Below are 72089 nucleotides of genomic sequence, written 5' to 3'. Positions count from 1 at the left end.
CGGCCGTTGAAAGAGCTACCGTATTTTGTTTCTTTGATCCCCAAGAGATTAAACAAGGACCCAAGAATGTTGCAATTCCGGAGGTGCTCTTTCTATCAACCGTACATCCCGCATAGTCCGCATCCGAAAAGCCTATGAGATCAAAAGGACAATGTAAGGGATACCATAAGTAAAGATTTTGTGTTCCAATCAAATACCGAAGAATTCGTTTAACGGCTTTAAAATGTGATTCTTTCGGATTTGCTTGGAACCTAGCAAATAAACAAACGCTAAAAAGAATGTCGGGACGACTTGCGGTCAAGTAGAGAAGTGAGCCTATCATACCTCTATACACTTTATCACTAACATTCTTACCGAGTTCATCTTTGTCCAATTTGGACCCGGCTACCATAGGTGTATCATGAGACTTACCATTAGTCATCCCAAATTTCTTAAGCATTTCCTTAATATACTTTTGTTGATGGATCATGATTCCATCCTTTGATTGCTTAATTTGGAGCCCAAGGAAGAATCCTAGCTCACCCATCATGCTCATTTCAAACTCCGATTTCATTAGTTCCGAAAAATATAAGTAAAGGAGTTCATTTGTTGCACCAAATATAATGTCATCAACATATACTTGTACAACCAACAGTTCAAATCTGATCATGACTTTAAGAACAATGTTTTGTCAACGGAGCCTCTTTTAAAACCATTTTCAATAAGAAACTTAGACAATCTATCATACCAACACCTTGGTGCTTGTTTTAAACCATAAAGAGCTTTGTCTAATTTGAAAACATGGTTAGGCAAGTCATTGTTCTCAAAACCCGGTGGTTGCTCTACAAAGACATCTTCTTCCAAATATCCATTTAAGAAAGCGGTTTTAACATCCATTTGGAAGAGTTTAATGCCTTTGTGAGCCGCAAAAGCTATAAGCAATCGTATGGCCTCAAGTCTAGCTACCGGTGCATAGGTTTCATCGTAATCAATACCCTCTTGTTGGTTATAACCTTGCACCACTAGTCTAGCCTTGTTCCTTACAATTTCTCTCGAGTCATCAAGCTTATTGCGAAAGACCCACCTAGTACCAATGACGGTACGATTAGGCGGTCTAGGGACTAAGTGCCATACCTCGTTTCTTTTGAATTGATTGAGTTCTTCTTGCATATCAAGCAACCAGTCTGCATCAGTCAAGGCGATTGTTATATTTGAAGGTTCAATTTGAGAAAGGAAGGCATTGTGGGCACAATACTCATTGAGATGAGCGAGATTGTTGAGGGATGATCTTGTTCGAATTCCCGAGTTGAGATCACTTGTGAGATTGGTGAGTGGATGAGAGCTTTGATGTTTCCACTTCTTTGGAACAATGGTTTCTTGTTCCCCCTCAACAGCATCAGTCATAGTGACTGTTTCTTTTGGCCTGGAGGAATCTTCATCCTCACTGTTTTGGGTTGTTTCAGTTCTGGAGGTGGAGGCAACAGTCGTTGGGTATGTTGCTTCCAGAGAAGAAACAGTAGCAGATGTGCTACGTGTTCCCCCTGAGTTGCTGATTTCCTTTGAAGGTGACAGTCCCTATGTCTGTTGCAAGTCAGTGCTGGGAGCTTCTTCATCCTCGAACACGAAGTCCTTTCGAATAAGACCAATCTTAAACTCATCGTCATCACTATCATCATCATCTATCACGATTTGTACCTGTCCAAGCACACTAGATTCATCAAAAATGACATGGATGCTTTCTTCAATTAACAAGGTTCGTTTATTGTAAACTTTATAGGCCTTGTTATGATCGGAGTACCCAATAAATACTCCTTCATCACTACGTGGATCGAACTTACCCAAGTTGTTTTTACCATTGTTATGAACAAAACATTTGCTTCCAAAACATCTAAAATATGAAATGTTGGGTTTTCTTCCACGTAGCGATTCATAGGGAGTTTTATTCAATATACTCCTTATCATGACACGATTATGAATGTAGCAAGCGGTATTTACCGCTTCGGCCCAAAAGTTTTTAGGCAACTTACTAGATAATAACATTGTTCTAGCCATTCCTTCAAGGGTTCTATTCATCCTTTCAACCACACCATTTTGTTGTGGTGTTCTAGGAGCCGAGAAGTTATGGTCTACACCATTGTCATCACAATAAGCACCAAATGATGAGTTTTCGAATTCGGTTCCGTGATCGGTTCTCATTGAAACAAGTTTTAAACCAAGTTTATTTTGAATCTTTCTTAACCAAATTAGAAACTCATCAAATGTCTCATCCTTAGAGCTTAGGAAGAGTACCCAAACGAACCTAGAGTAATCATCAACAATGACACACACATAACGACTACCACCTCTACTTCTAGTTCTCATTGGTCCACACAAGTCGATATGTAAAAGTTGCAAAGGTTGAGATGTACTCATAATTCTTTTGGATTTAAAGGAACTTCTAACATGTTTGCCTCTAGCACATTCATCACATACTTTATCAAAATCAAATTTCATGTTGGGAATACCTTCAACTAAATCAAGTCTTTTAAGGGTATTAAGAGTTTTTGTACTAACATGACCAAACCTTTTATGCCATAACCAAGGATCATTGTTCATTACACTCATGCAAGACATGGTGTGACCGGATAGAGTGTTCAAATTAGTTAAGTATACGTCTTTGACACGTCTTCCTTCGAGTATTAGTTCATTAGTAGTGGCATCAAATATTCGACACATATTAGCACTAAATTCTACAATATTATCCTTGTCACAAAGTTGTGAAATGCTAAGGAGATTATGTTTCAAACCTTTGACAAGCCGCACGTTGTCGACACAAAGTAATGGTGACTTACCAACTTTTCCAATGCCAATTACTTCACCTTTCTTGTTGTCACCAAACCTTACCGTGCCACCATTGTATGCTTTAAGTGAGAGGAATTGGCTTCTATCACCCGTCATGTGACGAGAGCATCCACTATCCAAGTACCAATTGCGGCCGCCTCTCACCAAGCCCTACACAAGATTAGACTTTGAGTTTAGGAACCCAAACAAACTTGGGTCCCCTTTTGTGATCAACATATCTTATGGTATCTTTCCTAATCCATATTTGCTTAATTATTTTGATGTTCTTGTTAATGTCGTGAAACCTTTTTTCACAAGTGTTGAGGACATGGCCATTCTTACCACAATAATTGCAAATAATGTATTCGGGAAGACCAACATACTTTCTCCTTCTAAAATCGTTTTTAGGCTTCTGGATGTAACAGTCTGTCTGACTGTTCCATTTGAACCCTAAACCAGCAGTTTTGTTACATCTCTCGGTTTGATTCGTGAGGAAGTTTAACACGGTTTGACTTCCTTCCCATTTTTCAGTGATGTTTTTAGCACTAACAAGTTCATTGGTCAAGTCATTGACACGTGAAAGAAGATGCAAATTCTTTTCTTTTTCTCTCTTGAGTTCATCATTGTTAACACTTTCAATAGACAACCTTTTCTCAACTATGAAGTCATGGGTGTGGTATTGAGTTTAGACACGAGATACATGATTCGTTCTTTGGACTCTTCATATTTAGAGGTCATCTTGTCAAGACTTTTGTTTAGATCAATGATTTCATTGGACCTATGATGAGGAGAAGACCTAGAAGTGCTACATTCGGGCATACCTTTTTGAAAAAAGATAAGCCTATCATGAAGGACTTCTATTTCATTCTTGAGACAAACAACCTCACCTTTTAGACATTTGTTTTCATTTTCCAAACATTTAATCTTTTCTTTAGACTTGTCTAAATCTTTGTCAGAAGCAACAGTCTTAGACACTGTTTCTCTTAGGTCTACAACTTCAACTACAAAGTCATAGATCTCATTCTCAAGAGCATCTTTGTCCTTCAAAAGATCATCACGTTCCTTGGTTAGTGAGGAAACTTGCATCACCAAGGTAGTGTTGACATTTTCAAGGTCAGAAACGTCCGTGGGGGTCAACCTAAGACGCTCTAGTTCTTTAGTCAAATGTTTGTTTAACTTGTTGACTCTTTTAACTTCATCATAAGCCTCAGAGGTGACAGTGACGCTGTCTGTTGCTTTTAGTTCATTTTTAAGATTAAAGTTCTCTTGAGCAATTTCCTCAATTTCATTTTGCATTACCTCAAGCTTATCATTTTAAAATCGACACTTATCAAAAAGTTGGTCAAGAAGCTTACATACTTTCTCTTTGGAGCAAGTTCTAGCCTTGGCCTTTAGATGATTTACCTCGTTGTCGAAATCGGAGTCGGAATCGTCGGGATTAGCCATGAGGCATCTTAAGTGTTCAAGTTTTGAGGTTTTTGAGACTTTTTCTTTACCATGATTTGTAAGACACATTTTAGCCTCTAGTTCCTCCTCGATGAGTTCCTTATCTTCCTCGGAGTCGGACATTCCCCAAATAGCACTTATGACTCTATGTTTATAGTCCTTTTTAACCTTTTCTCTTCTTTCCTTTGATTTGATTTCATCCCACTTGGGACATTCTTTAATTTGGTGAGTTTTATCACCACATTTAAAGCATCCCACGGTGGAGTTAGGTCGTTTCTTAGGAAAGCGTTTTTTCGAGTAATTATTAGTGAACCTTTTGTTTCCTTGGCCATTGACCAACCCGGCTATATTCCTTGTGAACATAGCAAACTAGTCTTCCTCCTCATCTTCTCCATCACTTGGAGAGGATGTGAGGGCGAGACTCTTTCCCTTTTAAGACTCACTAGAATGCTTATCGAGATTAAACTCGTGAGCCATTAGTGATCCCATTAGTTCATGAAGAGATAGGGTTGACAAGTCTTTAGCTTCCTCTATGGCGGTGACTTTGGGTTGCCACTTAGAGGTTAGACTACGAAGGATTTTTCGAATGATGTCCTCGGACTCGAAATTCCTTCCTAGACTTTTAAGCTCATTAATAATACAAGAAAAACGTGAAGAGAAACTATTTAAGGACTCGTCTTTTGACATTCTAAACATCTCATATTGTTGCATGAGAAGGTCAATACGGTGTTTTCTTACTTGGGACGTCCCTTCATAGGCAAGTACAAGGGAATCCCAAATAGATTTTGCCGTAGGACACCCGGAAATACGACTAACTTTCCCCTCATCAACACAACGTTGAAGAATCGACATTGCTTTGGAATTCTTTTCGGCAAGTTTGAAGTCGTTTTCATTGTAATTTCTTTCCTCTTTTGTCTTGGTGAAACCGTTTAAGATATCGGTTTCCTCAATGGCAAGAGGTCCATTTTGGATGATGTTCCAACATTGATAATCGATACTTTTGATGTAATGTTCCATTTTGAGTTTCCACCATCCAAAATTCGAACCGGTAAAGACCGGGATCTTGGAGTGTTTCTCGGAATCCATTACCCACGAATCAAACTCTAAGGCGATTAGCCTCGATCAAGAGCACGAGGCTCTGATACCAATTGTTGAGTTTATGGATTCAAGTACCTAAGAGGGGGAGGGGGTGAATTAGGTACTATTTAAAAATTTTAACTTCAACTTTATAGATTTAAAGTGAGTTAAGAGAACAAAAGAGATTAGATAATACTTCGAGTAATATTGCGAGATTAGACGAGTATTGGAATGAATGTTTGCTGAAGTATGAAAGTAACAATGGTTCGGACTGTAGCTATTTGTCTCAGTTTATGAAGTACAGACTGCAGACCAAATGTGACAGTATGATGAACTGTTACTTCGAGGTTCAAGCAAAGCAAAACAAAACAAACACAATAAAATTGTAGCGGAATAAAGTAAAAGAACAAATACGAGATTTTTGAATTGGTTCGGCAAGAAACTCAAGTGCCTACGTCCAATCTACTTTTTATTGATTTCTTTTAGCGATCTACTCCGACTACTAAAAGACTCGTACAATAAAAGTAACAACCTACTCCGGTTGTGTTACAAGTCCAAGAACTACTCCGTTCTTGTGACAAGCCAACTCGCAACCTACTCCGGTTGCTAAAGAGTTGAAGACTACTCCGTCCTAACTCTACACACACACTAAGAATATTTTAAGGATCAAGCTTCCACTATCTTATTCTTAACAAAGAATTGAGGTGGACAACTTTTACAAGATCAACAAACTTAAGTGAGAGAGTTTAGTAAGTTAAAGTAACAGTAGCCAAGACTGTAACAACTTGAAGACTCTTAGAAGTTTTGCAAAGACACACGGTTTTAAGCATTAAAAATAATTTGCAAACTTGAAAAATATTTCAGAAAAAGTCTTGGGATTCTTAGAGAGAAATGGCACGCCTTTTATAGAGGAAGTGAGTAAGGGGGTTGCTAGGGTTTTGAAGGGTCAAAGACCTCACATGTGAAGAGTTTCAACAACCACCCTGTAGATACCCGTATCCGTCGATATTGGAATTTATAGAGAACCCGACAAACACCCGATGATGATAGGACACATGTATTTATTAGTTGTCATTGTCACTATTTGGGTTCGTTTTGCGATGTAGAATGAGCGTTGTCGACGGAGTATTTTATTAATTTAAATGATATTTAAATTAAAGCTTTTTTAAGGTGAATTCATTTTATTTTTATTTTGAATTTATTTTCTCAAGTTTATTTTATTGAAAATAAAATAAATATTTGATTTGAAAAATCATTTTTATGAGTGTATTTGATTTGAAAAATCATTTATTTTAATGTGTTATTTGATTTGAAAACTCGATTCAAAAATCGAAAAAAACTCGTTTTAAACACGCGTTTTGGGGCTCGATTATAGCTCGGTTTTTGAGCCCGTTTTCTTTACGAGTTGGCACGAATCTCGAGTACACTAACCAACCTAGGCTTCTACCCATCCAACCCCAGTTCGAACCCCCTTATCCACATCCCAAATCTCGTCCCAAGCTCCCCAACATAGCCCAACTCCTCCACAAAACCCGTCTCCAACACTCCAAAACAGGCCCCAAACAACACGACACAAACAGCCCCCTGTTTTCGTTCAGCTCAAACCCGAGTCCAAAACCCGCTCCAAACACCTGCAAAACCCATACCCTAGTATCCTACCCATATTACCTTAGCTTAACCACCAAGAAAACCCCTCTCAAACCCTCACAAAAGCTGCTGGACAGTAGCTATGCGTGAATGAGCCCGTCTGCCTCTCCCCTCTTTTACCCTACTTTAACCCTCTATAAATACCCCCCTCCCCCTTCACCATACATTCATTCCTCGAAGTTCTCCACACATCCTACCGTCACTCACAAGCTTTAAACCCCAGAAACAAACCCTAATTGCCTCCCAAAAACCCTCGACAAAACCGACTTACAAACTGAGAATCAGTTTGTGTGTCCTCTTTGAAACCCTTCGTTCTCCCTTCAAACCTCCATCAAAATTCGAGTTTCTTGTTCCAAATTAACCATACAACATCCATCTACACATTAGACAAAGATTTACGAGCCAAATTGCCCTTGAGAGTACACGAATTCCCTCGAAAAACAGAGTGTTATACACTCTGTTTTCGCGCTTTCTGTCTGTCCGATTCTGTTTGTGCTCGTTTTTCGTGCCCTATAACTCAAAACGGGCAGGGATTGTTTTAAGATCTCTGTTCTCCTCTCTTTCTAGTTTTCAAAACATCTTTTAAATCGAATTTTCATCATGAAACGAGAGAGAAATCGCTGTTTGAAAGTTGATGTCCAGATTCGATAAAAACGCGTTGTTTGCTTTGTTTCTTCGTCGACGACGGCCTCTCGAGATAAAATCTACCATCTATTACGACCCAAGACGGTGTCAACGATACATGTAGGTTGAGGGTGCATCAAATCCTCCTCTTTCTCCCTTTTATTTCGTTTTTTTATGTTTGTTTTTTTTATTGTTTCGTTTTATTTCGTTTATCGTTTTTATTTATCGTTTTAATTAACTATGAAACTAGTTTAGTCCGAGTATGAGTTAAAGTACCACCATGAACACCTGCGTTGACTTGAGATGGGAAAGAAACTGCTACATCAGTCGGTCGTACACCCCCGTCTCATTTACATATCCTCGTGTTCAAGGTAGGGCATTAATAAAACGAGTTCTAACTTCGCTCTTCGCTTTTGACCCCTCTTTTGTTTCGTGTGATTCGACCCACCTTAGGACCCGTCACATGTTAGTATGACCTATGATTGTTAACATATAACTCATTTAGATGACATTAGATCAATTTGATAACCTAATTAGACACATTAGGGTACATCGACATAGCTTTAAAAACCGATTAACATTTCTGTAACTTAATTGAATGCATCTCTCTCTCTTTCACCTAATTTCTCGCTAGTATAAGAGTGCGTGATTAGCACCTTCTTATTAACACTCGATGAGTTAAATTAATTAGCAAACTTGACCTAATTGGACCCCTTTAGGCCGTGTAGAATGCGCGTTTGCAAGGTATCTTTTCAAATCGATCAACGTCGTTTCTAACTTGTTTTCTAACCCGCTTTCGAACTTGTTTCGCAATCAATCGATCTAACTAATGAACCTGACCTAGGACCTAGGGTTGGACGTGGCTTTAGGCCGTGAGGCTTGGCCGTGTCCTTTGGTTTTTCTTGTTTCGTTTGTTTTACCACGTTCGTTCTTTATTTGTTTTGTCGCTTGTAATTTATCGTTTGTTATCGAGTTGTAATTTTCGAGTTAGCTTTCTTTTATCGAGTCAAAACCTCTTTCAAAACCTTAGTCTTGTTTGGTTAGATGGTTGTGCCCCAATGCATATAAGAGCGTAGTAAATCGCATGTTGTTTAAACCAACATGGCCCGGTTTATGCTAATGCATGCTTTGGTGCGTGGCCTTATGTCTAATTCGATGAGATTAAGAAAAGCACACATTACGAGGAGTGACCCAAGGCCGTGAGTCATGTAAGCCGTGGGCCACCCCTTTGTGCACGTTTTTCTAGGCCGAATGGCCGTGTATTGCGTCGTGTGTGTAGCGTTGTATTTTAGATCGAGTTGTATCTTTAATTTATCGTTGTGTCGGCATGAAATGCCTGGGTTGTAATAGGATAGATCCCAACGGCTCCCCCATTCCCCCTAAGCCTTGTTTGCTTTGTTTTGTATGTTGTTAGATCAATCAACCCACATGCTAAATTACAACTTTGACAAAGTTAGTTTAGTTGCATCTAAATCAACATAGAAACTTCACATGTTAGGGTTTTGAAAACTATGTTTGCATATCATATATCATAGTAGCTATGACCTTGTTTGAAATCCGACACTTGACTTAGTAGAGGCCGTTATTGACGGGCGGGGTTAGGTGTCCTTATGGGCTTCCTAACACGTACCCTCACCCCTTACTCAAGATCTATGGTTTGTGGATCCGTCTAAATACCATTGGATTACGAGAGTCATTCAAATCGAGTGATATAGGGTACAAGTCTTTATCTTTAATCACTCGTAGTCGATTGGCTTTACGCTTTTCGATGAAAGGTGTAAAGTTGACTTGAACGGTTCCAAGTTCCCAAAAAACTTGGTGGTGACTCTAATTTGTCTTAATTCGATTCGAAAGAACCTCGAGTCGATTATGCCTAGTGTGGATCCCGCGGACGCAGTTCCCGAGGGCGTTGTCCACACACCCAATACTTGCACCAAAGAAGGTTCTTTTGCAAAGGCAAGAATAAAGAAAGAGTGTTTGAAAGTTATCCATAAAAACTCATGCAAATTCAGAAAACAAAGAGGGAAAAACAAGTCACATGATGACAAGTTTACACAAATATGGCAAAAAACATTTCTTGTTTTCTAAAAGACCAAAGGGTCAAATTTGCACAAAGAGGAAACATTTTGAAAATGATAATTATTCAAACCACTCTTTATTGAAGGCCAAATCCTAATAAAAATCTAAAGTTTATCTTTCAAAAAATAAGAGACACGAAAAGGCTTTTGAAAGATAAAAGGATAAAAAGAATTCAAGTGTTACGAATTTAGGCAACAGTCCAGGCAGTTGTTACTTTGTAAAAGTAACAGTCGTCTTGACTGTTTCTGTTACTCTAGGATACTCTACTTTCTCACTTGTACATTAGATGACACTTAAGACTCAATACAAAGGGATGATTAACAACTTCAACACTTCTTAATCCATGCTTGATTTAATCATTAAGCCTGAAAAGGTAAACTAAGATAACACAAATCAAATGGGCATGTTATCATCAATTTAAGGAACCCAACAAATTCCCCATTTGATGATGACAAGCCCCAAACGAATGTATAAGCAATGTAAACACCTTAATTCAAGATTTTAAACAAGCAAGATCAAATGAGAGAATGAACTATATTACCTTATAAAAAGCTAACCACTAAAAAATGAGAGAGAAACACATAGAGAGAGAAGGCGATTTTTTTCTTTAGAGTTCCATGGCTCGAGCAAAAAAATTGGCAAAAAATAAAAAAAATTATAATAAAAAAGCTACTAATAATTCTATTATAGACAATAGTTTAATGGATACTGCGGTGATTGATGATCCTACAGATGAAGCGAGTACTAGTGCTGTTAATTGTTTAAATCTTGAATCAATTTTGGAGGAACCGGAGGAAGAATGGCAATCGGTTGGTCGCAATGGTAAGCAACCTGTTTCGCCTGCTTCTCCATTACTTCAATTATGTGATGAGGATGTTTGTAAGGAGATAGATTTCTGGTCCACTGCCGTTTATGGATTTGTATTGGGGGCTAACCCACCATGGGAGGTCCTCAATGGATTTATTAAGCGGATTTGGGTTAATCACAAGGTGGATAAGATATCCTTCTTACCTAATGGCATGTTTGTTGTTCGGTTTGAAACCCTAGAATGTCGGAACCTTGTATTAGCAAAGGGACACTACCTTTTTGATAACAAACGAGTGATTCTAAAACCATGGGATCCTAATGTGAGGTTTTCAAAAGAGGGGGTTAAATCTGTTCCTACTTGGATTCGACTTTCGGGACTTGACCTAAAATTTTGGGGGGAATCGTGTTTAATAAAGTTATCTGGTCTAATTGGAAAGTTTATTCGACTGGATGGTGCCACTAAGAACAAGACGAGATTGGGATATGCTCGTGTCTTGATTGAGGTGGAACTGAATCAGAAATTTCCTAATGAGATCAGGTTTTTAGATGAGAAGGGACAGGAGGTGAAGGTTATGGTTGAATATGAATGGAAACCTGTGTTATGTACTGCTTGTAAGGGTTATGGTCACTCTATGGATGTCTGCAGGAAGAAGGATGGTGTTGTTCCTCGGAAGGTTTGGAGACATGTCCAACAGAAGAGACCACCTCCTAAGACTGTTCCTAAACCTGTGACCACACCAGTGAGAGCTGCTGCACAGAAACCTGTGACTCCACCAACTGTTAGTCAGACTCCTAATGCTATTATACCTCCTGTGCAGGACACTCCTGTTCTGATAGGGGGTGTGAGGAGGAATATTGATTTTACTACTGCACGTGTTATTTCTAGAACAATCAGGACTTTTGGAGGAGAGCATACTTTGTCCCTGATGGACAGGAGTAGATCTTTTCTGGATGGGCTCAATAGAACTATCCAAACTGCTACCAAAAAAAGGGGAATTGGTGTTAGTTCCTCTAAAGCCCTTGATCATGGTTAGACTGGGATTTTGGAACGTTAGGGGGCTAAATAGCCTGACAAAGCAGAAAGATGTGAAATGGTTTTTACATCAGCAAGCTGTTGGGTTGTTTGGCCTCTTGGAGACTAAGGTTAAACCTCAGTCTCTTAATAATATTACTAATAATATCTGTGATGGGTGGTGTGTAACCACTAATAGTAATTACCATAAAGGAGGTAGGGTCTGGATCATTTGGAATCCCAGTATTTTCCAAATTCTTGATATTAAGTATGATCCTCAATTTATTCATATCTATGTGCATGAATTGAGTTCAAATAAGATGTTTTTTATTACTATGGTTTATGCTTTCAATAAAATAGAGGAAAGGCTACCTCTATGGGCTAGACTTAAAGAGTTTGCTAGTAGTATAAGGTGTGGTTGGTTAGTTTGTGGTGACTTCAATAATGTTATGAGACCTAATGAGAGACTGGGCAGTAGTGTGACTGATGCTGAAACTAAAGACTTCATTATGTGTATGGAGTTTTGTGGTTTGCTGGAGATGAGTTCTAGTGGAGCTTTTTTTACTTGGAACAATAAGCATGAAAGCTCCACTAGAGTATACAGTAGGCTGGACAGATGTTTCATTAATGATGATTGGCTCCTCCTTTTTCCTGATGCCATTGCTAATTTCCTGCCTGAGGGTGAATTTGATCATACGCCATGTGTGATTGATACTACTATAAGCAGTCAGAGAGGGAAGGGTGTATTTAGGTATTTCAATATGTGGAGTTCAGCCCCTGAATTCCTTCAGGTTGTGGAGCAAGGTTGGAACATTCATGTTCAAGGGGTTAAGATGTTCAAGGTGGTTAGGAAATTGAAACTGCTGAAGAAAGATCTGAAAGCTTTGAATAGATCTTTATTTTCTGATATTGAAAACAGTGCTGAGGTTGCTTCTGTTCTTTTGTTGGATTTACAGAGGAAATTGGTGCTGGATCCTTACAATAAGAATTTGATGGATGAGGAGAGGGAGGCTGCTGCCTCTTACAAGCTATTAGCTGAAGCTAGGCATAGCTATCTAGCTCAGAAAGCAAAGGCTGGTTGGCTTGTGGAGGGGGACGAAAACTCTTCTTATTTTCATAGTCGTATAAAGGGGAGGCAGGCTAGGAACAAAGTTCTCCAAATCCTGGATATGAATGGCAGCTTAAAGACGAGCACTGATGATATCCAACAGGCTTTTCTGGACTTTTATGTCGGTTTGTTGGGTACAAATGGTGTCACCACCGATGTGCATTGTCCCACTTGTACATTATGGTGGCCCCGTGATTGATGAGGTGTTGTGCGGTAAGCTTCAAACCTATCTCTGCTGATGAAATCAAGAGTACTATCTGGGGTATCCCTCATGATAAGGCGCCTGGCCCTGATGGATACTCTAGTAAATTTTTTAAAGATGCTTGGCCAATTGTGGGGCAGGAGGTTACCATGGTTGTGCTGGATTTTTTCCAGTCTGGTAAGTTACTCAAGCAGCTAAATGCTACAACTCTTACTCTTATCCCTAAAACTGCTCTTCCCAATTCTGTACTTGAGTTTAGACCCATTGCGTGCTGCAATGTTATCTACAAGTGCATCTCTAAAATCATTTGTGCTAGGTTAGGGGAGGTGTTGCCTTCTATTATTAGTCCTACTCAAGGGGCTTTTGTTAAGGGCAGGCAAATTGTGGAAAATGTCCTCATATGTCAAGATCTTGTTAGACAGTATGGGAGACAACATGTCTCACCTAGATGTTTAATCAAACTTGACCTAAAGAAAGCTTATGATTCAATTGAATGGTCGTTTGTGGAGCAGATGCTGGCTGCTTTAAAATTCCCTACTATGGTGAAAAACTGGATTATGGAGTGTGTTTCTACTCCCTCTTTTACCATTATCCTGAATGGGCACCATACTGGGTACTTTAAAGGGAGGAGGGGTCTGAGGCAGGGAGATCCACTTTCCCCCCTTTTATTTACTCTTTGTATGGAGTACCTTAGTAGAATTCTCAAAGTGATGGTGGATAAATGTGACTTTAGATTTCATCCTTTATGCAAGGGACTAAGATTGACCCACCTTATGTTCGCGGATGATTTACTTCTTTTTTGTAAAGGGGACATTAGCTCTATTCTCCTCCTGCTTAGAGCTTTTAAAACCTTTTCTGCGGCTAGTGGGCTCCATATGAATGCTTCTAAGTCTAATATATACTTTAATGGAGTGGCACCTGCTGTAATGGACAAGATTCTGGCTTTATCTTTGTGTAGTAAAGGTACCCTGCCATTTAGATATTTGGGTGTGCCTATTTGTTCTAAGAGGTTAGGGAAGCTTGATTGTAGCTTGTTGATTGATAAGATCAGTAGTAAAATCAAAGGATTTGGAGCTAGGAAGCTTTCTTATGCGGGTAGATTGGCATTGGTACGATCTGTCTTTGCTTTCTCTTCACCAAGATCTTGGGCCTCTATTTTTTACTCTTGCCTAAGTCGGTTATTCAGAGAATTGAAGGGGCTTGCAGGAATTATCTCTGGAGTGCCTCTGACAATTATTCTAGGACTCCTCTGGTGGCTTGGGATTTCCTCTGCAATTCTAAGGAGGCTGGTGGCTTGGGCATGAGAAGGTGTGAGGCTTGGAATAATGCCCTAATGGGTAAATATGTTTGGTGGATGGCAAAGAAATCTGATCATCTATGGATTCAATGGATTGATCATGTTTATATGAAAGGGCGAGATTGGGTCTCTTATCAGCCTACCATTAATTCCAGCTGGGCTTGGCGAAGGATTTGTAAGCTCAAGGATATGTTCTTACCTGCTTATGTGGGGGGCAAATGGTTAAATAGTGAGGATAATTACACGCCTACTGCGGGTTATATTTGGTTAACTGGTCAACAATCTCAGATGCCTTGGAGTAAGTTGCTTTGGCACTCTACAATGGTGCCTAAGCATTCCTTTCATCTGTGGCTCTCAATCTTGGGTAGACTGCAAACCAGATGTAGGCTGCACCAACTGGGGATTTGTACTGATTGTAGCTGTTGCATCTGTGCCATTCATGATGAGGACATGGCTCACCTTTACTGGCAGTGTCCTTACAGTAGCATTGCCAAAAACATGGTGCAGGATTGGCTTAAAGTTAGACTGCCTGACATCTTTACTTGGCAATGGTGTGTGCAGTTGAAAAGAAGATCAAAGCTGCAGTGGAGAGTCGTCCTAGCCTGTGTGGCTGGCTTAATGTATCTTATCTGGCAGGCTAGGAATGATGCTCGTGTTAATCAAGTGTTACCTGTTCCTGCTGCACTTGTCCAGCAGCTTCAAAAGACAATGTGTTGCAGAATTCGTGGCAAAATTCATGTACCGTTACTCAGGAAAGATCAAATTTGGCTGCAGGATAGGAATCTGTTATAGATTTCATTTGTTGCTTTGTTTGTTAAGTGTTGTTTGGGGATGCCCATAGTAATGATGTAATACGTTTTGTTCGTATTGGTTGGAATGAAAGCTTACATTTTCACCATAGAATCAAACTAACCATGACAATTTTACATTGCCCCAAAACAAGATTCAAAGCTAAGAAGGTTAGGCCTAGACATTAGTTAATCAATATGCAAAGAGATTAAGAGCATGAGTTTACCTTTTCCCCCTCTTGACATCATCAAAAAAAAGGATAGGGATGTCAATGGCATTAGAGTGCAAACAACCATAAGAAAACACAAAAAGACACATATAACCGTGACAAGATAACAAAGTCAACATAAACATACGGATTAAACATAAGTTAAAACATAGTTCACCATGGCTAAATAAAGTTTAATATACACCACAGCATCAAAATAACGAGTAAAAAAACATAGTCTTAGGAGGGCACAACATGGTGGGACAAAATGAAAAGGCAAGGATAAAAGTCAAGGATTTGAAATAGGTAGGATAGGCTAAGGAGAGAAAGCTTGGTCACCATACGAGTCACTACCCAAAGGATCATCATCCAATTGATTAACATGAGCATCATCACCATGTTCCTTTGTTGAGACGAGAGTGGAGATGATGTCCACCTCACCACGGATCAGGTCCACGGTGGAGGCAAGAGCCGAGATGGCCAAATCCTTTTGGCTAGCATCATGCTTAACCCAAGCACTTAACTCAGCCACGGCTTGAACAACTTCCCGCCAATTTCCCGTATCAGCTTGACTAGACGACCCACCCTCAGGATCCGTCTTTATTGTCACAGAAATCAATTCATCATTTTCCACTTTGATAAGCATTTTCCCCATTTGACCATTGCTCATGATGTCGCACATGTCTAATGAACCTAAACTAGAACTCACTAATACCCCATGTGCCTTGAGCACAACCGACAACCACATTCCACAGTTTGGCGACTCCGCTGGGGAAAAGAGGACTAGTTACACTTTGTTTCTAGGGTCTTTTCCTCCGAGGTGAAACTTGAAAAGAAAGTATTGGAAAGTAAAACATTACTCATAGTGCTACGATTCATGCATAAACCCTTAAGGACTTTACCGGGCCGTCCCAGCGTTTCTTTGTGATGCGTGGGGGGCGACGTCCCACTATGCCAGGAACTCGCACATTGCTTGCTTCCGCTCCGCCTCGCGTGGTTCTTGATGGTGGGGATGCTCTTCTAGGCACTCTACCTAAAGGCCCTTGCTCTATAAGACCGCAAAAGGAGGGAGGGCATAGACCTTCTTGTAGAAGACTTGCCGAGACTTAGAGGTGTCTAGGAGCATACATCCTTATAACATGAGAATGACAATGTGCAAGGTGTTTTTTCCGAGTCTTTTCAAATTTTCCATGTCCTTTTCAAAACCGAACTTTTGAACAACTTACTTTCAAAATAGCATGGTTTTAAAAACGCGGAATGCTGCCCAAATAGGACTAGAAATTTCGGCCAAAATGAGCTTTTATAGCCGGCATGCTGCCCATTTCAAATCTCATTTTCAAATCAATCCTTCGTTTTTCAAAATCAATCCAAAATGCCTCTCGAACCTCAACCAAGTATGAAATACGTCAAGTCGTGTCCGGGTCATGGCCGTGTTAGGCCGGGTGTGTTTCGTTCTAAGAGTCTAGAACACGACCTTGTTGGGTCACCCAAGCTCACCTCTTGGGCTTTGAGTCATGTTGGTCGACCAATTGGTCTAGGATAGTCCACAGAAACGCCCAAGCTAGGCCATTTAGGGCGTTTCACCCGAACCTATGGGCTATGTTAGTCCAATCACGGGTTTAGTCACACCGAGTCCAGTTTAGAATCGAGCTCTGACAGTTTGAGTCATGTCGTTTTGTCGAGTCTAAAATGAATTGAGGTCTAAATCCAACCGTGAGTCGAACCTTTGGTTAGTCAGTCTCAAGTCGAGTCTTTGTTTGGGTCAAGTTGGTGTCGTGTCCTTAAGTGTGCAGGGGCTCTTACTTTAAATATTGACTCGGTTCGGGGTTTTCTTGTAGTAAAGGCCGCCAAAAACCCGACGTCAAGCAATGGAAGATGTTGTTAACAAACTCACGGAGGCCATGAACCTCATGATGACCCGAATGGATGCAATCGAATCTAAGCTGGGTGAAGATTCCTCTTCATCCACCCCACCTCTGACTGATCTGGAGAAACGGTTCAAGTTCATTGAAGACCGTTTGAAACTCTCCCAGGGGAAGAACATCCACTATGAAAATGCTAGGGCCTATGCCCCAGTTCAGGATAAGTTGCCCACGAACATGGTACTCACTGACATCCCAAAGTTCAAGGGCACCAAAGATCCAGTCCACCATGTTAAGGCCTATAAAGGGTACTTAGCACTGAAGGGAGTACCTGCTGACATGCTCTCTGAAATTTTTGCCCAATCTCTGGATGAACACCCGAAGGCGTGGTTCTATAATCTTGACCTTAAGAACTTCCCCACTTTCGAAGATATTACGGTGGAGTTCTGCAAGCACTATGCTGATAATGTCGAGATTCAAACCAACATAAGAACATTGGAGGTGATGACACAGAAAGACAAAGAAGGCTTTACTAAATTCCTTGCAAGATGGCGCGCTGAAAGCATGAAACTAGCCAAGAAGCCTGATGAAGTTGAAATGGTAGATAAGTTCGTAAAGAATCTACGACCTGTTTACCGTAATGCTCTGAAATACCAGAATTTTGGCTCTTTCAAAGAATTGATAAGAATCAGGATAAAGGTAGAAGATGATGTCATAAGGGCAGAGGCTGAAAAGCCGAAAGGGTACCAAGGGGCCTCATCGTCTAAGGGCAAGGCCCCAGCAACGACCCATATTGATGAAGCCATCAATCTCTTAGAAGGGCAATCGAAGAAGTCGCAGCGCCAAACACCTAGGGCATTCACCGATATCGGATGCACTTATACATACGCTCTCCAAAGGCTCATAGCCCAAGGAAAGCTGAAGCCTATTGGTCCAACTCCGGACCCTTCCGCTGAACAACAAGGCAAATGGTACAAACCAAATGCCTATTGTGCCTTTCATCAAGGGAAAGGCCATGATACTGAAAGGTGCTATCGACTGAAGCACGAAATCCAAGATATGATCGAGAATGGAACACTCCCAATCCCAACTGTTAAACCCAATAACATCACCAATCCATTTGGCGATCACGCCAACTTTGTTTCTGTCGAAGACAATGTCGATTATTCCCATCTTATCCGCCCATGTCACTTGAAAGGGGTGTTTATCGGGAAAATATTTGTGGATTGCTTTGAATTCTTGCCAAACCCGAAGAATGAAATTCAAGTCGGGAGTCTTGCTCTAGAATGTACTCCTCTCATTAACGAAGTTAATAAAAGACAATTCGATTCACCAACCTCCATCACTAGTGTAGATCCTCAGAGGACTACCTCGGGATGGAGGCAAACCATCACAGGGATCAAGGACGAGAGCCGAGCATCTAAGTTGACAACTGAACAAGGAAAAGCTCAAAACTAGATTTGAAAATTATGAGTCGGGATCTGTTTTCTTATCTTAGTCGAGTCGAGTCTAGGACTTTCTTTTCTTGAAGTTGAGTCGTTTGTTCCGCGATGACCTAGGGTGTGTCCTAGGAATCGTTCTTTCGAGTCTGTTAAACTTTTGCCATTCCAATAAAAGGTTGCAGTTTCGTTTCCCAATTTGTCTTGTTTTCAATCCTCAATCATTCTAAAAGCATGATAAAATACACAACACACTCAAAGGCATCCCTGGGGTAGAAATATGTCCTGTTTCAAAATGGAAGGTACACCAGGATCCCGTGTTTGATTCCTTTACCTATTCCATGTCTGGCGGTAGAAAACCTCCATCAGAACCAATGCTCAAGAAAAGCTTTTAGATGATTCTATGACGAACCCGGACTAGCTCCTTGTTTCCCCTATCGATGATGGAAGGCAAGCCTTTTCCCCAACAGAATCATCCCCTCTCAAAGAGAGAAGAGACCAACCCATTCTAACAAGGAATTGTTAGTTCTAACCCAATTTAGTTGGCGAAGCCCAGTTTTCAAGGTGTATCCATTTATGACTAAGAGAATGAATAGAAGATCATTTTCAAAGAGAGAAAAAAGATGAAAAAGAATGAAAAGATAAAAAGATGAAAAAAAAGGATGAAAGAAAAGAAAAATGAAAAAAGAAAAGTGATGAAAGAAAAAGAAAAAAAGAAAAAAAGAAAAAAAGAAAAAAAGATGTTGAAGTTATTGCAGAATGCTTTTGGTTGAATGTCGAAGTTACAGAGGCCAGAAGTCAAGTCAAGTACCCATAGTTGAAGTTCAATGGGCGAAGCCCAAAAGCGTAAGTAGTGACCTCTTTACCCTCTAAGTCCTTCCTGAGACAGTTACAAAGGGATAGTCGGGAATTTTGAGAATTATTCCGCTTGTGTTGTTACACCCAACCTTTAGGGTCCAGACATGGAAATTTGAACCCACATCATTTTTCAACCCATTTGCACTCGTGGTTCATCAAACCCGAGACACCCATTCCAACCACATCAGCAGCCATAGCCCTTGGCCTTAGCACCACAAAACAAACCTTCAGAATGATGGTTAACCATTCCAACTTGTTATTACCAAGCTCCACATCCCTAAAGATCCAAGCCTTTTACACCTAACCCCAAACACGGGATTTAACGGTACTTTACAGGCTAGAATGGGATATGACATGATACCTTAGGTGAAACCTTCGTGTGTGTACACACAATAAAAATGCCATGTTTATGCACCATGATCGAACTACGTCGGATTTGATTTCGCTCCACGCGAATACGTAGGCAGTCCTTCAGAATAAGGGATTCAATCCACTCATCAACCAAGTTGTCATCTTGTCGGTTTATTACGGGTCTTAACCAAGTCCAAATGAAGCCACCTTTGTTTGAGTTGGTCTTAGTACTCGATGTAGGCTAGGATAAGGATATAGGTTCAGATAAGTAGTGTCAAGTCTCGGACTGAGCTTTATCTAATGGTTTAGGCAAAGATGCTGAGTCACATAGATGTGGGTTTGTGTTGGGAACAGAAAATGTGAAAAACCCGCTGAAAAGAAAGAAGGCGTGGAAGAAAAATATGAAAAACCCGCTGAAAAGAAAGAAGGCGTGGAAGAAAAATAGTAAAAGCCCGCTGAAAAGAAAGAAGGTGGTGGCAAGAAATGATGAATACTCGCTGAAAAGAAAGGAGGCGAGGAGAAGAGTGGCAGAATGTTCCCAACAAGAGTGATGTGTGACGTCCAACTGTTCTCATAAAATCAGTCTGTGTTTAGTGTCTAGGCGAGGCTAACATTGTTGCTCTGTGATTTTAATCCACCTTGTCAATGCCAAGTGATCTTGATTCCCATGTGCCCTCGGGAGCACGCTCATGCCATACGAAATCTTCGTCCCAAGTCCGACGACCTTGTGATTCCCATTTGTCATCTTTTGGCGTCGGAATGGCCAATTTACCTTTCTATCCCCAGCAAGTCAATATTTGAATTAAAACCCGTGCACACTTGCGGTTTTATTTTCCTTTTTGTTTTACGGTAGCGGGCTACGCCCACGTTGTTTACGAGTCATACAGAGTGTCTGAGTCGTATTTCCTGCTCACCCATCAAGGTTCGATTTTAAAATGCCAAAGATTTCAGAATTCCGAAATTTCAAAAACTTTTTGCGAATTATGGGATAGATGATCCAAGTAGTGGTACATTTCAAGTCAAGGTTCAAATCTTAAAGTTCAAAATCAAATTTTGGGTCGATGACCCAACATCCAAGTGATTCATTTCAAATTCAAAATTTGGGTCGATAGCCCAATTATTCAAAATTTTCAACATGTTCAAATTTCGGGTCGATGACCCAGTCTTTCAAACTCAAATTTCGGGTCGATGACCCAACATTCCAAGTGATGTCAAATTCAAAATTCGGGTCGATGGCCCAATTATTCAAAATTTTCAAATTCAATTTTCGGGTCGATGACCCAATCGTTCAAATGATCTAATTTTAGGATCGATGATCCAAATGTGCTTATGTGATGATTATTGCTAGTACGTTTTTGTGTTTCAAATGTAGCAGGATATGCTTCCACTGGGGGCTCTAAAGTCTTCGACTTTAGAGCCATTGCAAACTGGGGGCTCTGAAGCCATTGGCTTCAGAGACCATTATCAAGATGAAACGGATGACATCCACTCAGAATTCAATTCAATAAAAGAGTATGAAATGGAAGAATTCCGTAGCTGAAAGCAAATGATGAAAGCGGCGGCAACCTCCTTGGAAAGTCCCGTCCCATTCGGACAAGTGCCAGCAGATGATAAATTTTGGGCAAATGTCAGCAGATGATGAGTTTTGGACAAACGCCAGCAGATGATAAACTTTGGGCATGTGTCAGCAGTTGCCAAACTACGACGCGGGTTTGATTCCGTCAAAAACGGATACGTAGGCGCCTAAGGATAAGGCTCAATCCACCATATATGCAATTTATGGGTCGATGACCAACGATGACAATTTGACGCAACAGAAGCAAGAGTTAATCCCCGACGAAGTTTCAGGTATGATCTCTTCTTATGGCTGGCGAGCTTATATACGCAAGTCTAATGGACTATAAACGACCAAAGAATCCTCGGTCGAGAGGGACTGGGGTATACTTTGACTTTCGCCTTGTCCAAGCCTCAGTCAAAGTGGGGGCTCTATAGATACCCGTATCCGTCGATATTGGAATTTATAGAGAACCCGACAAACACCCGATGATGATAGGACACATGTATTTATTAGTTGTCATTGTCACTATTTGGGTTCGTTTTGCGATGTAGAATGAGCATTGTCGACGGAGTATTTTATTAATTTAAATGATATTTAAATTAAAGCTTTTTTAAGGTGAATTCATTTTATTTTTATTTTGAATTTATTTTCTCAAGTTTATTTTATTGAAAATAAAATAAATATTTGATTTGAAAAATCATTTTTATGAGTGTATTTGATTTGAAAAATCATTTATTTTAATGTGTTATTTGATTTGAAAAATCGATTCAAAAATCGAAAAAAACTCGTTTTAAACACGCGTTTTGGAGCTCGATTATAGCTCGGTTTTTGAGCCCGTTTTCTTTACGAGTTGGCACGAATCTCGAGTACACTAACCAACCTAGGCTTCTACCCATCCAACCCCAGTTCGAACCCCCTTATCCACATCCCAAATCTCGTCCCAAGCCCCCCAACATAGCCCAACTCCTCCACAGAACCCGTCTCCAACACTCCAAAACAGGCCCCAAACAACACGACACAAACAGCCCCCTGTTTTCGTTCAGCTCAAACCCGAGTCCAAAACCCGCTCCAAACACCTGCAAAACCCATACCCTAGTATCCTAACCATATTACCTTAGCTTAACCACCAAGAAAACCCCTCTAAAACCCTCACAAAAGCTGCTGGACAGTAGCTATGCGTGAATGAGCCCGTCTGCCTCTCCCCTCTTTTACCCTACTTTAACCCTCTATAAATACCCCCCCTTCACCATACATTCATTCCTCGAAGTTCTCCACACATCCTACCGTCACTCACAAGCTTTAAACCCCAGAAACAAACCCTAATTGCCTCCCAAAAACCCTCGACAAAACCGACTTACAAACTGAGAATCAGTTTGTGTTTCCTCTTTGAAACCCTTCGTTCTCCCTTCAAACCTCCATCAAAATTCGAGTTTCTTATTCCAAATTAACCATACAACATCCATCTACACATTAGACAAAGATTTACGAGCCAAATTGCCCTTGAGAGTACACTAATTCCCTCGAAAAACAGAGTGTTATACACTCTGTTTTCGCGGTTTTTCCTGTCTGTCCAGTTCTGTTTGTGCTCATTTTTCGTGCCCTATAACTCAAAACGAGCAGGGATTGTTTTAAGATCTCTGTTCTCCTCTCTTTCTAGTTTTCAAAACATCTTTTAAATCGAATTTTCATCGTGAAACGAGAGAGAAATCGCTGTTTGAAAGTTGCTGTCCAGATTCGATAAAAATGCGTTGTTTACTTTGTTTCTTCGTCGACGACGGCCACTCGAGATAAAATCTACCATCGATTACGACCCAAGACGGTGTCAACGATACATGTAGGTTGAGGGTGCATCAAATCCTCCTCTTTCTCCCTTTTATTTCGTTTTTTTATGTTTGTTTTTTTTATTGTTTCGTTTTATTTCGTTTATCGTTTTTATTTATCGTTTTAATTAACTATGAAACTAGTTTAGTCCGAGTATGAGTTAAAGTACCACCATGAACACCCGCGTTGACTTGAGATGGGAAATAAACCGCTACATCAGTCGGTCGTACACCCCCGTCTCATTTACATATCCTCGTGTTCAAGGTAGGGCATTAATAAAACGAGTTCTAACTTCGCTCTTCGCTTTTGACCCCTCTTTTGTTTCGTGTGATTCGACCCACCTTAGGACCCGCCACATGTTAGTATGACCTCTGATTGTTAACATATAACTCATTTAGATGACATTAGATCAATTTGATAACCTAATTAGACACATTAGGGTACATCGACATAGCTTTAAAAACCGATTAACAATTCTGTAACTTAATTGAATGCATCTCTCTCTCTTTCACCTAATTTCTCGCTAGTATAAGAGTGCGTGATTAGCACCTTCTTATTAACACTCGATGAGTTAAATTAATTAGCAAACTTGACCTAATTGGACCCCTTTAGGCCGTGTAGAATGCGCGTTTGCATGGTATCTTTTCAAATCGATCAACGTCGTTTCTAACTTGTTTTCTAGCCCGCTTTCGAACTTGTTTCGCAATCAATCGATCTAACTAATGAACCTAACCTAGGACCTAGGGTTGGACGTGGCTTTAGGCCGTGAGGCTTGGCCGTGTCCTTTGGTTTTTCTTGTTTCGTTTGTTTTACCACGTTCGTTCTTTATTTGTTTTGTCGCTTGTAATTTATCGTTTGTTATCGAGTTGTAATTTTCGAGTTAGCTTTCTTTTATCGAGTCAAAACCTCTTTCAAAACCTTAGTCTTGTTTGGTTAGATGGTTGTGCCCCAATGCATGTAAGAGCGTAGTAAATCGCATGTTGTTTAAAGCAACATGGCCCGGTTTATGCTAATGCATGCTTTGGTGCGTGGCCTTATGTCTAATTCGATGAGATTAAGTGAAAGCACACATTACGAGGAGTGACCCAAGGCCGTGAGTCATGTAAGCCGTGGGCCACCCCTTTGTGCACGTTTTTCTAGGCCGAATGGCCGTGTATTGCGTCGTGTGTGTAGCGTTGTATTTTAGATCGAGTTGTATCTTTAATTTATCGTTGTGTCGGCATGAAATGCCTGGGTTGTAATAGGATAGATCCCAACGGCTCCCCCATTCCCCCTAAGCCTTGTTTGCTTTGTTTTGTATGTTGTTAGATCAATCAACCCACATGCTAAATTACAACTTTGACAAAGTTAGTTTAGTTGCATCTAAATCAACATAGAAACTTCACATGTTAGGGTTTTGAAAACGATGTTTGCATATCATATATCGTAGTAGCTATGACCTTGTTTGAAATCCGACACTTGACTTAGTAGAGGCCGTTATTGACGGGCGGGGTTAGGTGTCCTTATGGGCTTCCTAACACGTACCCTCACCCCTTACTCAAGATCTATGGTTTGTGGATCCGTCTAAATACCATTGGATTACGAGAGTCATTCAAATCGAGTGATATAGGGTACAAGTCTTTATCTTTAATCACTCGTAGTCGATTGGCTTTACGCTTTTCGATGAAAGGTGTAAAGTTGACTTGAACGGTTCCAAGTTCCCAAAAAACTTGGTGGCGACTCTAATTTGTCTTAATTCGATTCGAAAGAACCTCGAGTCGATTATGCCTAGTGTGGATCCCGCGGACGCAGTTCCCGAGGGCGTTGTCCACACACCCAATACTTGCACCAAAGAAGGTTCTTTTGCAAAGGCAAGAATAAAGAAAGAGTGTTTGAAAGTTATCCATAAAAACTCATGCAAATTCAGAAAACAAAGAGGGAAAAACAAGTCACATGATGACAAGTTTACACAAATATGGCAAAAAACATTTCTTGTTTTCTAAAAGACCAAAGGGTCAAATTTGCACAAAGAGGAAACATTTTGAAAATGATAATTATTCAAACCACTCTTTATTGAAGGCCAAATCCTAATAAAAATCTGAAGTTTATCTTTCAAAAAATAAGAGACACGAAAAGGCTTTTGAAAGATAAAAGGATAAAAAGAATTCAAGTGTTACGAATTTAGGCAACAGTCCAGGCAGTTGTTACTTTGTAAAAGTAACAGTCGTCTTGACTGTTTCTGTTACTCTAGGATACTCTACTTTCTCACTTGTACATTAGATGACACTTAAGACTCAATACAAAGGGATGATTAACAACTTCAACACTTCTTAATCCATGCTTGATTTAATCATTAAGCCTGAAAAGGTAAACTAAGATAACACAAATCAAATGGGCATGTTATCATCAATTTAAGGAACCCAACATAAGCCGTCTCCCTCTCATTTTCCATGAATCCATAAAATACAAAAAAATTCTTATTTACTGGTGTAACATCAATAATTTCCAATAAAAGCATCTTATACTTGTTCGTCTGGTATGTACAATCCGCAAGAAGGACAAGGGATAATATTTAAGTAGAATTATTGAACTGGATGAGCAAATAAGACATCAGTTAGCTCACGTGTACCTTTTTTCTTCCCGGAAATCGTTTGATGAAAATGTAGATATCCATAATCACGAGCAGAATTCAGTAATTGTTCTGATGACGTGCGATTTTCTTTCACCTTTGTGTTCTCTCTGGCTCGTACATTGTATACTTGTTTTTTCGGAACTTTATAATTTTGATTAGCCAATTCAATCAATATATTAGCCACCGGAATTTGACTTGCAGTCATTCTCAAAATAATTTCTTTCACTTTGTCATTCAAAATTTCATCCTTTTCAATAAGCTTGTGATTATGAACCCTATTATGAACAAATAACTTCCAAGTACTGTCAGACTGTGCAATACCTTTCAATCTAAAAGAACGTAGACATTTTTTTTGCCGATTAAGTATTTGCTAGATGGAGCGTTTATATCCGATCAGTACTGATATGGTCTAGATCGGTCACGCCAAAGCCACTGTTCCCCAAAACCACGATCGTCAAAATATGTATATAAACGTATATGAATATCGTGTAAAAGTCCAATTCTCTTAGTTTCCGATATCAATTCTTCACAGCTATTGAATGAATAACCGGTAAAAATGTATGAAGTGTCAACCATGTTGTCGGGAAATTCTTCAAAATAGTCATCACCCTACAATTTCAAAAAAAAGGGAATTAAATTAACAAAAAAAGAAATTAAATTAAATTAATCAAAGAATAAGGAAATAAACTAAAACCTACGAAAACCAAAGTAATTATTATAATTTAATAATTAATATTAAAAAAAAAAAAGGAAAAATCAAAACAAAACAACAACACAGCCATTGCACAGAACAACGTTAACCCGACGCCGTCCACCAGCTGACCTCCGTTCACAACCCCTATCCCAGCCAAATACATCCGACAAACCCGACGGCGACAACCCCAGCCCTCATATCCGACGCCAGACCTCCGTTCAACACCTTTTCCATCCCACAAACCCAACGTCGACAACCCATTCATACCCGATGTCGACCACCCCTTCATACCCGACGCCAACCACCCCTTCAAACCCGCAACCCGACGCCTACCACCCCTTCATACTCGCAACCCGACGCCGACCACCGTGCCATCCACCACCCATAAACCCTAATAATATTGTCATTAAACCTCTAATTTCAGACCACATTAAAACTAATACTCCCTCCGTCCCGGTCATTTGTTGTCCTTTGGTTTTGGCACAAAGACCAAGGAAAGAGGAGAGGACCAATAGCTAAATGACAAGTGGAACAAATTGAATAAGAATGATCAAATTACTCATCAAGTTCATTCTTAAAATAGAAAGGACAACAAATGACCGAGACACCCAAAAATGAAAAAGGACAACAAATGACCGGGACAGAGGGAGTACATAATATCCGACGACGACCACCCTTCAAACACGCAACTCAACGCCGACCACCACTTCATTCCCGCAACCCGACTCCGACCACCGTGCCATCAACCACCCATAAACAAAAAATCTTTGCCCTAATATAATTTCAGAAAACATTACAACTAATAATTCCTAAACAAAACGTATTAATAATCCGCTAATAAACAACATTACTTCATTAATTGGAGAATTAGAATCAATTGTTTAAGTTTTTTGAGTAATTAGATTCAATATTAGGGCAAAGAGGCATATATATATATATATATATATATATATATAAGAGTTGTTTTGTTTATGTTTAGGAAAAAGGGTAGAATATGGAAATTTTATGAAAAAATGTATGTGAAAGAGTAAAATGCGTATGTGAAAAAGTAACTCCGATTATTAAAGCTTAAGGATTAAAACATGGATCTTTAGATAAGAGCGGAGAGTTTTTAGATCTCAAAATTCTAGATATATATAGGGAGACACGATAATCTAGGTTAAGTCCCTCAAGAAAGCCCAAAACACGGAATTAGAGTTGCGATATTTAGACTGACAGCAGCATCTTTCGAAGACCATATCTCCCTCGTTTTTTTAACAAATGAGGCGTGTAACCTACCGTTGGAAAGATAAGATCACAAGCTTTCACCTCCAATTAGCCTTGCGTCGATACGAGCTCTAGAACTCGAGATATACTCGTTTGAAGTTGACCCTTGTGAAATCGAGTTTTCAATTCTTCATTTTGGCTCTTGTTTGTGCATGTCAAGGCTTCAATTCTTCCTTTTACTTGCTTCTCTTGGCTTTGCACTTATTTCCTTGGCTTACTTTTGGCTCTCCTTCTTCACCTTAGTTGACCATGGCTCAGGTTTGATCCCTTGACTTTGACTTGTCTATATCTCGATCTCTTTGACTTGACTTTGGCAAACTGATTTCTTCTCCTCAAGTCACCGACATAATACACTTACACTAACCTCAAGACATAAAAGCCAATGACAATTATAGTTAACCAAAGTGTAACAACCAGCATATACAACATTTCATATTCAAAACCCGGAATTTGATAACAAAAATATACTAAACACAACTAATTGGCTCGACATTATTTGACTCTATCAATAACATGTATGATTCTCTTCTATTTAGTATTTACTCACCAATTGGTGGCTTCTAAACTGGGTAAACAGGTGTTCAACAAACGGGTCGGTTCAATATCATGCTCAACAATTATGGGTCAAATTAGGTCAATTGTCATTGTTGGTCATATTCGAGTTGTCCTGTTCTCGTCTGATTCGGGTGTTAGGCCACATTACTTGGTTTGGGTCAGTTTTGCCGGTTTCAACGTGTTGATTGAAGAGTAGGCTAAACTTTGCGCTTGACAGAATTTCTATCTGGTCCTAACAGTAACTAATACTGACTGTTGTTATTCCTGCATTGCAGATGTACTATATAATTGGCGAACTAGACGAAGAACTGGATGCTGAGCTTGGGTTATCCAAATTGAGAGGCCATCCTCTGAACTCTGAAGCCTGTCATCCACTAATGAGAAGATCGTGGTCGTTTGTTGTTACTTGTTGGGTTGTGATTTGTGAAGGACATTACTCTTACTTTACGATGCTCATGAAAATGATGCTCGTGGATCTTTCAAGCTTTGGTTTAGCATATTACTAGTATTAATATTGTAGCTTGATAACAAGATGTGGCGCTTTCTGGTGGACACAAGTTGTATGTAAATCTCTTTTTCTTCAAGATTTTGATATTATGCTGTCTGTTTTTGAACAAGTGCACATTTTCCAAATAGAAATTCTGAGCTTGGGAACCGAGGGCTAACATAACCACACTATGATCGTAAAATCTCACAAGGTTTTAAGGCGATCAGATACAACTATAATATTCCACAGTATTGTACTCAGTAATTTCACAAGGTGACTTACAGTAAAGCAACAAAGCCAACAGTAAGAAAAATGTCTTTCCAAGCTCACAATTCACAAGTATTTAGTCACCATTTACATCGTGGCTGGGTAAATCCTTAAACGAGCAGTCAACTGCATACTATGTTCTGCAAAAATTCATACTTCATTAATAGCATTTCAGAACGAATATTCCTTCAAATCATCCTTTGAGGAGCAGCCAACTTCCAGATCACCCAAGCATTCATCAGCACTTAAGGGAGGAAGATTGCGAGTCTTGCGCTTGAGGTTGTGCTTATGCCATTCACTCTTGAAGTGCTCTCGGTATTGTTTGGCATCTCCCACTAATGCATTGCAAGTGCTGCATTTACTTTGTTTAGCTTCACCCTCAACATTTTTAGATTTGGTCGACACCGACTGTTTTTGCAACGTGTCGCTCAGTTGGAGAACAGAAGCATCAGTATGTTCTTTTGGTATGCTTGGAAGCGATTCTTCATTGAGTTCGTCAAAATGATCAACGCCACTATCTCCCTCAGCATGCACCGACACTGCTAGAATTTCTAGCCTTCCCTGTAGATTTCTGACTAGGCCATCACATTCTCTGAAGATACCAGGGTCCATTTCACAAATCTGTATTTGTTGTTTACAAACATGTTAGCCTTGACAAAATATGAACAATCAAGTAATGTGTAAAACACAGCAGCCATCGAATTTATTTCTTGTGGGTTAGACACAGTTCTCATAAAAGAGAAATGTTGAGTAGAAGTCACCAACATGATCTTATACGGAAATTTTAACATACACAAACACCTCAAAAAAAGGAGATGCAAGGAAATTGACAGAATGTAAAAAAGAAAATGTAGAGATCGGGATGAGACGAAGGGGGAGTGAGGGACTACTGACTAGATGGAATATGAGCCAACTTGAGATGCATTTGCCAGTACTACAGCATTCACCCATCAATATGCTAATGAACAGATTCGTCATCTCATGATGCGTCATGCGTGAATAATAATTGTAATGATTAAAAGGACGCTGTTGTGGTTTAATAAGATACGCAACATGCACAAATAACAAACAATGACACAAACCCAAGCATCTTTAAGATTGCTAAATCTTACCACAAACAAGACATCAATGACAACCTTACCTCTTAGATAATAGCATGGTTTTTGGACGAACCATAACGAAAATTGCATCAAGAATTGTACTATTTCCATCGCAATTATGTTGTCCCCATTTCTATTCTGATTGCTCAAAATAATCGTCCCTTCCTAAACCTAGTGTAATAAAATTGTAAACATTTCATATTGCTCCTAGTTAAATTCTCTAGATACTAATATTCCACCTCGATTATATTACCCTCATTTTCTTATAGCCAACGATAAAAAATGCTATTTCGTCATTTTTTTCCTCAAATAAATACCGCCTTTGGTCATTGGAGGACAGCACAAACGAGATGGAGAGAGCATCAATCGACTACTACTTCCCAATATAAAAAACGCAATTGAGCCAGTTAGCTATTTCGCTTTACACATTGTATTCCAAAGCCAAAACAATAGTTAGATTTTGGCTCCAAAGGAAAGGAACTGACACGTCACAGGTAAGCTAGTTAGCTATTTCGCTTTATACACTGTATTCCAAAGCCAAACAATAGTTAGAATTTGGCTTTAACGCAAAGGAACTAACACGCCACAGGTAAGCAACAAACAAGCTTTATAGCTTCATGTAATGAACATACTCCAGAAATCGACACCTATTGAACTTCAGAAATCATGTTTGGTCGAAAAAACAGATAGCGCAAATATGAATACCACAAGAAAGCAACAAACAAGCAATCAGATAACTTGAGGCAATCTCTTATTCAACGACGAGTTCAGAATATATAACTTATACCCTTGCGCGACTCATGACAAAATGACGTTAATACTCCGTAGGTTTGAACTTTGAAGTCATGACCACACCACCTTTTCACGCTTAGTAGAAAGCAGCCAACAGTATGACCTCTATAACCCTAAGATCTCTAATGGCTAACACCAATCTAGGCTTTAGTTATTTTCTCATCCTTTTCCACACAAAAAAATGTTGCATTCCAAGAACACATTAATGCTAAAAAATAACACTATGATGTTCAGAGACGGACTTCACGAAAATGTCAGACTCAGGCCATTTGAGTGTAGATTTATGAGTTTAATAATATGCACATTGGCACAAAAGAGCAATTAAAAAGACACTAACACAATTCTCCTATAGAGATTCCACTGTAACATTCTTGGCTCCATCACCAAGTCAATTAATCCAAGGAGAGTTGGCAGTTATGAAGAAAATTCAAAACTTAATGACTTGGAAAAAAGTTTATTTACTAGAAACAACTGTTTACTAACTAAAATAGATTTAAGAACCCATTTCTGAATTAATGACAGGAACTTCAAGAGAAACGTTGCTTTGCCTATGTTAATTCGAAAGTTTAATGGCCGCGCGTCACATGTCAGGACACAAATAACCGGACACAACATGACACTACGCTTCATTTTAGACCAAAACCATGACACGTATTCACAAAATAGCCGTGCCGACATTCGACACCTTGTCACATATTCACATCAAATCAAATCCGTGTAAACATACGAATTTACTACCAAAATAACAAGAAGCATATGAGGTTTGTACAAGGAACTTAGGAAGGTTGAAGCAAAGTTACTCACATCACGGAGTCGATGCTGTCAAGATTTCAGATTAGACTGCAAGCTATACAATTTTGCTTTCAAGGTTTGACTTAAAGGTCAATACGCTAGAAAAGAAAACAAAATAATGGCCCTCAATCTGCTCAGTTCTACCCCTTTCTCGAAACTCCTCGATATTATATATTCCGTATTCTTTTCATAGCTACTACATTATATGCGCATTTCTTTCAAATCACCTACCAAAAGTCCAAACTACGTATTGGCCAAGTAAAAAAAAAAATTCCGCGACTATCAACCAAAAATAATATCCCCCCCACCACCCACCCACACAAAAGTGAGTTTTGGGTAAAATAAAGATCATTCATTTGGAGGATATATTCATGTAAGAGAAGTTCTTCAAAAGAAAATTATAATAGATACTAGATAGGAAAAGAAATGGTATTTTGCTTAATCCATATACCGTATCATTCGAACATATCACAAGATTCAAGACCATAGTCCATATCATTCCATGGCAAACTACTAAGAACGTTAGCAAGAAGATCAGAGAAAAATAACACATTCTATCAAAAAAAGGTGTGACCTATGATTTATAGGGAATTGTGGACCAAAATTAGATCAAAAGCCCTATGCTATTTCGCTTATTATACTGCATGAATGTTCTATGATAAGTATTTAATTGGGATAAAGATCGAATATCTTCATGTAAGCAAGCTGTTTTATTCAACTTAAAAAAAAAATGGAAATTGCATAATAGTGATACTCAAATGTACTTGGGTACATCTCGATCTCACTAGTTGTGCCATAGGCGCATCTTGTGCCGCATGCCTTAGGCATACTAAGGAGTCATTTTGCTTAGCATCTCACTGCGCTTGCCTGTGTAACAGGGCTTCCTAAACTAAGCATCAAAGGCATGAAATTCGTTAAACGGAACAAGATTATCTACCTTCTATTTATGGAGATATGCAGCAACAAAAAAGTTGAAACACATATTCAATTGAAAGCATTACTAGATCAATACAAGGAACATTTACATGCCTAAAACAACATATAAAGCACCATCATCGTCATGATAGAAAACAAGGGAGATCATGAATGAAAACAGAACTTCACGTGAATTGGACACTTCCAATCCTAAGCACTTAGAGTTTTGAGAAATATTATTAACATTCATATAGTAACTGGAACATAATAGGCGAGTATAAAAATAAAACTTACAGCACAGAGTTGACTTCCAGATTCCTCCTTCGACACTATTTCAGCATCCCATGCATTTATCTTCTCTAATAAAGAAGGAAAGTTCTGTTGAGAAATAGTGATTCTAAGTCTCATGGGAGATCTTTTAATGGGATAGTTCTTCTGAAGCTGATGAATGACCTCCAAGGCCTACATAGATGTCGAATTACCTTGAGATCCACCAAATAAAAGCAAAGTTACAGCATGAATAAACTCATAAAGACAAGGAAGCAATGTTAACCTGCTTCTTTGAACTGCTGTGTGGATCAACAGCAAAGTGGATTTCATGCATTAAACGCTCAATCATACTGATTGTGTAAGGACGTTTGGTTTCAGGATTAACGGTCTTCTGCATGACAATGGTTGCAATATCTCGAAACTGACTGGAAAGCTGTGCTTCCCTCTCTTTACCCGCCACCTGAAGCTCACCTTTCTCCAAAATCTAAAGAAAACTCTAATCAGAACCCCATAACATCATAGCGAAACCTAAAATCAAATTGTTAATCAAAAGAACAAAAATTCGGTATCCGCTCACCTCCACACAAATTTTAGTCTGATCATCAGTCCCAAACGCAGCAATCAAATCCTTAGACTTAGCGAGCACTCCTTTCGAAACATTGGTGTACACAGTATGCGACTGCAACACTTCATCTATATCCTTCTCTCTGCGCACCACAACCCCAAAGCAAATATAAAACTAACTTCCAACTCATCAATACCCACTGCTTATTTCAAAATCAGCACTCAATATTTCAAAACATGTTCAAAATATACGACTTAAGCCTGAACACAAGTAACACGTAATCAACTGACGCCTGTTATGTAAACTCCCAAAACACTCAAAGTTAGACGAAATTCACTTAAATATAATAGAATAGTTTCAAATCAACATCAGCAATTCAAAATTACGACAAATATAAAGTTTGACATCCAATACACTCAATAAGCTCTCAACAATCACCTAACGCATAAATTTTCAGAGTCAATTTTCATTCGTATTAGCCAAAACAGCTCCAACTAATACACATAAGTCAACAATTAAATCATACAGACAATCATAGTATTAAATGTAAATTTGAACCACAGTTATAGAATCTAAAGTCGCGAGGCCTAATCTCACTTAATTCAGCCAATATCGCTTGAAAGTGCGGAAAAAAGCAGTTGCAGTGATTTATAACTCGGTAGCATATCGGTTTTGCCGCCGGCATTTAAAACAGTGCAGACAACAGTTCATATAAGTCAAACAACCCACGGAAAACACTACTGTGGACTAATTTCATATAAACAAAGAAAGAAAAACGCAAATCCGTACAAAATTAGGTCGTAAACAATCAGAAACTAATTTGATATACGGAAGCTAAAATTAAGTTAGGAGATGAAAAAATTAGGGTTTAATAAGAGAACAAAAAAAAAAGAGGAAAGAGAGAGGAGAATACACAGAGGAACGCCATGAGAGAACTTTGTTCTTGAAGCAGGCGATTTCGAAGCGAGTTCCATGCTTCTTCAGGCGAACGACGGCGACATTCGTAAGCCTTTTCTGGCCTACAGGTTGTACTATCGTCTTCGACATTTCTCCCCCTTTTCACACTGAATGAATAATGACGAGGAATTGAGAAATAGGCAACGCTGCTACTTCGCCTTCTATGTTGGGTAAGTCTTGTGTGAAGCGGTTGTGTACGTGTATACAATATATCAATAGTAGTTTTTGAACCCGTACATTGCACGGATGGTAAAAGAAAGTATTATTAAAACTAAAAACTTACTCATTTTTTTATTTAAATTATTAGATTTTAGAAAATATACTTTGTCTAGCCATCTACTTTTGATAAGTTTATGTTTCTTAATTTTATTCGAATTACTTTGATTTTTTTTATCGACTTTTTGTACTTATGAGAGGTGAAGTCTGAAAAGTGGAAATAAAATTGTTATAGATTTCATAACCAATCATCTACACAATATATGTTTAATTTTACTCATTGTTGTACGCTTTTTATCATATTACCCAACTTGATTATTACCCTCTTAATTAATTATTGTTTACCTTCTCTTCCATCTCTCATTGCCTGGACGTGCGATAACAGTATTCGCCATGACTGACGAGCTATCTCGTGACCCACCAACAGACCCTCCACCGCAGTGATAAATGCACCTAACACCTCGGACCACGGCGTCCCTCCAACCTCTATTTCAGAAGGCCCCACCACCCCCACAACTAACCACCACCTTACATGCACTTCATATCATACGTCCTCCAACTACCTTACCCCCTACGTCCTCCCCCGTACCTCCAACGTAACCACTATCTCGGCCCCACTCCATGCACGGCGGCCTAACCCTTCTCGTAACCTTATGCGACTCCCCACCCCATCATTTCCCACTCATTGCGACCCCTTCCCCATCACAACCTCCTACCATCAACACTGTCGGTTCATCTACCTTTCAAGTAGCCAAATACTATTTTTTTTCTTTTCTTTTGTTTATTGAGTCATGTTAACAGTTGCCTCTAAATATTTTATATCATTTTGTATGCAACACAGATAATTTGTGATAATTTAAAATGGCAGATTGAAAATAAAATTTAAATGGTTAATTTTTTTTTTTATTAACACGTTATTTACTCATTACCCTTCAGTGTCATCATGTTATGTTTTAGTTGTTAGATGATTTTTTAAAGTCACTCCAACTTATATAAATTGAAAATAATATTAACTAATTAAACTGATTTTTTTGTTAATTTTATATTATCTATTGCTCATAATCTAATATATATTATGTAATTACTTGAGAAATTTTAGGTAATTTTTTATTTTTATTTTTTTTCCCTAAAACTCAATACCAGAATAAAGTAAGATTGTTTCAAAGTAATGAAAATATTGTCTTCCACTTCTTTCGTTAAATGATGCCCTTTAATTTAGGAATGAATCAAAATTTATGATTAGCAGCTAACTTACTCGTTATAGTAGCTTATAAGATGCGATTTCGACAATGGCCCATTGACTTGTAAGTAAAGATTTGTAACACCCCCAATTTTTGACCTCCAAAATTGTAAACCTTTAACTCGAAAACTGGGCGTATTAATGGTGTCACTTCAAATAAAGCAACGATATCAAAATAAATATAAAGGGTACTAGAATAAATTAACTTGCAGCGGAAAAGTCTTAATAAAGTTTACAACCTTCTTAACTCGAAATAAACTTGAGAAAGTTAAAGTCTTAAAATATCTTTAATAATAAATAAGTTCAACTGCTGTGGAAACGTAAACTACTAGTCTTATTAAACAATCTAAACTTGTCGTCACGCGTGCTCTCTATCCCTTCGTCCCAATCGCATAACATAGCAAAAAATGTCAATTACTCTACTCCCCATACAATCGGAAATATTAAATGGTTCATCATAGGTCCACGAGTGAAAGATTTGGTTGACAACATTAAAACAAAACAAGTCAATACAAATACATAGTCCAATATGATCATAATAAATATCAACAATCATATTTATAAACCAGCTTAAAAAGTAATAAAAAAACATTCAAATCTTTTCTCAAAGCACTTCTCCTTTTCTCATCATAGCTTATAAACAAACTTGCTTGTTAAACTTACTCTTAACTTGCTTTGCTTTGGTATCCGGAAAGAGTATCAATGTATAGAAGGTTTCAGCAAGCCATTCCCGGATTGACAAGCCTTCCCCAACTATGTACCAACTGGCCATAGATCCCGAGTGTGCACACCCCTCACATTGACTAGCCCAAAGGAGGAGGAAAAATGACGAGACACCAACTCTAATAAGTATGGGTCCCTAAGGCATCTTGATATAAGGCAAAGTCCGCCATAGACATATACCCCTCTCTTCCATCTCCATAAACACTTTAAAAATAGTAGCCAAATAGCTGAATTGGTTAATCCAAATAGGTCGAACCATAACTTTAATAATCAATAATAATTCTCACTTGAAAACATACTTCATAAACTTATAAAACATGCTTGCCAATTCAATTAGAAACATACTTGAAACTATTCGAAAACCAATCATCTCCATCCATCATCACACATTATCATACATATCTATATTGAGTAAGTTGAAAACTTACCGATAGCTTAGCAAATCCAAAACACAAGCTCAAAACTCTTCTTCCTCGAAAGCACAATCTATACATAACATAACCAATTCTAATCAACACAAACTCTTAACCATATAGGTAATCCTAAGCCATGACCATGCTCTAATGGAAGTCCTAACCTGCACTAACCATAATCCTATCTTAGATAATCACGTGCTAATAATAAACTTATCTTAAACTATAAAAGATCTAACTTTACAGAAAAACAGCATGCGCAGTCTCACCGTAAAATTAATAATTAATTATAGAAAAATCCTATTGATGCAAGACCAATTGGGTTAGAACCCTAAGTGTCTCTTCTTCAAACTCTGTTGGGTTTACGTCATCAAAATATGAAGTTATTAGGGTTAAACAGACAGATTACGAAAGTCTGACAAAATACGTCACTTAAAAAGTAAGGATCTCTAAAACGAGTTTAACAAAATGATTTCCGGTAAAAAAAATCCTAACATCGTATATACTTTATAAATTTAATGTCATAAAAAGACCAAACCTTGTTTCGAAATATAAATTAGGTTAAAGACACAAACCATAGACCACTAGTGCATACGCGGATATTCTGTCGACGCGTTCATAAAGAATTTATTCTGAACAAACTACTTGATCAAAAGCTATGAAATTTACAGGCAGAAACTAGACTTGAAAATAACCCAAGTCTCTTTTTTACGTTTTCAAAAATTTCGAATCGAAGATAATCTGATGATGCGTTCAAAGTAGATTACAGATTTACGAAATTACTGTACAACAATTAGTTAATTAAAGTAGTTATAAAACTATTGTAATACTACGGTTTTCTATGTCTTTGGGTACTCTATCGAGTGGGGCTTACTCTGTCGAGTAAGTATGTTTGGTCTACGAAATAGTGTTCTGCTGATGGGCACTCGATCGAGTAAGTTGGGGGCTCGATCGAGTAAGTTACTTACTCGATCGAGTAAGTTTGTTTTACAAGTTGTTTTTGACGGGTTTTGATAGCAACGTGAGAAATATATATAATCTTAATCCGTCAGTTTCTTTTCATTTTTACACTTTTCTAAACTTCACAAAGACAAAACAAAGTTACGTTGCTTCTCTCTCTCATTGCTATCAAATCTTAAGAGCTAGAGTCGTCGGATCGTTGAGTTCTTTACGCCGTTGAGACCGTCGCATTGTGGGTAAGATCCTTGTACAGTTTTTATATCATTTCATTGAGTTTGGTTGAAACTCTAATTGGGTATTTTGGGGGGTTTTTTGGGATTATGATGTGTATTAGATAGTGATTGTATGATTGTGTGATTATAGGAGGTGATTGCATTGAAGAACGGTTTTGATTAGCTGATTGTGACGATCTTGATGTTTGCCTTTCAATGTAGGATTTACTACTTAGGAGTCGTTTGGTTGATCAAGGAACTTAATTTTCCTAGGAACTTCAATTTCATGGGAATTAAGTTCCTGCATCCAATTTGGGTGAATTTGACAATAGTGTTTGGTTGCTCATGTAGGAATTAAATTCCATGGGAACTTCCAATGACCAAGGGGGGAGTAGGTAAGCCAATTCCAACATCATGTAGGCATTGGAAGTTCCTGGAAACTTCTAATTCCCCCATTTTTCAAAAAATATGGCAACCAAACAACCCATGTTTTTGCAATTCATGGGATTTTCCAATTTCTGTGTTTTTCAAGTGTCAACCAAACAACCCCTTAGTTATTGGTTACATGTATGTTGGTTGGTTGATTGATTGTTGGTGGCTGTGGATTAATAATATTTGTCTATATCGTATTAGAATTGGTAATTGTTGATGTTGTAGTTGGATGTGATTGTTTATCTGTGGTCGCGAGGTGCGTCCTCGGCTGAGTGGAGTCACTTGCGGGAGTGGCTTCACGCCCTTGATCCGCCCTCTCTGGAACCCGCCACAGAGAGGATGTGCACATTAAGGAACATGGGTTATCGCTCGGATGAGATGAGCGGGGTTTAGGTGGGAACGGCTGCGGTCCCCCACTGGCGGTGTGGAATACTTGTTGCGATGAGTATTCTGGCAGGACTACACACTGTAGTGTCTAGTCAGGTGTGTGGAGTTATGATGGAGATTGGATAATTGTGTATTGCTTCTGTTGTATTGTTTTTGTGTAATCAGTAACTGGCCCCGTTTAAATGTTTTGAAAATTGTGGTGGTCCATTCGGGGATGGTGAGCAGTTATGAGATGGACGCGCATGGGATAACTGGGTTGAGTTGCCACAAGATGTCTAGAAGTCTTCCGCTGTGTCTTAAACATTTATTTACTTTAGTCGGTTTGACATTTTGGGAAACAATTGTATTTTCTTTAACAATTTTGGTATTGGACATGTATCGCTTTAAATTTACTTAATAAAGTACGTTTCTTTATTGTGTATTTGATATACATTGCCTCGGGTAACCGAGGTGGTAACATTCACATGCATTAGGTGGTCCTGGCAAGGCACTTAGTGTATGGGGGTGTTACAAAGTGGTATCTGAACGACGATTTTGGAACCTGTAACTAATGAACACAATGAATATAGAGAGTCAAATTAAAATGAACCCGGGTAGGAGTTGATAGGAGCTAATGCAACGGCTTGGGAGACGTCCTAAAGTCGCGATCTCGCCCTACAACTTTGAACCGATCACTACGGGGTGTCATGGGATCGCTATGTGTTTACTAATGTTCTATTGCGTACACTAGTAGAAAAAACCCCTATCACGACGCAGTTATCGTGGCGGTTCTAATATAAATGACGCGAAAAGCCCAATAAATTGGCGGGAACACAATTTTTATGTATATAGGAGGTCTATTGTGGCGGTTTAAGTAAGAACCGACGTGATAAGTGAAACTTTTTATGCCGGTTTCAAATAGAAAACGCCACAATAAGTCAATTGTGGCGGTTATATTAGCAACCGACAATAGTAATGATGCTAAAAGCTAATACTAAGTTACAATTTTTTGGGCTTAAAAACCGCCATAATATGTTTTTTTGTCGGTTTTTATTAACAACCGACTTAATAGCAAAAAAGTAAATAAAAATAAAGCATAACCCTTTAGAATTCTCACTCACATATTCGTTAGTCCTCTTGATCTCCACATCGCCAAACCTCAATCCCCTCAATTCAATTTCATTTTCCCCTTTCCCTAGTGAAACCCTAGCTCCCTCCACCAATATCGCATTCACCTCCTCCACACCGGTGACCACTCCTCCGCCAGGGACATCGCGTCCGCCGCTCTCGCGCACCATCGTTCTTCTTCTCCTTCTAATTAAACCACTGTACTGATCGATTTCGTCCCCCTTTGCCTCCTTTCCAGTCAGGTAATTCGATTTCTCTTTTTTTATTATTCTCTTATCTACTCTGTGATTTGTTTCTCTAATTTGCCCTTAAACTAGAAATAAAAATATTGGTGGGTATAGAAGACTACTCGTGGCTGTTTTTTTGGAGTAAAAATGACTGGAAACAAAAGGTTTGATTAATTGGAGATTGAGCTGTTTGTTGTTTTGTTTTGTTTATCTGAAAGGGGGATATGATTATCAACCTTTTGTATTGTTATTGGTCTAATGTTATTGTGAGGATACTAGTATTCAGTATTCCGGGTTTTGAACATGATCCTCTAATTAACATGTTCTTTTTTGCTATTTTAATTCATTTTGAAAAATGTAGATACCCAGTATCTGCTGAGACTCCAACAAACACTCGATGATTATCGGACTATAACATGTTTTGGAATCGCGGCGTTTGATCGACAGTTTGTGTACAACTTTACGTCGGAAAACTTAAAACGATTTCGAAAATAAAACATTTCAAAACATTTCAAAAATACTTGGAGTGTTTAATGCACGACGACGGGGTCGCAATGACACTAACTAGAGTCAAAATCGACACCGGACCAAAAACCGACTCAAAAATTCAAATCCCGACTCCAACAACGAGTCAAACCGAGTCAACCACCAAAAACAAAACATTTCAAACCTTCTACCTTAAGTTTTCCCGGATTCATGTTGGTCAAGTACCAAACATGTGACTACAAAACCTAGGATAGAACAAATCATGATTGCGTTTGTTGTGAAAGTGACAACACAACTCGAAGAATCGCGACGTGACTCGCGCTTCTTTGAGCAGCCCAAGTGGCCACGTCGCTCAAAACTCACACAACCACTCATTCTCCTATAAATACCCCTCAAATGCCACCCATTTGAGACTTACGCGAGTGTCCGCCCTCTCTTTTCTCCCTTCAAATTATCGACTCGACTTCTTAAGTCACAACCCGACGCGTATTTACGACCTATCGATCGTAAATACAAGCCTTACACATTGTTTGGTACCGTCATCGTGCATTAAATCACTTGACCGACCACTTCGACCACTACACCATCACTAACATTAAAACACTCTTTTTACTTACCAAAACGGTTTTAAACCGAGTTTTTTCCGATCAAACGAGTTGTTACACTTACGTCGGTCACTCGCCATAACCAAACATGTAAGTATGAGGGTGTAAAAATCCTCTTTTATTATGTTTTCATTTGTTTCATGACTATAACATGCTAAAACGTGCATAACATGAGCCAAAACATGGAATAAACGAGCCAAAACTGATATTTGGTCTGAGGCAGAAGCCCCTTAGGTCGCCAACTTGCCCGCGCCTAAATGGGGTGTTCAGACCAGAGATCAACCGTGTTTGTTCTCGTCATTTCCCTTTAATCCACTTTCATATTTGTAATCGGTTTTTGCCATTCCAAATATTTTCGAACCCTTTTTATTTTATTTCATTTGTTTTAACCATAAAACATTTTTCACTCTTGGTTCCTCATACCATGACGGTTAAATCCGTGTTTCGGTGATAATATTTGGTTAATAACATTTAAAAGGTATTTTAAAACCTTTTATTTCATTTTTGGGAGGTATTTTAAAGTCTTTCATCATTTCTTTACATTTTCAAAACAAGCATATTAGTCCCCAACACAAAGTCATCCTTGGTTCTACATACCATGCTGGATTTTAACCCGGGTACGATGATGAGTATCGACTAATAACATTCCAATGGACTTAAAACATTTAGTCCATAATTATTTTCAAAACTATTCATGTCAAGTTTGTCAAATCGAACCCGACACCGAATATTATCAAAATAATGATGATTATTCGAGTCTAGTTCTATGCGGTCTAAACGACCCCCCTTTAAATCAAACCGGGTTAAAATACCCATTTTCAACGCGTTTTATAACGTTTTCTAAAAGGTCAGAACACGGCACATGAACCGTGGGCTAACCCGCGCCTAAACAGGCTCTCCATTTCTCACTTTCAAAACCAGAGGGAGGCCCCTTAAACTGCCGGCTGGCTCGCGCCTCATATAGCCGTCAGGTACAGGGCCTGTTCCTTTCCATCATTAGTCCAGGACGATCCGACTCCAGTTAGCCCGGATATAGGACGGATCATATGACTATTTGATTATTCAAAACCATATTTGCAAAATGCCTTACTAAGACAAATGGATCATGTTATGCACCCTAAACCTAATACGGTAAATGGATGTTTAATTTCCCTTGCATGCAAATCAATCATTAATCCAACTCGACATCTTATACTTGATACTTGGATTAAATCAACCGACTTAGAAAGCTCTCACATGTTAGGTTTAAATTATTGGATGCGCATTCATGCATTTAAACCGTTTTATCAATTTTTGCATTCAACCAACCAAGATCGATCAGTAGAGGCCGCTAACGCGGGCGGGATTGGGTGTCTGATTAAAGGGCTTCCCAATGCGTACCTTCACCTCTTACTCAGAAACTTTAGATAGTGGACGACCTTATCCAGGGCGTACGAGAGTCATTCTAGAGATAGGATGCTAAAGAGGGACGATTTCCTTATCTTTAGTACCTATGTCAAACGCTGCTTTGTGCTTCGATTTGACCGAGGTATAAAGTGGATTTCGAACGGGTTCCAGGCATCCCACAAATGCTTGGTGGCGACTCCGAACATCTCTAATCGTTTCGAGACCCTTACCGAGACGAAACCGACCGATCTAAAACGATCCGGTCGAAAGCATTTTTACGCTGTCGAGCGTGGCTTTCAAAAGACCGCTGTATGTCCACAGATCGAAGTGGGCTTGCAGGTGGGCCATGTCCACAGATTGGCGACTCCGCTGGGGAGAACTAGGACACTTACGTCTTTGTGATCCTTAGATGGTGAGACTCGAACGAGGTGTTGGTTGGAATGCATTAATTGATATTACGGTCACGGTCGGGTTCCTTGTCCGGTCCCACAACCTAACCCTTTTCGACCAATTGGCTCGTCTCGTCGGCGTGAGTTTTCTCATCCCCGCGTTTCGAATCCCGATTGAGTCAAGCATACCATTGACGTTACACATTTCTGTTTCGTCAAAGAGCTTTCATCACTTTCGAGCACGAGGCTAGGGAACCCTCCTTACACATTTTGTTTGGATTGGTATCCCTCTCGCAAATCGGGGTTTGATTGCTTGGTGTGTAACCCACCCTTTTAAGCCAAAACCCGTGTCAGCATAATGCATAATATAATGAACTGCGAGTGCTTATGTGCTACTTGATCATAAGTCCTTCCGTGTCATTTTCAAACTTTCAAAATCACCTTTTTGCGCCGTTATAATGGCGATTTCAAACCCCGGTCTTTCGCCGACCGTGGCACGCCTTTCTAGGCCGTCATAATGACGATTTTCAAACCCGGTTTTGTATAACCATTTCAACACGCCTTTCTAGGCCGTCATAATGACGATTTTCAAACCCGATTTTTATAACCATTTCAACACGCCTTTCTAGGCCGTCGTAATGACGATTTTCAAACCCGGTTTTTTGTAGAACCATTTCAAATCACCTTTTTACGCCGTTATAATCGCCGCGTCTAGACACAGATTTTAACCCGTTTCGCGCCGACAATGGCTCTTTCAAAACCCGAGAAAAGCACACACCCTTTTCTCGAGACACTTTCGAGATCCCGAGGACCATACACCGTCCCCGAGACCTCTTCAAACATTTCAAACCCGATTTTCAAAATGTACAATTTTGAATTTCAAAAACCGTCTTGGGAAACAATGCACTGTTTTCCGAGCCGACTCAAACTCAAACCGTCTTTTGCAAATAAACTTAAGATGACCCCTTTCAACTGATCGACTTGCGGAGATTTCTATCTTCGGAAGCCGTCCATTAAAGCGACAAATGAATCTTTTGAAAATTTCTATTTTCGAAAATTTCAGTCCACCATTCCAATTCCGCCTCGTGTCTATCGAGTCAAAGCAAACGTACTTATGGGTCTTTACTTATGAGTCGTCTAACCACGAGACCCGTCCAACGGCGTCACGCCGTCATGTTGGACTCGTGTCAAAAGTTCGGTCGACACCGTCATGTCATAAATCGAGTCAGCACCGAGGGACCACACACGGTCGCCCCCGTCTTGTTGAGTCTGATCTTTGTCTCGTCCTTTGCGTTGTCTGCGATCAGTCTTGGAACCGTGTCGGATTGAGTTGTAATGTGAGCCGTTTTTCTGCCTCATAGCCATGGCCCCGTCTTCAGCTTCGTCCAACAACAACAATGACAACAACAGAGATGTCACAACTGATCAGCTAGCCAGCCTTCTTACCGCTCTTAAGGTCACCCTAGAAAGCGTCGAGACCCGTATCGACGCCCTGGAGAACAAGGAAACTGGGGAACATATTACCCCACCTTTGACTGAAACTGAGAAGAGGCTGAAGCTCTTGGAAGAACAACTCCTAGCCCGGGGTAACAATATCCATCTTGAGAACAACCGAAGGTTCGAACCTGTTGGAGACCAGTTACCTGACAACTTCACCCTGACTGATGTGCCTAAGTTCAAAGGAGTGGAGGACCCACTCAATAATATCCGTGCTTTCAAAGACTACATGGCCATTAAAGGGGTCAAACAGGAGCTTTTTACCCGGATTTTCCCATCCTCCTTGGAACCAATCCCTCGCCGATGGTACTACTCCCTTGATCCGAAAAACCTTACCACTTGGGATGATATCGCAGTTGAGTTTGCCAAACAGTATGCCGACAATGTCGAGATCTAGGCCAATACCCGTACTCTCGAAGTGCTAACCCAGAACGATAAGGAGGGGTTCACTGAGTTCCTAACCCGTTGGAGGAGGGTGAGTACTCAATTGGTCAGTAAGCCGAGTGAGTCGACTTTGGTGGAAAAGTTTGTCAACAATCTCCGCCCAGTTTATGCCAACCTACTGAGGTATCAGAATATCAAGACCTTCCAAGATCTGCAGATTCTTGGGATGCGCATGGAGGACGACCTCCGAAAGGGTGTCTTAGCCAAGACCACTGGCAGAGGTTATCAGGGATCCACCTCAACCGGATCTCGCCCTTACGGCCAAACAAACAAGATTGATAAGGTTAACCTCGTTGAACCATCTACTAAGAGAACTGAGCGCCCCCAGAGAGTGTTTACCAACATAGGGTAGACTTATGCAAGTGCCCTGAAAAGGCTCATGGACCAGGGGAAGTTACAACTGATCGGACCCACCCCGGATCTGACCGATGCCAAGAAGTCCCGGTTCTGGAGATTTGCCTATACCCCCACCGACTAAACCGAACAACAAAACGAATCCCCTGAGAATTCACGCCATCTCTGACGATGAGCCGATCCTAGACTCCTCTCACCTCATCCTGCCAGTTGATGACGAGGTGAATGCTTTGGAAAAAGATCCTTCAGACGGAGTGTTTGTGTTTAGTGCTGCCACTATGCTCACTATGTTTCAACAAGTTGAGGAGGCCATAGCCAGCCTCTCTGAGAGAATCACCCGACTCGACGACGCCTACCGTCGACTCATCTTCAATCCTCCAGCACCGCGCCCGAGGGAGAATTCCCCAAGCATTCAAAACTACCCACGCTAGGATGGATTGCTCCCGCGACCATTCTGGCATAGACCTCACGATAACTACCCTCAAAATAACTACCCTCAAAATAATTACCCTCAAAATAACTACCCCCATAAAAATCGCCCTTACAAAAGTATCCCTCACAAGAACTGCCAACCGAGGAACACCCCTCCAAGGTACCCTCTAGACTCCGAAATAAACGGCATCTGGAGAGATGACGTTGAGGACGTCTATATCATCCCAGGGAAGGAGAAGCGAGCGAAAGAAATTGGGCATCTCATCCGGTCCGGACGTCCCTATCAGAATCCGAACAATCTAACGGTCGTCCCAACAACGAATGACCAAGTCGTTCCTGAGGTAGACCCTCAACCAAAGGCTCCTGAGAACTCAATACTAAAACAACTTCAGAAAGCAAAAGCCGAGATCTCGATCTGGCAACTGATCGCAACGTCTTTTGAGCATCGACAGGCCTTGCTGCAGGCCTTGGGAAAATTAACCGTGCCCTCCACCTCTTCTCCAGAAGAAATAGTGGCGCACATGACAAGGGACGCCCCTGATCTGAACAACCCAGTCGTCTTCTCCGACGAGGATATCCCTTCGTTCAGAGCCAATCATAACCTGGCCCTGTATATCACCGTACAATGCCTCCAGAAAAATATACCCATGGTCCTCGTGGATGACGGTTCCGCGATGAATGTCATTCCTCTCAAGACTGCCCACAGGCTGGGTATCAAGGAATCGATTGTCCCGACAAATCAAGGAGTACGCGCCTACGACGGCACTCGTCGCAAGGTCGCTGGGCTAGTCACTTTGTCCGTCGCAACCGGACCACTGGAAAGACAAACCAGTTTTCAAGTGGTCGACATCGACGCTTCTTTCAACATGCTCCTGGGACGTCCCTGGATTCACGCCGTCAAGGCGGTCACCTCAACTCTCCACCAGAAGATCAGGGTCCCCTTCAACGGGAAAACGATCACAATTTCCGCTTCCCCGATCAAGGCAGTCATGAGAAAGGGGACAGCCTCCCAAGCCATTGAGGAGGATGATAATGAAATGTGGGGTTTCCAAGCCGTGAACGCCATAACAGATGAATAGACGCCCTCTAATTGTGACCCGTTCACCAACCTCACGGTCAACCGTATTATGATGCGTCAGGGTTATTTCCCGGGTTTGCCGCTCAATCCACTGAAATACCCGTTGCCTCCCTTGAAACAGGCTAAGGTCCCTAACATTCCCTTTGGGCTGGGATATGAACCTACCGACGAAGATATCCAGGAGATGAACCTCCTAGTCCGAAAACGCAAGAAGCACGAGGTTATCCTCCGTCCCTACCATCTGACCCTCAACGGATACTTTGTCCCCGAGGGAGAGTCCGAGCTCTACCACGGCTTCCCGGAGCCAATCTATGACTCTGTGGTGAAGGTTAGGTACCCGGGAGTGGAAGTCTTCCAAGACTGCTACTTTATCCCCGACAACATCGAAGCTACATCAACTGTGTCCAAGCCGTCACCATGCCTTGACGGACAAGCTGTCACACTCCTCTTTGGGGAAGATAACGTCAAACACCTCGACTATGAGGACATCATCAACATCGCCCTGAAAGACAATCAATTTGATCCAACCGCCTTGATCTCCGATACTGACCCGGAGAAAGCCACCCAGGGTTGGAGGAAGACCGTCAAATGGACCGATCGCCAAGGCCGCATTCTCAAGATAACAACTGGAGAAGGCCTTATGTTCAAGGAGGGAAGTGAAGAAGGATCTGAGTCTGAGTCTGAGTCAGAGTCAGAGTCTGTCGTAGCTCCTAACACTCCTAATGTCCCAGTCAAGGTCCCCTTCCCACTGTTTTATCACAAAGTCGTGGCTGATTCAGAGGCTGAGTCTACTAGGGTCACCCCCACTCCCATGAAAGGTGATAACCTGGAGCCTGTTCCAGGGGCCACTTCCTCTGTTGTGTCGCCTATGACTGACCACGAGATGTCTGTCCTTTCCGAGCTTTTTGCTCGTGTCAACTTAATGAACGCTAAGTTTGCTTATGACTCGTCTCAATTTAACTGCAATGCAATTCTGAATGACTACGAGGAATTTGACTTGAGTGACTACCAACCTCACCTAGCCAAAGAACTCGACAAACGGGAAACCAGAACCCCCATCATTGAGGAGACCGAACCTATTAACGTAAGAACCGACAATACACCTCAAGAACTTAGGATAGGGACAACCCTGGACCCCTTGGAAAGACAACAGTTCATTGACTTCCTCCACGAATACAAGGACGTGTTCGCCTGGTCTTACAGAGACATGTCTGGGATTGACAGAGAAATTGCAGAGCACCAGATATCCATTAAACCCGGGGCTAAACCTGTGAAGCAGAAGCTACGCCGGATGCGCCCGGAGTGGGCCCTAAAAATCAAGGAAGAAGTGGATAAACAGTTCAAGGCTGGTTTTATCAAGGTGTCTGAATACTCGGATTGGGTGGCCAACATTGTGCCAGTACCAAAGAAAGACGGAAGAATTCGGGTTTGCGTCGACTCCAGGGATCTGAACAAGGCGAGTCCAAAGGACGACTTCCTTTTGCCACATGTTGACATTCTGGTAGACAATACCGCCGAGCATGCTCTCCTATCCTTCATGGACGGGTATGCTGGTTACAACCAGATTAAGATGGCTGAGGAATACATGCACAAGACTGCATTCACTACGCAGTGGGGTACATATTGCTACACGGTCATGCCTTTCGGCCTCATCAACACCGGAGCAACCTATCAAAGAACCGCTACCACTCTCCTACATGGTATGATGCACAAGGAGGTAGAGGTATATGTCGATGACATGATCGTCAAATCAAAAGAACGGGACGGCCACATCAGTGCCCTCCGAAAATTCTTCGCTCGTCTGCGGAAATATAACATGAGACTAAATTCTCAGAAGTGTGCATTCGGGGTCACCTCCGGAAAACTCTTGGGACATGTCGTCAGCAAAAGAGGCATTGCGATTGATCCAACCAAAATCAAAGCCCTTCAATAAATGCCTCGGCCTAGAAACGAGAAGGAGATTCGGGGATTTCTCGGTCAGGTCCAATACATCAGCCGGTTCATTGCCAAGCTCACTATGATTTGTGAACCGATATTCAAGAAACTTCGCGCCTCCGATCACACCGATTGGGACGACGACTGTCAGAAGGCCTTCGACAAGATAAAGGAAATCCTATCCAAACCTCCTGTCCTCATGCCACCTCAACCCGGGATTCCTTTATCCTATACCGATCATTACCAACACGACCATGGGAGCAATGTTAGCACAAACAGTTGGCAACGAAGAACGAGCCATCTACTATATCAGCAAAAAGTTCATTGAGTACGAGACGAGGTATACCCAACTGAAGATGACATGCCTTGCCCTAGTATGGTCAACAAAGAAGCTGCAGCATTACATGCTCAGCTACACGGTCCACATCTACTCCAAGATGGACCCGGTTAAATACATCTTCGAAAAACCCGTACTAAACGGAAGGCTGTCTAGGTGGACAATCATGCTGTCCGAATTTGATCTCAAGTTTGTACCCCTCAAGGTTATCAAGGGAAGAGCGGTCACTGATTTCCTGGCAGAGAATCCCGTCAACGAAGACCCAACGACCGACACATGGTCACTTCCTGACAAAGACATCCTTTGTGCCGACTCCGACGCATGGGACCTATACTTCGATGGTGCATCTAATCTGAGAGGCTTCGGGGTAGGAATCCTCCTAATATCACCAGAGGGAGAACATGTTCCGATCTCGGTCAAGCTAGACTTCGCCGTCACCAACAATGCCGCTGAATATGAAGCATGCCTCATCAGCCTACAAGCAGCCATCACACTTGGCATCAAGAGACTGAAGGTCCACGGCGATTCCTCGCTCATCATCAATCAGGTGTCCGGATCATGGAAAATCCGATCTGACAGCTTAGCTCCCTACCGAGCGAAGATCAATCAAGAGGCCGAGTTCTTCGACCAAGTCGACTACTTCCACTTGCCGCGAGAGGAAAATCAATTTGCTGATGCCCTGGCAAAACTTGCCGCGCTTGTCAACATACCTGACGACATGACATCAATGCCCCTATGTGTCGAAAGAAAGAGCGAGCCAGCTCACATTTGTGCCATTATCGATGACGAGGAAAGCCATGATGAACCTTGGTACCAAGCCATCCTCAATTACAAAACCAAAAACGAATTCCCTCCCAACTCTGATCAAAGAGGACAAAGAGCCATCCGTTTACTTGCATCACAATTCGTGATAAACCAAAATCAACTCTACAAAAGAACACCCCAAGGAATTCTCCTCCTTTGCATTGACCATCACAAAGCCAAAAAAGTCATGGGAGAGGTTCACGACGGAGAATGTGGTCCTCACATGAGTGCAATGATGCTTACACGGAAAATCATGCGGCTAGGTTACTACTGGACCACCATGGAAGCCGATTGCCGTAACTACGTCAAACATTGCCACAATTTCCAAATCTTCGCCAACATATAACACATACCACCATCCCTTTTATACACCATAACATCACCCTGGCCTTTCTCAACCTGGGACATCGACATCATCGGGAAAGTCAACCCGATAGGCACCAAGGGGCATTGCTTTGTCCTCGTCGCCATCGACTACTTCACCAAATGGGTAGAAGCGCAGTCATATGCAGTCTTGACCGCCAAACAAGTGGCCAAGTTCATTCAAAACAACATCATCTGCCGATATGGGGTACCCCATGAAATCATCAGCGATCAAGGCTCTCACTTCCGGTGGAAACTCAAGCTTTGCTGGACAAGTACAAGATCAAGCGACATCGATCATCCCCCTACCGTCCCCTAACCAATGGAGCGGTGGAGGCAGCGAACAAAACTCTTGTCACCATTATCAAGAAAATGCAAGACAACTACCGCGATTGTCCGAGTAAACTCCCATTCGCACTCTGGGGATACCGAACCTCCATTCGAACACCGACAGGCACCACACCCTTCTACCTAGCATACGGTATGGAGGTGGTTCAACCGGTAGAGTTAGAGGTCCCTTCTCTACGCATCCTACTGGAGAGTCAAGTCCCTGAGGCGGAATGGACCCGTCGAAGGTACGAGCAACTCACTCTTCTAGACGAACGGCGACTCAACGCCTTGTACAACGTCCAGCTATACCAACGACGTATACAACGGGCATTCAACAAGAAGGTTAAACCCAAAAACATCCAGGAGGGCGACTTGGTCCTCAAGTCAGTTCGAGCACCATTACCCGTCGATCCGAGGGGAAAATTCAAACCCAACTGGGCCGGGCCATACCTGGTCAAGAAAATATTTTCGGGGGGCTCAGTGAGACTGAGTGACCTAGATGGGGAAGACTTTACAAACCCGACCAACCTAGACCAACTCAAGAAGTACTACCCTTGAACCATAGCAACCAACGACCTAGCCTAGTTTTACAACTAGCAAAGACCTCAACCCTTTTCAAGTCAAGTTCCTCAACGTGTTCTGATTTGAAATTGCATATTTTATCGAGTCTAAGTTGCGGCACCTTGCCCGTTTCGAATGTCCTTTGATCTGTCAAAGGCAACGTCCATTTGTACTAAAACAAACCTCCCTGAACTACGAGCATGGTTTGATTTCTCCTCTTCAGGTGAATACGTAGGCAGTCCCTCTTATGCCTGAGGGATACAACCACAAAACCCAATCAAATTTACAAAACATTTCGAACTACGATTATGGTTTGATTTCACCTCTTCGGGTGAATACGTAGGAAATCCTTCCTTACACAAGGAGGATACAACCATTCCCGCAATCAAAAACAACCATCCTCATACAAAAATCCCACGTACAAAAACATCCCAAAAAAAAAGGAGAAAAGGGAAAAATCATCCCCTTTTTCCCACAAAAATACAAAAATGAGCCTTTCTCCCTTTCCACAAAATACCACTTTCCCAAGTGCAAATGTTTAGGACAATTCAAATCGAATTGCCTTTACAAAATGGATGGAAGAAACAAGCGTTCACAATTTTCGACACGGGCAATCCTCTTATTTAATTAATAATGGGAGGGATTACAACTTCAACAACAAATAAAGCTCGACGAGTCTACAACTTGTCAAAGTTAAGGTGTCAACTAAAACACCTTACATAATAAAACTAGCACAAAACATACAATAACTAGCTAGTACAACATAATAAAAACTCACAACAATAATACAACATAATAATAAAACGGGTAATGGAGGTCTTCAATCTCCCATTTTACCCTTGCCTTTTCCTTCGGGGTACATCTTCCCCTTGTTCTTCCTGTTGGCCCGCCTAGCATGGATTTCCTCCTCGGAACGGATCCTCAACGGATCTAAGACGGCGACGGCCTCCGGTCTAGCAGAAGACCCCATATTCGACCCAAGACGAGCCAATGCACGGCCCACCATATTCTTGGGGCCGGAACTCCTCCTCTTCGGCGGTATCATCATATCGGGAGTAGCTCCATCGACATACTCCTCAAAGAAGGCACGGTTGGCCTTGCCAACCTCTCGGTACTTCAAGTCGACAACCTCGTCCTTACGAAACTTGGATCTCTCTTCCAAGGACGGAGCACGTGACCATTTAACATAAGCGGGAGTTACCCATGTCATGGCAACGGGGTTTGGTACCTCCCAGAGCGGCCGAGTGGCCCACCACCTTTCGAAGACCTCCACAAGCTCGGAGTTACGGAAAACATTCTCTTGGACAAGGGTATCTTGAGCGGGCACCTTTTGTTGACGCCCCATTTGCCTCATGAGCCTTTCGGGATAAATGAAGGAAGCAACCTTCAAACCCACCACCATCAAAGAACGAGGACTAGCACCCGAAGCGGGCAACCCCGTGAAGGACCTCAAGTGCCACCACGGCACCACCCAACGGATATGAGGACCACCCTTGTCCGCCAATCTCGCGGCCCAATAGGCCTCGGTTGAAGCAAAACTATCCGGGTACAACTTCTTCCTCATGGTAAGATGACGGAAGGAATAAGAAGAAGAATCAACCGGAGGCTCTACATACCTTAGCCTCTCCAAGAGTCACACTTGAAGGATCCTCGGGGATCCGAAAGAGGGAGCTTCTCCACAAGAGCCTTCCTTGTCCAAAGCTTGGATAATCTCTCCAAGCACCAACCATGATGGATCTCTACCATGCTCCATTTGCTCAATCACATGGATAAGGGTCATGCTACCATGGCATCTTGGTCCCTCCTTCTTCAAGACATCAACAAAGAGGTACACATGGACAAGGCAAAAGGCAAGAGCCCTTCTCCTAGCCACCTCCGAGACATTAGCATCTAATCGGTTTGAAAAGATGTTGATAAGAGCCAACATGTCCACACCATGTGGAGCAAGAAGAAAGTTTATTTGTCTTGTTGACAAGCCCAACATGGAACGGAATTTCTCCTTATAGCACAACCGAGTCGGAGGAAGCACCGGAGCACAACCCGGCCACCCACCAATGGCTCCAACTTCTTCGGCAAGAGGACAAAGCTCACCTTTCGGGAAAACGAAAACATGATGTTTCGAATCCCAAAACCGAGAACATGCTTCAAGAAACGAAGGTTGCACCTTGACTTGACGAAGCACCAACAATTGACCAACTCCCATGCAAACGAGTTGATACTTTTTGGGAGGCGACAAATCCTGACACCATTGTCGCAATGCGTTCTCAAAAGCATCCATGAAATATTTTTGTGGAAGAAGAAGAGGTTTTGTAGAGATGATTTTGTGTTTCGGATGATGAAACAATGAAGCGCAAACGTCCCTATCTATGCAAAATGATCAGCGCATTTTTCAGAAAAAGGGGAGAGCCGGCTTCCATCGCCAGGCTGCTCGCGCCTCTTTGAGGCTTACCCAGGATTCCCGCTGTTGACTTGTCTCTTTCAACTTGTGTTTCCTCCTAACACCTCAAACCTCCCGCCAGGAAGATCGCGCCTCTTCGGGATGATTCAGGATATTTTGTGTTTCCTCACACTCACATTTCCTTGTTTTCGCGTTTTACGAAATCCGTCACGGTTTCCATGACGTAGCTTTAAATATACGGATTTTTCTTTCTTTTTTTAAGGGGGGAAGGGCTAGTCGCCCCGATCCGCGACGGATCGTTTCCATGTCAGTCGAAATTACGAAATTTTTTTCGCTTTTTCGCAATTTTTTCCATCAGAAATCAAAACCGGAAATTGATAACACGACATCAATTTCCATCAAAATTCAAGCACTCACAAATTCGAGTCTTGACCTCAAAAATCAAAAATCAAATATACTCGCAAAAATCCTTTTCTAAAATTCTTTCCTGACGGTTTGAGTTTGAATTTTTCGAGTCGCAATTTCAATAATTTCGACGCAATTTAATTCACGACACGAGTTAATTGCTCAAATTTTCAAATCAATTCCTTTTGAATTCCGAACGTGACGACTTGTCGCAGGAATTTTCAAAATTCATTTCATTTTTCAAAATTTCAATTTTAACTCCAAGTCATCTTGGTTAATTTTGGTTTTCAATCAAATGCTTCTACGTGTGTGCGTTTATGTATATGTGCTATCTGTTGCCCCTTTTCTACACTAACGATGCAGGAACTGGTGCGAAGAGAAAGGAGAATCGACAGCCAACAACGCTCCTTCGAAACACAACACAAAAAAGCCAAAAATCACAAAATATGAACCACAATCCAAAAGCACATATATACAAACCGCCTCACGCAAAATACATCGACACGCGTTTGCTACGGACAACTGACCGTACAAACAGGGTCCAGTGCAGACATCTATCATACAGACACTGGCCTAAAACAACCGTCTATCATACAGACACTGGCCTAAGACAACGAACTGGGGGCTATCCTCCACCTACCGAACTAAGAACTCTCTATCCTCTCAAACAGAAAAGAAAGAGAGCAATACAAGAAACAGAGGAGCAACAACGGAAGCAGAGGTGATTACCATTATGGTAATACCCTGTTCCTGCTCCATGACAAAAAAGAAGACAGTGTCTTGCATACTTCGGATGATGAGGAGGCCAAGAACCATGATGCGACGCACCACCCCGGTGCTGACCCCCAATCATCAGCCATCCTGTCTATGAGCCACAATGAAAAGGACAAGTCGGTCGCATCAGCCGCCTCTTCTCCTCTACGAAAGCATCCTCCACCACCGCCTTGAATACGGCAGCCTCCTCGGCCGCTGCAGCCCCTCCAGGATCATCTTCCTCCTCCAAGACCTCAACAACGGACCCCATAGGTTCCAAACGATATCCTGCAATCATAAAAAAAAAACAGCAAACAAAAAACGTCAGCCGAAATTTCGGCATTACGACGGCATGAAATGGATAAATCCAAAAAAAAACAAAAAAACAACCTGCAAAACAAAACAAGGGCAATCCCGCCCAAAATCCAACCAAACAAAACAGTTCACAAAAAAAGCAAAAAAAACGGCTCGCCTATCTTTTCAAGCAAAAGACGAGGCAAAACCACAAAAACGGCATTTCAAGACCCATACAAGGTCCGCCTACAAACCAAAATACATTCCCGACACAATGGGGTATTTTTCTGCGACTTAAAAAGGCAACTCATAAGCTAATTTGAGCCCAAACCGGTCAAAAATTCAAAAACGACCGCAAAAAGGCAAACGTGATTTTATCACGCCTCAAGGTGATCTAAATTACCAATGATGTCCATTTCAAGGCAAACTGACTCAATTCAAGCCCAAACAGACGCTTATTTTGTCAGACATAAGACCGTCACAAAAGGCAAAAATCCAATTTTGCCTACCATATCCAACGAAGGTCCATAAATGGCGAATACGGGGTTTCCCAACTACAATGCAACCTAGTGGCACCTATTATCCAAGCAAATAAACTTGGCATTGCGAAATAAGACGGTTTCTCGCCTCACTCACGTTTTTCGAGCATAGGGAGCGGGAACGGGGACCAAAATGCAAACTAAAAGCATCCCTATACTCCTAAACAGGTTTCTAACCTAATGCAAGCATCAATTTCACTCGAAATAGGCTCAATCAAAAATGCCCAATTCGATTTTCTAGGGTAAAATTCGCCCTAATTCAATCAAGCTAAAGATTAACAAATTTAAATGGATTCAAGAGGAAATACATACCTTGAGATTACATTGTTGATGAGGGCAAGAATTCAAGCGAGCTAGAAGGTCCAACGATGGCGATTTTGGCTTGTTTTATCGAAAAATGAAGACGAAATGATGAATGAGATGCAGTCCAAACTCGCGTCTTTTTACAGAAAAAAGGGAAGCCCCTTTGGTTCGCCAGGTGGCTCGCGCCTCAATCAGGTGTCCACTTGCTTTTTCAGCGAATTTTGGGTTTTAGCCCAATTTCCACATAACAAAATTCGGATTTTCATTGACGATATTGAAAATCGTCATTTCCTCAAAGACAAACAAAAGCAAATAGTGAAAATTTAAATTCGCTATTTTCAAAAAATTTCAAGCAAACGGCGATCAAAACCGCCAATTTCAAAAATAATGGTGAAATTAAATTCACTATTTTCCTTCAATTTCAAAAATGAATAGCGAAAATTCAAAAACCGCTATTTCTCCAAATTTTAAGCGACGGCAATTAAAACCGTCATTTTCAAGATAATAGTTGGAAATTGAATTCCACTATTTTCACCACACATGTCAACGGCGGCACATAAACCGTCACTTCAATCGATAGTGAAGATTCTAAATTCACTATTTTTTACAAATGTCAACGGCGGCACATAAACCGTCACTTCAATTAATAGTGAAGATTCCAAATTCACTATTTCCATCAAATGTCAACGGCGGCACATAAACCGTCACTTCAAACGTAATAGCAAACTTAAAATTTGCTATTTTCCTTCAAAATTCAAACAAACGGTGATCGAAACCGCCACTCCAAGTTCGAAGAAGAACGACGAATGGTGAAGATTCCAAATTCACCATTCCTTCCAATACCAGCAGGGGGCTTCCTCGTGGAACCCGCTCATTTTCGAAAACAGTGATAGTGAAAATCTAAACTCCTTATTTCCACAGCGGCATCATGAGTTCGCTACTTTCAAAACAAGCCCATTTGACGCGGCTATTCCCATGGTCCATTAATCGACCGCCTCATTGGCTGGCGAGCCTTTGTCCGCAAGCATTCGAGAACAGATCCCGAAGATGCCTCGGGTACATTTCCTTACCATTGGCTGGCGAGCCTTTGTCCGCAAACATTCGAGGACAGATCCCGAAGATGCCTCGGGTACATTTCCTTACCATTGGCTGGCGAGCATTTGTCCGCAAACATTCGAGGACAGATCCCGAAGATGCCTCGGGTACATTTCCTTACCATTGGCTGGCGAGCCTTTGTCCGCAAACATTCAAGGACAGATCCCGAAGATGCCTCGGGTACATTTCCTTACCATGGCCGGCGAGCCTTTGTCCGCAGACATCCAAGGACAGATCCCGAAGATGCCTCGGGTACATTTCCTTACTTTTGGCTGGCGAGCCTTTGTCCGCAAATATTCGAGGACAGATCCCGAAGATGCCTCGGGTACATTTCCTTACCTTTGGCTGGCGAGTCTTTGTCCGCAAACATTCGAGGACAGATCCCGAAGATGCCTCGGGTATATTTCCTTACCTTTGGCTAGCGAGTCTTTGTCCGCAAGCATTCGAGGACAGATCCCGAAGATGCCTCGGGTACATTTCCTTACCATTGGCTGGCGAGCTTTTGTCCGCAAACATTCGAGGACAGATCCCGAAGATGCCTCGGGTACATTTCCTTACCTTTGGCTGGCGAGCCTTTGTCCGCAAACATTCGAGGACAGATCCCGAAGTTGCCTCGGGTACATTTCCTTACCATTAGCTGGCGAGCCTTTATCCGCAACCTTCAAAGGACAGATCCCGAAGATGCCTCGGGTACATTTCCTTACCATTGGCTGGCGAGCCTTTATCCGCAACCTTTCGAGGACAGATCCCGAAGATGCCTCGGGTACATTTCCTTATCGTGGCTGGCGAGCCTTTGTCCGCAAGCATTCGTGGACAGATCCCGAGAATGCCTCGGGTACATTTCCATACCTTTGGTTGGCGAGCCTTTGTTCGCAAGCATCCAAGGATAGATCCCGAAGATGCCTTGGGTACATTTCCTTACCATTAGCTGGCGAGCCTTTATCCGCAAACGTGCAAGGACATATCCGAAGATGCCTCATGTATGACTCCTTCTTATGGCTGGCGAGCCTTTGTACGTAGTCTAACGAACTTTAAACGACCTGCACGGATAGTCAACAGACTCTAAACTGTTCCCGACGACAGGTCCTTGACTCATACCCTCGAGTCGCCTTGGCGTCGCCCTTCTCGACGGCAGGTCCATAGCCCGAATCCTTTCGAGCCGCCTCGACGTCGCTTGGGTCTCCAGGTTGTAATCTTCGATTGACCCGAGGGATCTACTTTGACTTTCGCCCTGTCCAAGCCTCAGTCAAAGTGGGGGCTCTGTAGATACCCATTATCTGTTGAGACTCCAACAAACACCCGATGATTATCGGACTATAACATGTTTTGGAATCGCGGCGTTTGATCGACAGTTTGTGTACAACTTTACGTCGGAAAACTTAAAACGATTTCGAAAATAAAACATTTCAAAACATTTCAAAAATGCCTGGAGTGTTTAATGCACGACGACGGGGTCGCAATGACACTAACTAGAGTCAAAACCGACACCGGACCAAAAACCGACTCAAAAATTCAAATCCCGACTCCAACAACGAGTCAAACCGAGTCAACCACCAAAAACAAAACATTTAAAACCTTCTACCTTAAGTTTTCCCGGATTCATGTTGGTCAAGTACCAAACATGTGACTACAAAACCTAGGATAGAACAAATCATGATTGCGTTTGTTGTGAAAGTGACAACACAACTCGAAGAACCGCGACGTGGCTCGCGCTTCTTTGAGCAGACTAAGTGGCCACGTCGCTCAAAACTCACACAACCACTCATTCTCCTATAAATACCCCTCAAATGCCACCCATTTGAGACTTACGCGAGTGTCCGCCCTCTCTTTTCTCCCTTAAAATTCTCGACTCGACTTCTTAAGTCACAACCCGACGTGTATTTACGACCTATCGATCGTAAATACAAGCCTTACACATTGTTTGGTACCGTCATCGTGCATTAAATCACTTGACCGACCACTTCGACCACTACACCATCACTAACATTAAAACACTCTTTTTACTTACCAAAACGGTTTTAAACCGAGTTTTTTCCGATCAAACGAGTTGTTACACTTACGTCGGTCACTCGCCATAACCAAACATGTAAGTATGAGGGTGTAAAAATCCTCTTTTATTATGTTTTCATTTGTTTCATGACTATAGCATGCTAAAACGTGCATAACATGAGCCAAAACATGGAATAAACGAGCCAAAACTGATATTTGGTCTGAGGCAGAAGCCCCTTAGGTCGCCAACTTGCCCGCGCCTAAATGGGGTGTTCAGACCAGAGATCAACCGTGTTTGTTCTCGTCATTTCCCTTTAATCCACTTTCATATTTGTAATCGGTTTTTGCCATTCCAAATATTTTCGAACCCTTTTTATTTTATTTCATTTGTTTTAACCATAAAACATTTTTCACTCTTGGTTCCTCATACCATGACGGTTAAATCCGTGTTTCGGTGATAATATTTGGTTAATAACATTTAAAAGGTATTTTAAAACCTTTTATTTCATTTTTGGGAGGTATTTTAAAGTCTTTCATCATTTCTTTACATTTTCAAAACAAGCATATTAGTCCCCAACACAAAGTCATCCTTGGTTCTACATACCATGCCGGATTTTAACCCGGGTACGATGATGAGTATCGACTAATAACATTCCAATGGACTTAAAACATTTAGTCCATAATTATTTTCAAAACTATTCATGTCAAGTTTGTCAAATCGAACCCGACACCGAATATTATCAAAATAATGATGATTATTCGAGTCTAGTTCTTCAAATCAACAAATGCGGTCTAAACGACCCCCTTTAAATCCAATCCGGGTTCAAATACCCATTTTCAACGCGTTTTATAACGTTTTCTAAAAGGTCAGAACACGACACATGAACCATGGGCTAACCCACGCCTAAATAGGCTCTCTATTTCTCACTTTCAAAACCAGAGGTAGGTTTATATTATTGGATGCGCATTCATGCATTTAAACCGTTTTATCAATTTTTGTATTCAACCAACCAAGATCGATCAGTAGAGGCCGCTAACGCGGGCGGGATTGGGTGTCTGATTAAAGGGCTTCCCAATACGTACCTTCACCTCTTACTCAGAAACTTTGGATAGTGGACGACCTTATCCAGGGCGTACGAGAGTCATTCTAGAGATAGGATGCTAAAGAGGGACGATTTCCTTATCTTTAGTACCTATGTCAAACGCTGCTTTGTGCTTCGATTTGACCGAGGTATAAAGTGGATTTCGAACGGGTTTCAGGCATCCCACAAATGCTTGGTGGCGACTCCGAACATCTCTAATCGTTTCGAGACCCTTACCGAGACGAAACCGACCGATCTAAAACGATCCGGTCGAAAGCATTTTTACGCCGCCGAGCGTGGCTTTCAAAAGACCGATGTATGTCCACATATCAAAGTGGGCTTGCAGGTGGGCCATGTCCACAAAAAAGGTGCTGCTTACAAGTTAAAATCCCCTCTTTCTCTTTCTTCTTCTACTTTTTCTGCTGGTTTGTTCAACTTTTTTGTTAATTCTTTGCGTTAGCATTTGAAGCTCTCTTGTTGGTTTGACTTCAGTTAAAAGTATTTTTGGTTCAAATAGGGGAGAGCAAAGTGATGATTAAATATTAGCAAAGGGAAATAAGAAGTGAGTCATCATATTTTTATTTTTCGTCTTCTGTTTTCGTTTATTCCCTCCGTCACAATCATTTATTTACCTTTGATTAAAATGCATTTTGCAGAGAATATAAAATGTAAACAAATGAATAGGGCGGAGGGAGGAAAAAATAAAAGTAGAATATTAGTGAAATCGATAGAGAATGTGGCTTCTTGTTTGGCCGAGGTTTATAGTAATAATGTGTATTTGTTTGATTCCGCTGACTTATTGTTTTCAACGATTGAGTTTATTTGTTAGGCACATTGCCATGCCTTGTTTTGCTTTTCCTAGGCCTGAGCTCATCCCTGACATCATCTGCTACTATAGTAGGTTCGTATCCTATTCTCACTCTATTGTTTCTCTTTTTTATATTTGCATGTTAATTGTTGATTACTCATAATTACTCTGTTCCCATGATAATATAGTGGAGGACGCACAGTAATCTTCACTGAGACGAAAGAATCTGCTTCCCAGATTGCGTCATCACTTCCTGGTGATCGCACATTGCACATTGACATACGACAGTCACAACTTGAGGAAAATTAATAGTTCATCAACGCGGAGGATTGAATTTTTAGCAGCTTGTTTCATTTGCTGGAATGTTGCGATAATCTTCAATAAACTTTTATCTGCTAAATTTTAGGTCACTCTTTTTAGGTTTAGATCCTAAAAGTTTCTGAAGTTGGTTGCCACAAATGTAGCAGCAAGAGGTCTAGATATCAATGATGTGCAGCTGATCATCCAAGTGAGTAACGATGTTCATTTTACAATTCGCGATTTATTCTGTTAAAACTCAGTTGAACTGGATGTTTAGAACATTTGATTGTATCTTCTCTTGTTGATTAATTTTGGAATATAGTGTGAACCTTCCCCATGATGTTGAAGCCTACATCCATCGATCAGGCCGGACAGGAAAGCGGGTAAGAAATAAGCATTGCTATATTGCAAGTTTGGCTTGATATATTAATGGCAGTCTAAAAACCATCTTTATTGTATTCAGGAAATACCGCCACAAAAGGTCATTTGGGACCGCCATCATAAGGGTTTTTTCTACTAGTGTTATATGCATTCAAATGTCATTTATATTTCATGAATGTGGCCTACCTGACTATGATAGGTGTTCTTTCTTTGTCTATCTAGAGTGTTCTAGTCATTTGCCCCCTGTTAATTTTTTTTGGTGAATAGAGTATACTGCTGTTTAATTGCTTACTATTTAAAACTCAACTTTTTCTCATCAGTGTCTTAAAATAGCATTTTGATGTTGTCACTTACATCGCCTGGCTTCTTTATTATGCAGCCAAGTTATCCTCGAATGGCTCACATTCGAAAGGGATGGGTGGCTCGACAACTTTTCAAGCTGGTGATATTTACTTGACTGATGGGGTTTATCGTAGACAAAGTCCGTATTTTGCATCCATTAACATGAAATGCTGACTAGTTTATTAACTAAGGCGTGTATGTGATTATTTATATACTTGGATGTAAAAACATCGACAATATTGTTCTATCGGATAATATGCAAGTTCGTTGGTTGACATTTTTTTTGTATGTATTGTTTATTTATATCGCTATTTGGCTTGTCAAATTTATAGGTCATTGCTACCAAAATTTTGGTAGTAAATAATTTTTTTTTTAAAATATCGATCTATGGTGGCGGTTCTTAAGTATGAAAACGCCACTATTAGTTCAACTTTAGTGACGGTTCATTACTAACAACCGACGTCATAATTACCTATAGTGGCGGTTCTTGAACAAGAACTGATGTTATATTAACCTGTTGTGGCGGTTTGTGATTCAAAGTTCTTATTGAAATACCTGATGGCGGTTTTCAAACAATAACCGCCACTATAAACGAGTTATAGTGGCGATTCTTATTTAACAACAGCCGTTCTATATAAGTCTATAATGGCGGTTTTTTTAACAACCGCCACCGTATGAGAGCTATAGTGGCGGTTTTACAACCGCCGCAAAAGTATATACGACCCCGTGATATACGACGCACCCAAAACCTTTAAAAACCGCCATAAAAGGTCATTTTCGACCGCCACTGTAGGGGTTTTTTCTACTAGTGGTATGTTGGATGATATGTTGTATAGCAACGTTGGATGAATGATTGTGGTGGATTGGTGAATATGGTGAAAAAGGTGAAGAAGATGTATATAGTAATATGTTGTGGATGATCATGTTGTATGGTGAAACTGATTTATGATGTGGCAATCTTAGTAACATGAGATTAGGGGATGTGATCTGTGTAACACCCGCAATTTCACATTAATGTGTAACATATTAAAATTGATAATTTAATAATACTCGATTTTGTTTGGTATATTATTTATTTGGTTTTACATTTTCAAAACCGTGTTTTAGTTTTTATAAAAATTTATTTGGTTTTGTTTTGACCCGAAAACCCCCTTAAAAGTCGTATTGTGAGTCTTTTAGTGCAAACCCGAGTCACAAAGCTTATGCCTTTGATTTTGGGCCTAAACAAACCTATGGACTCTCTTTAAGACAACCAAAACTCCATCTTTTAGGGTTTTATTCTCAAAATTTCAGCAACTCCCCTTCATCTTCTTCCCTTAAAAAATATGTGTTTTCCTCCATTAAAGCCTTCACAAAATCAAACCTTAAGACGGATGCCGTTTTCATTTCTCAATGAAATCCGGTGATTTTTGTACCAATCTTCACCTCTCCTTCTCCTCCTTCTTTCTATGTAAGAAAAATCTTACCTTTTGAATCTTTTAGAAAATTCATCTTTTTGTGAGATGAGTTTTCTAACCCTTTTTGTCTTAACCTTGTTTCTAGGTCAAAGCTTTAGTATCTTGGAGTAGTTTTGGGTCGGAATCGTGTTCATAGAAGAGCTAAAAGGTAACGGTGATAGGTTACTCGACAAAGTGTCAAATTTGTGTGCTTTGTTTGTTAATTTAACCTTTTAAATGTTAAAATCTGAATTTTGGTTGTGTTTTACTTGAATTTTGGTTGGATTGTGTTTTCACATGAATTTCTCACATGTTTAATTGAAAGTTTCAATCTTTATTATCTTAGATCCGTAATGGTTGAATTTCCGTCTCTAGTATGTTGTTTTTCTGGGTTAGAAACATGCTAGACATGTAAATTATTATTGCGGAATGATTTTGGTTGGCTGTAAAATGTTTGGGAAACGATTTTTGGCGAACAATGCGTACAGTGGGTCTCAGCCGGTGGACCGGCCGCCGGTTCCCAAACAATTGGGAGCCCTCTGGAGTTTATTTGATTTTTGAAAATTGTTGTGGGTCTCACCTGGTGGACCGTCCGCCGGTTCCCAACCGGCTGGGAACCCCCTGGAGATTTTATTGGTTTTTGCAAGTTTCAAATTTTAGACCATGGATCCCAGCCGGTGGACCGGCCACCGGCCCCCAACCGATTAAGAACCCCCTGAATGTTTTTCTTCACTCGTTACTTCTATTAATCATTGATTTACGCATGTATCTTTTCCATGATTAGTAAGTGGTCAATTTAGGACTTGTTTACGTGATAATCATGCAAATTATTGTTATCCTTGTTTGTGACCCGAGTGTGACGTTTTATATAGTGTGACAACTTGGCATTCCTTATTTACCCCTTTCGGACCTTTGGTTACGGCTATGTATGCCATGTTTCCGGATTGGGTTATCCTTCCGCCTTTCTTCGGACCTTTGGTTACGGCTATGTGTGACATGTTTCCGATTTGAGGTTACTCGACTTTTGGTTACGGCTATGTGTGCCATGTTTCGAGTCTTGGATGCGTTGTATATCGTTTGTTGAATCGGGTGACGCCCATCTCGAGAGCCTGGATCCAGGTTTAGACTAGGACCGTATTATGATTGTAGTCCTACCAAGAGGTTGGAGTCTAGGTTGTTGTCTTGCGAGTCCATACTAAGTATATGTCTTACACTTGTTCAGTCGAGTTAATATGAAATTGGTTGACTTAGTTATCCTACTTCTTTGAATGCGTGTTTATTTTTGATGTTCTATACTATGATCGCCGGGGCTAATACTCCCATCCGTTCTTATGGTGAGATGCAAGCCATAAGTATGAATGAGACGTTAAAAGCCAAGTCTCGTGCAATGTTTATTATAATATTTCCAAAGAAATTGCCATGGTTTTCATCTATATACATTGCGGTGATTGTCTACTCATTATTCCACCTTACATGACTTATATATTAATCTTTTAAAATTTAGATAGTGCATATGTCACATCTCATTGGAATTCGGGTTTGTGATTAATTAACCGCATCTATGTTATTACGTCTACTTTACTTATGTAAATATGCCTATGACATCCTCGTTTGTTACTCTATCTTGTTTCTCTTATCATCCTAAAATGAATGATCGCACGCTTATTCGTTCAAGTGAATTGTATGTTGTATTTGTCATGCCTCACATGTATTCCTTGTTATGTTCTTTTTGACATATTGTGGCTGGGAGGACCCTGAGTTACTCTCCAGTGACTGTGGCGTTCATGTTTACATGAATGATAAGTTCGTGATGCAGATTATATGGGGAAGGCGTGTGAGCTAGCGATAACGTTGACCCTTGGAGTTTAGTTATCGTTTTAATAGACTCACCTATCCTTAGACTTGTGCTTATTCGTGGGATATCTTTTCCCCAATGCACTTTGTTTTCAATTTTAAAACTTAAATATCCTACTTTTCATTTCCGTTTATCACGAATGGTGGATTTCGCTCTGTAAACTTTAAAAGGCTTTTAAAAATCTCGTATTTTCCTCTTAGATTTATTAGTTCTCTTTTGATGCCCTATCAAGAGGTGTCACAATATGATTATACATGATTTTGTTTGCGTAAAGTTATATAGTAAAGTTATATGCTTGTTTACTGTTGTTTCATATGCACATGTTGGATGAAGAATGTGGTTGAAATGGATGAATTGATTGGAACAGATGGAGTGACAATTGCATGAGAATATGAATTTCGTGATTAAGAATATGTTTAGGTGACGAATTGGAGTTGTAATATTGTTGTATTAGTAACATGGGAATATGAGTTGTAATGTACAAGTATGTTTTGTTTTATGAAAAACTATAAAGTTAAAGCATGCGGGTAGTCCATGATTGATAAGTTGAATAGTATATGTGCATGATGGATGTTGTTGTTTGGATTTTGTAGATAGTAACATATGGTTAGGGATAGTGGTTTTATGAGTATTGAGTTGTTTTTCTTTACCTTGTTGTTGTTGTTGTTGTTTAAGTTGTTTGGAAGTAAAAATCAAGTAGTTATGTTGTCCGATTATAGAGGGGTTATCTTTAAAACTTGAGATGTATATATGATTTTGATGTGATTTCAATTGGAGGTGATAGCTTGTTCTTTTATGATAGGTCACACGCCCAAAATGACCAAGAAACGAGTGAGATATGACCGTTTTACGAAAATTGGACAATGTTGAGAAATGCGTAGGGTATTCGATCGAGTAGCCCTTACTCGACCGAGTACATCTCTTGTTTCTCGATCGAGTACCCCTTACTCGATCGAGTAGCCCTGATAATTTTTTATACGTGCTTCTGACCTTCACCTACTCGATCGAGTAGGCTGTACTCGATCTAGTGACCTCTGTTTTGGGTCATATGCTTATCTTTTGACTTCGTCGCATATCATGTTTAATTCAAAGGTGGTCTTTTGCTTCTTTATACATTGTTTTACGTATGTGTTGGTTCTGATGCGTAAGTTACCAGATCTTATGATGTAATGAGTAACACCTTGTGATGGGTATAAGTTCGGTGGGGAGGACATGAGTTATATGTGGTGGTGATGGATAGTGGAAAAGGAAAGGGAAGATTGATGAGTTTATCGAGGCAAGGACCATGTTTTGTGTGATGTGGTGAGTGGTATAATCGTGTGTTGAGTAATGCAAAAGTAAGTGAATATGGGCAAGGGATGATGTAAGTCTAAAGAACGTGAGAATGAAAAGATTGAAAGGAAAGATGTGGATAGTAGCAACTTGAGATGTGTAAGGAGTTATGGAGGGAGATGGTTAGGATTATGCTGGTTAAGAATATATGCAATGGAAGGTCGTTGTAGAGGGATGGAGAAGAGTGGTATATAATAAACTTAGATGGAGACATGTCGCGACATGGATTTGTAGATAGTGAGTGAGTTTGGGGAATTTGGTTTATTAAGAGGCGAAACAAGTGTGTGATTTCCTTGGGCAATTAACGGTATGAAATGATTTTTGGTTTCTAGAAGGGGAAAAAAATTGGAGAGTAAATTGTGCTTGTGTGGACGGATTGGTGACAAGTGTGCGTGATAGCATGATGAGAGAAGATTCGTGGTAAGAAAGAGTGAGATGATACTGATATGAAATAATGGAATTTAAATTTTGGAGCAATGAAAAGGTAACTGAATTACTAGAGAGTTAGGTATAAGGAGTAAGGAGATGAACTATTAATTGGTATTGTTGAATGTAAAGGGAAAAGAAGAATAAAAGTAAGCTGGGAAAAACGTCGACCGGAGTTAAGGAACATGAAAGTAAGGGATCATGGAATGTGCGATAGCATCATGAGAGGGTGTGAGTTAATGGTTATACAGGGGGTTTCGGGACAACATGTTAGCCATGAGTTTTGAGGGAGATTTTTGGTGGGGAGTTAGGTGCCGATACAGTTACAGATAGAATTGGAATGAATGTTCATGTAAATGTTGTTGATGGATTTGATGTACGTTATTTAGGATGTTAACCGAAGATGGGAAAGAAACCGTGATATTTAGAGATGAGTGTAAGAGATTTGTTATACGAACAATGGTGGTGTTGTGGTGTTGTCATTAATGGTTAAGGGTGATTATTAATAGGAAAGGTAACCATTCTAAAGAGGTTGATTTTGTAGAGATCAGATTGATATGTATGGTTATGAGGGAGTATAAGATGTGGTTATAGGAGGCAGTTGCTAGTAGTTGAGTATTAGCGGTATGGTTATATTTGGCAGGAGGTGATGGTTATGCGAATGGGAGAATGTGTTATGAGAGGCATACGAGTTAAGCTTGGGCGAGAGGTAACCTTTATCAGGTGGTAACTTACGTGATCAGGATTGGTTAGTTAGATTCGAATACGGGTCTATGATATGTGTAAATGTTTGTGTGAGGTTCTGACCTCACGAGGAATGGTATGGTGTGTTAGTCATAAAGTTGTTATCTGAATGTTCTGTAATATATGTTGGGTATGGTAACCTAATGGGATGATATTCAAAAGTGAAAATTTGGGTGATCTAGCATGGCTAGTTTTACTTGTATTTGTATTCATGATATATGTTTATTCCGTGTAATGGTATGGATGATATTCACGAGGTTCTTATCTGTTTATTCCGTGTAATATGTTGCGTTGTGATCTAGTAAAGCAGTTTTGAGGAAGTTTTCTTGTCCGGGAATTTATATTGAGCAAGTGTTTATGGGAATTGTGTAAGTTGCGATGCTTGTGGATGTGGCTGTTGTGCCTCGGGTGGTGATCCGGGCACGGCACTTCGTGTTGTGTTGCGGGTATTTTCGCGCCGCGGTGCGGCTGTTGGTGGCGGTGTTGCGATGCCATCATCGGTTGTGGTAGAGTAGGAGGGATGATTACGATACGAGTTTTCAAAAGTACATACCTGTTATACATAGATTGTTGTTTTGTTTACTGCTGTTTCCTGCGAGTTTCGATTTGGACAGATAGACGGTTGTTTTGTTTATTGATGTTTCTTACCAGTTTCAGCTTGGGGGTAAGGGTAGAGTATGATATGGAAGAGAGTTGTGTATGTTTCCGTTGTTGTCATGGTATAGTGATATCCTTTTGAGGGGACACAGTTGCGAGAGGTTGTTGGAGTACTTATAATCTTCTTTTAGAGGAGGCATTGGGTGACATAGTAATGGTAAGTGATTTGTAGAACATGTGTTGTACTGATCTGGAAGTTGTATTGAGACAGTGAGTATAGAGTGTTGGGAATTAGTATCATGTTAAGTTATGGATGAGTTTTGCGATAATAAAAGAAAATAACTTGAGGATCTAGTGTGAGTGTGTGTAACAAGTATGGATCGTGAGTATGCTTTTGGTGATAGGTGCTTTCTATAGAGAGGTATGTCGTTTTGCGGTAATGTGGAAGAGTTAGACCTAACATCTCCTTTACAGAACATTAATAGATCACCAGCAAATAATAAGTGAGTCAACTTCAAACTCTTACACAGAGGATGAAACCTGAAATACCACTTCCCAACTGCAAGCTCCATTATTCTAGACAAGTACTCCATGCAGACACAGAAGAGAAGTGGATAAATTGGATCTCACTGTCTCAAACCTCTCCTCCCTTTAAAATACCCAAATTGTGACCTATTCAGATTAAGAGAGTAAGAAGTTGTGGTTACACAGGTCATAACCATCTTCCTGAAATGCTCAGGGAAATTTAATGCAGTTAACATTTGATCCAGGAACTGTCACTCAATTGAGTCATAGGCTTTCTGTAAATCCAACTTGAACATGCATCTTGGGGAGGCCATAGTCTAAACTAATAATATCTATTACTACTAAAATCTGAATCTTATTTTGGATCTATATATTACATAACTTGAATTACATACATTTAGTTTTGAATTACATAACTCATATAGTATAATTGTGTTAATTTCCAAGTAAAAGTAAATAACACGGTACTAATTCAAAAACAAGAGATAACTGGAGATTGTCAAAGACCCTGAAAAATTGAGATTTCATAGATTTAAATCTCTTATTATCTCTTTTAAAATGGGTATATTTGTCTTAAAGATAAAACGGGTTAAATAGTATTCTACTTGGCTATAGGAGGATTATTTTGATAGTTTTAGGAACTTTCTTTTTCTTACGCATACTACTTAACCCATCTTAAGGTTAAAACTGATACATCCGTCTTAAATAACAATTTGAGAAGAAAATACTACTCCATCTATTCCAAAGCATACATCAGCAAGAAATAAAATAAGCATGAGATGCAGCTAGCAGCCATGACAATTTAAAAATAAGATTTGAGTCTAAACACGACTTAGACCCTGTTCTTTTGCACTGAAACTTATAGGATCTGAACTGAACTGAACTTATAAGATCTGAACTGAACTGAACTTATAGGATCTGAACTGAACTTATAGGATCTGAACTTAACTGAACTTATAGGATCTGAACTTAACTGAACTTATAGGATTTGAACTAAACTTATAGGATCTGAACTGAACTGAACTTATAGAATCTGAACTGAACTTAAATTAAGTGAGTATAGGATCTGAACTGAACTTATAGGATCTGATCTGAACTGAACTGAACTTATAGGATCTGAACTGAACTTATAGGATCTCGAATCGAATCGAAATTATAGGATCTCGAATCGAATCGAACTTATATGATCTGAACTGAACTTATAGGATCTGAACTGAACTGAATTGAACTTATATGATCTAAAGTTAACTTAAATTAAGTGACTTTAAGTCCAAAAGAACATGGCTTTATACTTTGTATATAATTAAACAAGTTAAATATTGTCAATAGTTGAGGCAGAAGTAATAACTCAAGAAACAATTATACGCGTAAAAAAGGTAACAAACACACACCAACTTCCTTGAGACCACCAAATACGAAACTTCAACGGTTCTATATTAAACTTGTGACTTTCATGCACCATATCAACCAACCTTTATATACACTCCACATTATTATTTCTTTCAACATCTTATATATTCTTCCTCAACCTACTATGTTACAAACCCTTACCACCAAAATGATGTATGATCACCAAAGAATTCACCCTGCTCCCGATGTCGAAGCGCAATCCCTACCGCCACCATCACCACCACAATCGGCGTCAAAACCGTTAATTCCTACCAACTTGGAAAAATCTGATAGTGTTAACCATCAATTTCCTCCACCACCAACAAGAACACTACCATTCAGCTACCCACCACCAAGGAGACCTACAAAAAGACGTCATTCTTGTTGTTGTCGCGTTTTTTGTTGCATCTTCTGTCTCATTATTTTCTTAATTATCGCCATAGGGGCGACAATAGGCATACTTTTCCTAGTATTCCATCCTAAAATCCCAAAATACTCAATAGACTCCCTAATGGTGACACAGTTCAGCCCAGACGCTGCCAACGACTCCCTCACCGCCTCGTTCGCGGTCAATGTCACCGCCTACAACCCTAACAAACACATAAGCATACTCTACCTACATGGCTCCCACCTCAGCGCATGGTATAGAGACACCCTTCTATGCGAGGGTGCCTTGCCAGTGTTCTATCAAGGTCATCGAAACACAACCGTTATTAACGTTCCATTGACAGGGACCGTTAACAATGCGACGGGTATGGTTGCGACGTTGCAACAAGACCAAAGTCAAAGAGGGAACATTCCGTTGGTATTAACAGCGAATGTTCCGATTAAAATAAAGTTGGGATTATTGAAGACGATGAAATTAAGGTTTAAAGTCCATTGTGACTTAACAATTGACAATTTGGTTGCTAATCAAGATATACGTGTTAGTAGTAGCAATTGCAAGATTAAACTTAGACGTCTTTTTTGAAATTTGCAATTGCTTTCGTACCTTACATTACATGTTACATTTAAACGGGGAAAAAGCATACAAGTTACATCATTCATTTCATCATAGTAGACCATTTAGGGGGACTTTTTCTTCTCCCTTTTGCCATCTTTGGTCGGTCATTCTTCATACACGTATTATTTTTTCAATTGCTTCAAACTCGCGGATGCTATTTTCTACGAGTTTTTGTTTTAATTTATTGTTGTAAATATACGTACTTTCTATGAAAATAAGACAAGGAGGATTATTTGCGGCTTCTCCATATTTACCATCGAGATATCTATGTTTTTTTAATACGATTAGTAGAGATAATTCATATGTTCTCCATCTTAATCAATTTTTTTTAAGTATTTATTTATGGGTGTGTAAAATTATCTATTAATCCATTACGTTTTCTTTATAGATCGAATCCCCAATCTACTACTCCCTCTGTTCAAGTGATATGTTTACACTTCATTTATGTTGTAAGGGGAAAATAAAGGAGCTGTAAACATGGTAGTACTACATGTGTCTCTTAAGTACCTTACAAAGTATGAAAACTATATATGATGAATTAAGACGCAATTCACAAATAGGATTATACATCCTGTTGTACCATAAGCATTGTACAACCAAGGCATAAGAATCCGAACTTATATATATTTTTTCTGAGCTAATTCAAAGTTCATGTTTTTAATGTGTAAATTGTTTTGGTATTTTTCTACTGAATTAGGTTAAATTAGGTCAAAGTGGTCTTATTCGTTGTATGTGAATTATATTGTTTGTATGAATGCCGAGTATGGAAAATAAAGATGTAAGTAAAGATTGACAAAAGGGATTTGGTAACGCAGAAAACCCAATGTGGGAAACGACCGCGGGAAGGGACAGTACCCTTCCAATGATTGCACTAGCTTTTAATATGAGAATGAGTACAAAGGAGATGACACGATAACCTA

At 40.4% G+C, this 72089-nt stretch overlaps 3 protein-coding genes across 3 annotated transcripts; 2 read left to right on the top strand and 1 right to left on the bottom strand.

Annotated features, from left to right (window-relative positions):
• The first annotated feature begins 11826 nt into the window (after positions 1-11826).
• Positions 11827-12798, top strand: LOC141649545 (uncharacterized). The gene has a single exon (XM_074458232.1). It carries the CDS (start codon positions 11827-11829, stop codon positions 12796-12798), a length of 972 nt encoding a protein of 323 aa, XP_074314333.1.
• A 16011-nt stretch (positions 12799-28809) lies between these two features.
• Positions 28810-34446, bottom strand: LOC141647885 (uncharacterized). The gene is made up of 5 exons (XM_074456251.1): positions 34212-34446; positions 33311-33440; positions 33017-33217; positions 32758-32925; positions 28810-29485 (listed from the first exon to the last, which is right to left on the bottom strand). The coding sequence occupies exons 1-5, from the start codon at positions 34343-34345 to the stop codon at positions 29036-29038; spliced, it is 1083 nt and encodes a 360-aa protein (XP_074312352.1). The 5' UTR covers positions 34346-34446; the 3' UTR covers positions 28810-29035.
• A 35815-nt stretch (positions 34447-70261) lies between these two features.
• Positions 70262-71409, top strand: LOC141646236 (NDR1/HIN1-like protein 6). Its single transcript, XM_074454200.1, has one exon. It carries the CDS (start codon positions 70312-70314, stop codon positions 71134-71136), a length of 825 nt encoding a protein of 274 aa, XP_074310301.1. The 5' UTR covers positions 70262-70311; the 3' UTR covers positions 71137-71409.
• The last annotated feature ends 680 nt before the right edge of the window (positions 71410-72089 follow it).

The sequence above is a fragment of the Silene latifolia genome, chromosome 3, assembly GCF_048544455.1.
Source record: "Silene latifolia isolate original U9 population chromosome 3, ASM4854445v1, whole genome shotgun sequence".
Classification (NCBI taxonomy): Eukaryota; Viridiplantae; Streptophyta; class Magnoliopsida; order Caryophyllales; family Caryophyllaceae; genus Silene; species Silene latifolia.
This window is presented reverse-complemented; position numbering and strand designations above follow the sequence as displayed.

Coding starts and splice junctions, on each gene's coding strand:
- LOC141649545 (XM_074458232.1), top strand. CDS start 11,827: ATGGTTTATGCTTTCAATAAAATAGAGGAAAGGCTACCTCTATGGGCT.
- LOC141647885 (XM_074456251.1), bottom strand. CDS start 34,345: ATGTCGAAGACGATAGTACAACCTGTAGGCCAGAAAAGGCTTACGAAT. Junction 33,441..34,211: donor CTCTCATGGCGTTCCTCTGT/GTATTCTCCTCT, acceptor TGTGGTGCGCAG/AGAGAAGGATATAGATGAAG. Junction 33,218..33,310: donor AGACTAAAATTTGTGTGGAG/GTGAGCGGATAC, acceptor AGTTTTCTTTAG/ATTTTGGAGAAAGGTGAGCT.
- LOC141646236 (XM_074454200.1), top strand. CDS start 70,312: ATGTTACAAACCCTTACCACCAAAATGATGTATGATCACCAAAGAATT.